Source organism: Natator depressus, chromosome 10 (assembly GCF_965152275.1).
Source record: "Natator depressus isolate rNatDep1 chromosome 10, rNatDep2.hap1, whole genome shotgun sequence".
NCBI classification, from domain to species: Eukaryota; Metazoa; Chordata; order Testudines; family Cheloniidae; genus Natator; species Natator depressus.
In genome coordinates this window covers 46,545,309-46,610,935 of record NC_134243.1, presented here as the reverse complement: position 1 = coordinate 46,610,935, position 65,627 = coordinate 46,545,309, and the positions used below count along the sequence as shown (strand labels likewise).

The window sequence follows — 65,627 nt, the reverse complement described above, 5'->3', positions numbered from 1 at the left end:
CCCCACCATGGACAGCGCTGTAGCTACTGCCTCTCGGGAGGTCGATTAACTCCCCTGAAGGGAGAAGCTCTCCCATCGGTGTCGAAGCATCTTCACTAAAGCGCCACAGCAGCAAAGCTGCACTATGCTGTAGGTGAGGACAAGCCTGTCGCCCCTGCATTTGCCCTGTTAATCTACCGGGGTTAGTTCAGGGCCAGCCATGCAGCCATTGCTTTGTTTACTACACAAAGAAACTTGATTGCTCCTTCTGTGGAGGATATAAGGGCTTGTGTACACTGGCACTTAACAGCGCTGCAACTTTCTCTCTCAGGGGGGTGAAAAACCTCCCCCCTGAGTGCAGCAAGTCTCGGGCACCAGTGTAAACAGTGCCCCAGAGCTGGGAGCTTCGCCCCTCGTGGAGGTGGGGTTTTTTCCCAGCGCTGCGCCTCAACCACACAAGGCAGGTTAAGAGTGCTTGGTACACACACAGGTTTTAACAAGGTCTGTGATTGTGTTTCAGACCTGTTGGCAGCCATTAACGCCTTTCAGCAACAATATTACTATTTATATTGTGGCAGCAGCCAAAGGCTCCATGCAGAACAGGGCCCCATTTGTGTGCTAGGTGTTTTTACAGTGTTGTACACAACACTGTAAAAAACAGTCTGAAGGGTCATGTGCTCATCTTCTAAGGATGAAGGGACAGAGAGAATCCGTCCAACCAAGGGTATGTCTACACTTGCAGAGTTTTTGTGCTGTAAGTTTCACCGGTGACAGGGAACCGGTGAAAGAAAAGCGCTGGTTTGTGTACTCACTTAATTCCTCAGGCGTCAGAGAGTGTTTACATGAGCAGCACTTCCATTGCGGATGAGAGCAGTGCTCTAGGGCAGCTATCCCACAGTGCAGCGCTCTCCAGTTTGATGATGGGTCTTGTGGGAAGGGGGTGTTGATTGCGGGGCATCCTGGGTCCCTGCACAGCCTCCTCTCCCCAGACACGGATAAGCTCCAGTAGCTCAGCATTGCTCCAGGGGAGCAGGGGATCGTTGGCTCCGTGGAGCAGGCATTGTCACCTGGCCAGATCAGTGAGCCCTTGCCAAGAAAACGGGAGTTTCAAAGTTCCCGGGGCTTTACAGGGGGAGGGGTGGATGTCTGTTTACCTGGCGTCAGAGCAGCTGGCAAGAGTGGTCACCCAGGCACTGTGGGAGATCCTGCGGAGGCGAAAAGCTGTGTAAACAGGAAGAATCAGGAGCGTAGCTAGTGAGGGAGCAGGGCAGTGGCTGCTCTCCCACCGAGTGGGCGTGGCGCCTTTTTAATTTTTACTCACCCGGCAGCGCTCTGGGTCTTCGGCGGCGGGTCCTTCGCTCGCTCCAGTCTCCAGCGGCACTTTGGCGGCAGGGGGTCCTTCAGTGCCGCCGAAGACCCGGAGCGCCGCCGGGTGAGTCCAAGCAGGTGGTGCCTTTTTTGATGTCCGCTCCCCCTGTTCTCTCCACCTGGCTACGCCACTGGGAAGAATGTGTCTTCACTTGCACATCACCGCAAAAGCATCACTGGTACGAACTATATGCCTCTCATGGAGGTGGTTTGCTTTTTGTGGTGAAACGTCTGAGTTTCACTGCAAAATGTCATTGGAGAGTGTAGACGCTCCCATGGTTTTTGCACAAAAAAAGCGACTTTTTCCACTTTAAATGGCAAGTGTAGACATGCCCCAAGGCAGGGTGAGAGAACATCCCTGCTCTGCAGAACAAGTGAGAAAAAGGGAGTGGAGAACTTTAAAATGTTTTCAGAGGAGCTTTTTACTTTAGGGCCTGGTCTACACTACAAAGTTAGTTCCATGTAAGTCACTTTGCATTGATCTATTTGTGCATGTGTCTATGCACAAATTTGTTTCAGGCTGATGTAACTGCCCCATTATGGCACTGCAACCACATCCCCAAATGGCGTAGAGCCATGGTTGACCTACTGAGGATGACAGTGCAAGCATAGACAATGCATGACCTGTGTCAACCCTCACAATCCTGCAGCAGCTGTCCCACAATGCCCCATTCTCTGATCACCATTGTAAACTCAACTGCCGAGGAGTCACAGGCCAGAAGCAACCCTCTCCCCACATTTTGAAATGCCTTTTCCTGACTGCCCTCCTTGGCAGCACACCTAGCAGCTCTCTCTTGGGGTATGGCAACCATGCCAGCTCCACTAGACACACTCCTGCCTGGAGTGAACAGGAACTATTAGAGCTCCTAGACCGGCTGGGAGAAGAGGCTGCGCAAGCATAACTACAGCCCAGCTGTGGAAACATGGACACCTACCAGCAGATTGCCTGGAGATACAGGCAAAGAGGTATGACTGGGATGAGCAGCAGTGTCATGTGAAAGTCCAGGAACTTCACCAGGGATACCACAAAGCGGGGAGCGCAACAATAGATCTGGTGCTGAGCCACAGACCTGCTGCTTCTACAAGGAACTGTATGCCATATTTGGCAGAGACTCCACCGGCACCCCACAGACCCCTGTGGATGCTTCAGAGGAGCCCGAGATAGAGACCCCTGTTGTGAACAGTGAGGGGAGGGGAGGGAAACACTGCAGGGGACTCTAGCCATGCTGCGTGCCAGGATCTGTTTGAGTCTCTGCCACAGTCTAGCCAGTCCCGCCAGGCAAGCACAGATCAGCCCGATGAAGGGGAAGAGAACTCGGGAGTGCACATATATTTTTCCTTAGAGCATTGAAATTTAAAGATGGTGCCTGGCCCATCCCCAAGTTAACAAGACAAAGGTATCAACTTTTCATTGTTTTATTTGTACAAGAAGAGGTGGAGGTACAACCAAGAAAGGTAGAGTTGGCACCTGCCTTCCTTTCCCCTTTTGGGTTAGGCAGGGTGGGGTCCATCTGGAGCACTTTTTATATGCATAAAAATGTACCTTTTATCCTCCTGAAAGATTGCCATGAAAGGAGATACTATGCAATCTGCTCCCAAAAATTTCTAGGAATGGCTGACTTATTTCTTCCTCCACGGTAAGACACTTTCCCACACCACTTTGTGATGAGTTTGGTTGGTGACATTGCAGTAAACAGGCTAGTGGCATATGGGCCCGGGCAGCTTCAGGATGCCAGCAGCTGTGTTCTCTGTACCTTTGTTATCCTTCGTAGTGAGATATCAGCTAAAATCACTACCTTCTGTTGAAACTAGTGCCAAAAGTCAGTGCCATTGGTTTATGCTTAGATCCATGGAACAGGGATGAAAATTTTATAGCTTTGTGCAACAGAAAATCACTCACTATAGCTGGGGTCCTGTGCTGTGGTGCTCCAAAGCTGGTGTCAATAAGCAAGTCATATTAACGTTGTTGATGGGAATAAGGAGAGGGAGTTTTGAAAGTTTTCTTTCCCTTTCCATTGTGACTGTAAATCACAGTATCTGTCTGTTTTTATGAGGAGCTTCTGGTGTCGCGACCTTCAGGGTGCCCCCTCCACACCCGCAGAAAGCCTATCCTGTTGAGAAAGAAGAGGACGGCTGAGGACGTGTTTCGCAAGGTCCTGCAAGCCAAGCATCAGACTGTGACCAATGGATCTGGAGGGCCCATAGGACCGACAGCATGTAGAAAGACACAGAAGATAGGAAAAAAGCCCAGGCGTTCCATCAGGAAAAGGAGAGGGAAATGCACCAGGACATAATGGGTCTTCTCAAGTAGCAAACCCAAATGCTTCAGATCCTGGTTGATTTACAGGTCCAAAAATCCAGGACTCTCCACTCTTTGCAGTTCTTGAAGAATGCCTAAACCCTTTGAACATACTATGTGGCATAATGGGCTGCACCAGTACCCACACCACTCCACACTGGAAGACAGCAAGGAAAACCACAGCTTCATATAACACTGACCTGTGACAACCACAGTTGGTGTGTGTATACCCACAACGGACTACATTTGTGCATTCAAATGGACATAAATGTTTCCTTCCTTTCTAATTTTAAATTTGCACCTCATTAAGTTATGTTAAAAATTCATAAAACATTGCCTGTGGATTTTTTTGCACATTATTTTCTGCAGTATTTTTTCCTACCAATTTAAGTTCTATTTTTGGAGGATCAAATTACCTTTATTAGTTCCAACAAATATCGCAGAACGGTGTTCAAAGGAAACAGTACTTGTAAATGTACACCAAGCATCACAGAATTCACTGCTTCTGGAAAACACCAGGTCATATTTATAAATGTACAGCAAGCACTACACAATTCATAGCTTAAGGGCGTCACATTATTGATAGCTTAAGGAAAACACACAGTCATATTTATAAATGTACAGCAGGCACTACCCAATCCTAAGCAGAAACCAAAACTCCAGCAGAAAACACTACTGGAGCTGACTGTTAAAGTGCTCTTTCAGAGTCTCCCTCAAACACATAGATCCACGTTGGGGTCCTGAAATAGCCCTTGTGTCCGGGTGTTCAAAGTCAGCAGAGAGCCACTCCATCTCTACCCTTCACGTTGGAGGCAGCTTTTCCTCCTTTGCCTCACAGATATTATGCAGGACACAACAGGCAGCTATAGCCATTGGGACATTTTTCTCACAGAGATCCAATGTAGTGAGTAAACAATGCCAGTGTCCCATCAGTCTACCAAAAGCACATTCAGCGGTCATTCTGCACCTGCTAAGCTGGTAGCTGAATCCTTCCTTAGTGCTGTAGAGGTGGTCAGTGTATGGAGCCAGGAGAGCAAGGGGTAGGCTGTGTCCCCCAGAACCACTGTTGGCAGCCGCATTTCAATATTGCCAGTGGGCACCCACCAGTTGGGAAAGAATGTCCCAGCTTGCAGCTTTCTGAACAGTCCTGTGTTCTTAAAGATGCGAGTATCGTGCACCTTCCCTGACCAGCCCACATTGATATTGGTGAAGCATTCCAGTGATCCACCAACGCTTGCATAGCCATAGAAAAGTAACCTTTTCCATTGAGTACGCTGGGGCAAGGAGGGTTGATGCCAAAATAGGGACTCCCCCATTCCCCTGCAGTTTGGGAACCCCATTGCTGCAAACTCATCCACTATTTCTAGCACATTGCCAAGAGTCACAGTCCTGTGTAGCAGAAGACAGCTAATGGCCCTACACACTTGCATGACAACGGCCCCAACTGTGGATTATCCAACTCCAAAATGATTTCCCACTGACCAGAAGCATTTTGACATTGTGAGCTTCCAGAGTGCAACCGCCACTCACTTCTTCGCTGTCAATGCAGCTCTCGTTCTGGTGACCATGCGCTGGAGGGAGCTCAGCCCACAAATCCAGGAACTTGGGCTTTCACATCCAAAAGTTTTGCAGCCACTGCTCATCATCCAAACCTTCACTATGATGCAATCCCACCAGTCAATGTTCATTTCTTGGGCACAGAAGCAGTGCTCCACCATTTGCAGCTGCTCTGTGAACACCACCAACAACCTTGAATTATTTTTCGCTATGTCCTTCAGCAAACCATCTTCAAAGAAATCATATCCTCTGTTGTTGTGGTACTTCCTGTGGGTCTGCCAATACAGGAGAATCACCTCTCACATTAGGTCATCTTTACACAATTCCATCACTATAAACTTGCTATCACTCTGTGATCTTCCCCGTACTGTCCTACTGTTTCTTTAAATGACTCTTCATCTTTGTCACAGGCATGGTCGCCCCATTGCATCCCTTCGTGGTCAACTGTGGCAATGGAGACACTCCTTGCCTCTGTTCCCTCTTCTGGAGTGGGTTTCCTTGGCTTTTCCCACATGAGTTGGTCACTCCCATTCCCTCTGGCCAAAGTACTAAACAAATTTAAACCCTTCCAGTGTATTTAAGTAACTGGTCAGACCCTAAGCTGGCTTCTCTCAGCTGGCCTCTTCAAAGGCCCTTGCTTTGGGTTCATCTGGGCCAGCAGCAAAGTCTTTAAAAATCAAGCAGAAACTCAATGGAGTCACAGTCTTCTTTTCAGGGTAGCAGACCGAGGGCTTCTCCCATCCCGGGAGCCCCTCAAAAGAATTAAAACTACAAACAAAATCAAATATTATTAAAGCATCTTCTGTCCCTCTCTGAGCTTGAGCATCTCGCCCTTCTCAGGCTCCTCTAGAGCTCTCCATCGCTCTTCAGCAACAGCAGTCCACAGGACTGCCTGCCTGGACCCTTGCCCTTGGTTCAGGGCCCACCAAAGGAGCTAGCTCCACTCCTATAGTTCTCCCCTCCAATTCAACTTAACTGCTGTCCTCTACAGCCAGTCTCCAATTGCTTGTATTTCCTCCTTTTAAATCCAACATGCAGTCCAGGTGTAATTGGGCAGGGCTAGCTGAACAGGGCTGGCTGGCCAAGGCCTCCTTGTTACAATCCCCTTTATAAAATATCATTTAAGATCTCAATTCCAGCATTACCCCCCTTTGATTTCAATGATCCTATGTCATTTATAGGGCTATATTGGGACACTGTTCTTGAATCCTCTATCTAAACCATTCTATAGGATGAGTGTTTTGTTTTTTGCCACTCTATCACAATGATGGATCATTGTAAAATAAACAACGGCCAAGAAAAAGCAGTAAGCAAAAGGAATCTTACTTCTATGTGTGGCCACACTGTAATATAACACAGTCCTTTGGGATGTTACATCTGGCCATAAGGGTTGGATGTTGCCATTTCTCAAAATTCAGTGAAGTCCAGATAAAATATTCAAGTACATTGCTGGTTAATTACATTCAGCTTTGCCTTTGTCAGATAGCAGAGTAGCAGCCGTGTTAGTCTGTATTCGCAAAAAGAAAAGGAGTACTTGTGGCACCTTAGAGACTAACAAATTTATTTGAGCATAAGCTTTCGTGAGCTACAGCTCACTTCATCGGATGCTCACGATAGCTTATGCTCAAATAAATTTGTTAGTCTCTAAGGTGCCACAAGTACTCCTTTTCTTTTTGTCAGATATGTTACAGCTAAAGACTATATGTTTATGGATAGGTGTTATTCTTAATCATCACCAATAATCTATCACCATTAGTGCTTCTTCCTAAGGTCGCAGCCCACTCAGAGCTGCAGGGAAAGCCTTTGCGCATCCCCTGTGATGTTGAGATCTCTCTGCCTCTTGCTGAGTTTCCTGCTGCTGAACTCTGCAAAAACTGCTCTCTTCAAAAAGAAAAGCACCTCACTTCCTGTTGCAAAGAGCTTTCGAAGATGTAAGCCACACCACTTCCCTGGCTTGCAGAAAGGCGTCTCCAGCCTAACAGCTGCAAAAGTGTGAACCCCACCACCCACCTCAAACAGGAGTCAACCCCGGAGCCAGTGCACACAAACTTCTGGAGTCAGGGCTTTTAAAAAAGATATTTCACGGCATTTACTACGATGACAGGCACCCTATACATACCTATAAAAGATAGCAGAGGAAAAATATTTAGGATCATATTCATCCCTGGTAACTCTACCAGATACCATGGTGATAGATGGGCAGGCAGATCAATCCTTATATATATATATAAATGATCTGCAAAGGACAAAGAATTGGGTTTGTGATTTTTTTTTTAATTGTTCATGTCGTAATAAAAGAAAGTGTGAATATGGGAGATTTATTTTTGACTTGCTTGTTTTTTCACTTTAGTACTATCAGAAATATCACATTGTGTGTTCTCTGAGGTTTGCTGGAGGTCTCTTTGGAGGTTTTAGGCCTTGCTAGAGTAGGCTTTAGAAGGCATTTGCTAAAATGTGCTAACAGCCTCATGTTGACAAAGTAGTGCGCCTGTGGGCTTGTTTTCACTGGAAAGTTATTTCAAGTTGTAACTTCAGTGCTGTCCCTAGCTTGTATCTGGTCCACACATGAAAACCCTTCATTCCCTCATGGTGGTGCTTTTATCTGGAGTGGGCTGACCTGAGGAAGGGTAGAGCCTGAGATGGCACAATTTTTAGGCTCCTAACATCACCACTCGGTAGTGTGGACACAAGCTAGCTCCATTTGATTGCCTCCAAAGCATTCCCACAATTTCTTCCATGTGCCCAGAAAGAATAGAAAAGTTCTCCCACAATGTACTAGGAAAGAACTCACAGAGCACCAGACGCAGCTTAGTGCAGCACAAAGAAGCATGGAACGTGCACCCAGAAATCTTAATACCCCATACAAGTGACTGCAGTACCAGTGTGGATGCAGCAACTCAAGTATTATTTCACTGTGTGGTCAGGTCACTCTTAGGCCAGGTCAACACTAAAAAGTGAGGTCTACAAAGCTACGTCACTCAGGGGTGTGAAAATTCCACATCCCTGAGCAACATAGTTAAGCTGACCTAAATCCCTATGTAGACCTACCTAGCTACCGCCTCTCGGGGGGGTGGACTACCTATGCCAACAGGAGACCCCTTCCCGTCAGTGGAGTAGTGTCCATACTGAAGCACTGTAGCTGTGCTGCTGTAGCGTTTCAAGTGTAGACAAGCCCATAGCCTCACTCAAGCTAGGCTAACTCTAGAGAAGTAGCTCAAGTGTAGATAACTCAAGTTAACCCTGCAGTGAAGACACACCCTTTAACATGAATTAAACTGGATGAGTTTCTAGGCTTTAACTCAGCCAGTATAACTAACATGTGTTAAAGGCACACTGCCTCGTTTGCACTAGTCTGTTCAGATGTCAGCTAGCCTTCCAAATCCTACTCTAGATAAAGGCCCTAGATATGGATCCTGAGTTTTCTCAGCCCTTAAAAGCAGGGGTATGGGCACTGAGTCTTTAACAAAAAGAGCTGTAGTTCCAATTACTTTTTCAGGCATTTGAGTTAAACATGTGCTGCTCCCCCACCCCCTCCAAAAAAAGAAAAAAAAAATTCTAAACAAAATGGGAACAAACAACATCAGTTAATTGGCTTCCACTTGCATGCCGTCTGTGATGTCACAATCATACTAATCCTCCAGTCATCCATGGAGATTTTCAAGAAAAATAGGGCAGATAAGGCCAGAATTTATAATGTCAAAAAACCAAAACAAACCTCCTCCCCCCAAACATTTCAGGTCTGCTGTACATCCAAAAGCAGCAAAAAAAAGGGCAAAAGTCCAGTTTTCCTTCTTCTCTGTTTCTAAGATCACCTTTATGAGATATCCCTCATTTGATGCCTAATATACTGTTACCCCTTTTAGACCCAAGTGGTTAGCCAAAATTCAGGGTCCTGCACGCTGTTTCAGTTGGCAGGGAAAAATTGATAGAGCAGGTGTCTTTGATGCAACTCTGTTTATTGACAAAGTATGTATGAAGTCCTGTTTGTCTGAGCACAGCAAGAATCAAACAGCAGGACACAGTTTCTTTGATCACAGCTTCAAGCCCCTTTCTAGCCAGAACTCAGCCCAAAAGCGCACTCTTAGTTTTTTCCTCAGATCTACACTGCTTCTGTTGTTGTGTCTGATGCTTCCTTGTTGCCTTCTCTGGTCTTTCAGCCTCTCTTCCACAGACAAAAGTTCACAAAACAATACCCAGCAAAACCCTTCTGCCCCCATGTGCACGGTAGTCACATGTTCCTGTGTTTTGGATGGAGGCTGCTATTGTTTCAGCTATGTGGCTCCATACAGGAGTCGAACTGTCTCTTACATTTATCTCAAATGAAGAGTAGCTGTTACACCCACTGGTTTCAACAAAGTTTAAACTAACCCATGCTGACACCATGACCCATATCCAATAAGAAGGTACTCTGAGGAGTGTCTACTCAGGTTTCCAAGCAGTGATCATGCAAAGGATCACACAATGGCACACTAATATCTGATATTGTACCACAGGTAAAACAGAGTGGGGTCCTTTAAGAAAAAGCTCCATCCTTTATTTTTCAGGCAGTTCTCTCTTACTTCCTTAAGTGGTCATCTCACTGTCTGCTCATATTTCCTCATGCTATGGATCATGTTCTACTTTAATGTATATCTATACAACTTCGTTGACATAATCTCCACTGAATTCTCTCTCTTGGCTCTGAAATTATAAAATTCCCTTTATTCAATGATCTGCAAGTGCTTTACAATTACGTGAGCCTCACAAGATAGTTTTGTGTTATTTCCAGTTTAGCTATTTTTTTTTTTTTTTTTTTTTTTTTTTACAGATGAGGAAACTACAGCACAGAGAGGGTAAGTGACTTTTCCAATCCCACAGAGCAAATCAGTGGCACAACCAGGAATAGAACCCAAGAGTCCCAGTTCCCATTCCGTTGTAACCACCAGCAGAACACATTCTCTTCAAAGGTTCTGTAGTCACTCAGTGAGGGCCTGATCCAAAGTCCAGTGAAGTCAATGGAAGTCTTTTCTAGTGATGTCAATGGGCTTTGGATCAGACTCTGTGTCAGCATCACAAAGCTATTCTAATAGACTAATAGTAAGAGACTTTTCCCACAAACATGGAAAAACCCCACAAGACAGTCACCCTCACAATATAGCACTGCTAGAGGTAGGTCACTGCTGGAGGCCAGACAGAGGACTAGAAGCCACCGGGCCACCGCTATAAAACGAGGATTCTTACAGCTACTGTTGAACAGTATCACCCAGCCGAACATCCCTGCTACTCTTAAGGCTGTGTCATTAGACTCCCTTCTGCCCTTATCCCCAGCAATTCTGGGCCCCCATGGGGCCCACTCTACATCAGTAAAGAAGCCAAAGTGGGAAAGTTCAGAAGCCTTTTTATTTGTGTAGTGTCGATAAGGAAACTAAACACTCCATGATAACCTTTCGTGCTAAGGAGCTCAAAGGTTGCCTAATATGTAGGTTCTGTGCAGAAGGTCTTATATTTGATTGTGTCTAGTTAAAAATAAACTCTAGGATCTGTAAACAAACGCCGTGGTCTGCTGACTGCAGCACCCTCCCCAGTCCACTCCCGTCCCCTTCAGGTAGAAGGATTGCATTTCAAAGGAGGAGGATGAACTGTGGGGCCCTCTCAGGTCTAACCGCTGGTGTCCATGGTCAGGATTTCCTAACTTCCTCATCATGCAGTTAATTTTTCAATTTCAAAAGGAGTGTTAAAGTCTCTTGGGAACAGCTTCCCCAGGCTTTCCAGAGTGGCTAGACATGTTGATTCTAAGACCTGCAGCACCCTGCCGGGCTGAGCAAAAGTTCATTTTGGTTTACGTTTGACGTCTGCAACTCCACACATCAATGGATACAAAAGGGCAAAGGTCAATACAAGGCCTTGTGTGCTCTCTTTCAATGTATTTTTTTCTCCTGTGATGTTAAAAAACAACAACATTCAAGTAATTTAGAAAGTGCACATCAGGCACCAAAAACATGCAAACATTGAGTCAAATGGCCTTCAAATGTAAAACTGTAGCCTTTTCCCATTATAGTTTCTTGGGGAAACATCAATAATATAGGGCTTCCTGCTGGAAAGGTGAAGACTAGAGCAGCTGCTACAGGAGCTTTCCAAAACCAGTGCTCTTACAACATTCACTACAGTGACTTTTAGTGGGAGGCTGGGAGCATTCCCATAATAAATATTTTTACACCAGTGGTGGGCAACCTGCAGCCCGTCAGGGTACTCTGCTGGCGGACCGCGAGACAGTTTGTTTACATCGACCGTCCGCAGCGACAGCTGCCTGCAGCTCCCAGTGGCCGTGGTTCACCGTTCCCAGCCAATGGGAGCTGTGGGAAGCGGTGGCCAGTACGGTTCGTGGCCTCCACTTCCCGCAGCTCCCATTGGCCGGGAACGGTGAACCGCGGCCACTGGGAGCTGCAGGCAACCGTGCCTGCAGACGGTTGATGTAAACAAACTGTCTCACAGCCCGCCAGCGGATTACCCTGATGGGTCGTTTGTGGCCGACAGGCCACAGCTTGCCCACCACTGTTTTACACCATTCTCTTCTCTGACTCCTCTTGATGCTGGACATAGAGCAACTAAGAAATTCTCTTTTCAATGTTTCAAAAACTATTCCATATAAAATACTCAGGATAAAGAGGCCTAGTATGATATAAGTCCCTCTCTATACAGATGTTTGTATGTGAACTGCGTATAAGGTATGGCAGAGGGCCCCCACATAATCATATATAGAAACTTGACTTCAGTTCTGGAAGGTCTCTAATGATGTAAGAGGTTTTAATGTAAGAGCAGCTGATGGCACTGGAACCCAAACATCTTATTTTTTCAGTTGATGACAATGTTCTTGGAGGCACATGCCATCTCAGCTCCGCATTGCTTTCATCCTCACACTGAAAAATTGTCAAGAAGGGGGGCAAACGTGATTTACATCAAGGAATTATCTCTGTGTCAGCAAGTCCCGCTCTGAAAGGATCACCTTCACCTTCTCCACAATGGTCCATACTTCCGCCATGGCACCTCGACCTGGAGAGCAAGGTCACACACACAGTAAAACTCAGGTCCCAAGGAGGCTGCACAACTGCTAAGCATTGACATACCACAAGCCCTGCTGAAATTTGGCCTTGTTCCTTCCCATACACACAGCAATGCAATGTTCCAGTGCATTTTCTAACCAGTGCATTGCAGCGAGTTACACCAGATATGCTGGCAAGACAGAACAAGGCTAGTGTGAAGATCAGCTCCCACCACAGGCACCGACTTCTGCTCATGCCGGTGGGTGCTCGACACCCCCATCTACCGTCTGCCCCGCCCCCATTCCAACCCCTTTCCCAAAGTCCCTGCCCCAACTCCACCCCCTCCCTGCCCCTATTCTGACTCCTTCCCCAAATCCCTGCCCCGGCCCCGCCTCTTCCCTGCCTCCTTCCCTGAGCGCACCATATTCCTGCTCCTCCTGGAGCTTGGCGGCAAGCGCTGGGAGGTAGGTGGAGGAGTGGGGACATGGCGCGCTCAGGGGAGGACGCAGAGGAGGAGGTGAGGTGGAGCGGGGAGGGGAGCTTGGCTGCCGGTGGGTGCAGAGCACCCACTAATTTTTCCCTGTGGGTGCTCCAGCCCTGGAGCACCCATGGCATTGGCGCCTATGGCTCCCACTGCCAAACTCCAAGGGGCCAGACACTGTCACAAATTATGGGTCCTCATGAGTGGCCCACCTGATTCCCATAGTGGCCTGAATATCAGAAAGCAACTGTGTTCCATATGGGCAGGTGAAAAATACCCGCAAACTAGCCACAGAGCCTCATCGATTCTCCAGGGTCTATGTGGATTGTGTGTCCTGGTTAAATGCCAATTGGTTGATTAAAAAAGTTGAGTAGAAATGACCAAAACAAATTAATGTGAGAATTTTTTTCATTTAACTTCTCATTTTGAAACCCAGAAACTTTATTTCTGTGTGAAATTGATGCAAAATGGCCGTTTTTTTCTATGTCAAAACCATGAACACTTTATATTTTTGTACGCTTTCAATATACAATGAAATTAAGACTATTTTCAAGTGAAAATTGTCCCGACTTTGCTTTGGCTTGCATCCTGAACTAATGCTTGGAAATGTAAGGACAAGAACAAAACGTAAAAACTCTTCCTTTGGGATTGGTTACTTGCCAGATGTGCACTAAATCTTTCAGTGGAGATGTTGCTTTCACTCCTGAAGTCTTTTTTCATAGATTCATAAATATTCAGGCCTGAAGGGATCATTAGATAATCTTGTCTGACCTCCTGTCAAACACGGGTCATAGAATTTCATCCAGCTACTCCTGAATTTAGAGCAATAATTTGGTTTGACTAAAGCATATCTTCCAGAAAGGCATCCAGTCTTCATGTGAAGACTTCAAATGTGGAGAATCCACCACGTTCCTTAGTAATTTGTTCCAAAGGTTAATCACTTTCACTGTTAAAAAAGTGTGCCTTATTTCTAATTTAAAATTTAATTACCTAATTTCTAGTTAGTTACCTAGTTCCTAATCAGAAATTAGTTACCTTAGACTTGCTTTAGGAAGGCCCCATAATTGTCAGCATCTGTTGGTGAACGATGGTTTTGAAAGAACAAAGGAACTATTTTCCTAAAAAGCTGAAAGAACCTTCATTCTACACTAGGATTTTTCAGACTCATAATTCCCATAATCCTGCTGGTGGATTGCACTGTAGATAAGGAATAGGCAGGCTTGTGTGTTAATCTCCATGCTGTCTAACCCTGAACAGGTGGAGCAGCACCCAACAGATATGGACAAGAGACATCCTCTTGGATTGCCTCCTTACCAGAGGCAACGTGTGGGAGGAGGGCACACGGGGTCACGTGCCCCCGCAGATTTCTGCCTTCCATTTCCAGCCAGGCATCCACCAGCACTGGGGGGCTTGCTGGGAGGAGCCATCGCAGTTCAGAGGGCTCAGCAGAAGCAGCTGAGTCCTGGGGCTCTCCATGGAGGGACCATCCAGCTGGGCAGCACACTGGAACTGGGCAAGGCCACTGGAGCAGGTAGTGGCAGCAGGCAGGGCAGAGCCGTTGCTGGTGCCCGGCAGCAGGAAGCTGGGCTGGGGGGGACCAGCAGATCCATCCCTACCTTCCCTGAACCAGCTGCAGGTGCTGGGCACTGCAGGGGCTTCAGCGGCCACAAAGCCCAGCCAGAGGTGGCTCAGCAAGGGAGGATGTCCCCTGCAGGAGGAGCAGCGCCACATGTGGCTGCTGCTTTGGGCACAAAGCCTATTGGACAGAGGAGCCCCATGCTCCCTGGGGCCAGGGCCCAGGCCTCACAGAGGTGAAAAGAAGGCTCTAAGCCCCTGCCCACGGGGCTGCCAGGGAGCCTGCAAGTCCAGGGCGGGAACAGGCTGGAAATCACTCCCCAGACCCCACTCCAGAGCTTATCTGCGGGGCAGAGAGGCTCCCCTTGCCAGCGCTGCACAGGGCTCTGGACAGCTTTGGTACATGCAGGGCACGTCTCCTCCTGGACCACGCCCTGTGTGCGAGGGTCTTGGATTTTCCCGGAGTGCTGTCCTGGCCAGAGGCAGAGGGGAAGGAAGGAGTCCTCCGGGAAGGCTGCAGGTGTTCTGAGTGCTCTCACGAGGGGCTGGTTTCTCCACACAGCGGCTGGGAGCAGGATACACCCTGCCAGCAATTTATGGAGAAGCAGCGGGGTTGGGGGCGGGGACAGCAAGAGGAAGAGCTGCGGGAGGAGGCAGAAGGAGGAGAGCATGCAAAGGGGACATGGGTGGGAAGCAGAGCCAACACATGGAGTGGTCAGGTCCCCCCTGAAACCTTTAAATTGTGCCTTCCACTATCAACAGTTACATGTCACCTCTGCTCCTTACAGTTCTGCATACAGAGCCATTAATCTTCATGATTCATAAATAACATTTCCAAGACCTGCCTGTGTTTTCCCAACTACTTCCATTTCACCTTTGGCAAGTCACATCTGGACTTTTTAGCTGTGCAAACTTTGGTAAGCAGTGTGTCCTGAACCCACAAATTATTCATATAGGGTGAAGTCCACCCCGACACAAAACCTATGCACCTCTGAGAGATAATCACAAACAAAATAAGAAAACAAATAAAATAGTCATGAAACAGAAGAGAAACATTCTTCAGTTTAACCACGATGAAAAGCTTAGCTAGGTAGGCTCTACTAATGGCTCATGACACAGAATACTGGTTAAGCAGGATGAAAAGCGTAAGCATTAGGAAGTACTTTGCCTGAGTCAGCTGCTGCAGGCCAGTCTGTCTTTCTGTCCCAGAAAGATTAAGCAATACAGTGATAAAAACACTTGAGCTCATCTGAGTATTGTTTATATTACAGCATCCATTGAGGGAGTGGAATCTGTTGGGAATTACAGATCCAAAAATCCGGGTGTAGACACGGTTAGAGACTTCTTGGGTCTAATAGGGGAGAGAAATTACAAGGGAAAGTAATTCAAGCAAAGACTGTGTGCTGACGCCCTTGCTAATACTAAGGTTTTGCCCCGATTCCAGCCATCAGTGGCCTGTCATCAGTGTAACTGCACCAACACAAACCTGTAGAGTAGACAGGCAAAACACTGACTGGTGCAAATTGCAGCTTTCTTTTTCCACTCTATGGGTTTGAACCTTGCTGGCATCAACAAGTGGGATCAGAGCAAACGTCAGTGTGGACAAACCCAAAAACCACAACTGTTTCTGGAGATGGAGGTGATTGATGGGTATAAGATATCAGTAGTGAGGGATACATAGGAACGATGGTCCAGTGGCTAGGGTGCTCGTTTGGGGGACCTGGCTTCAATTCCCTGCTCTGCCACAGACTTCCTGTGTGACCTTGGGTAAGTCATGGATCCTCTCTGTGCCTCAGTTCCCCACCGGCACAGTACAGATAATAACACTGTCCTACCTCACAGGGATGTGTGAGGATAAATACATAAAAGATTGCGAGGTGCTCAGATACCACCATGGTAATGGGGGATCTTAGTTAAATAGATAAAGGAAAAGACCAAAAAGGGAAGGCATGTTGATCCAGATGGCTTTTTGCCAAAGTCTATTGTGTGGTTTGACCTATTTTGAGTGTTTCCATTTACATTAATTATGGACATGTGAGAAATTTGATGTGATGAGCTGAAAGAACCCTAGCAGAACAGTTATGGCCTGGTGTGTTTTTACTGATTTAAATAACTTACAAATCTGTTTATCCAACCACAAATGTATACTGGTATTCAGTTCCAAAAGGCCTCTCTTTTAGTGAGAAAACCTGGATTTGTGCTGGAAATGGCCCTACTTGATAATCACTTTAGATAAGCTGTTACCAGCAGGAGAGTGGGGTGGGAGGAAGTTTTGTTTCATGGTCTCTGTGTGTATATAATGTCTTCTGCAGTTTCCACGATATGCTATGCATCCAATGAAGTGAGCTGTAGCTCACGAAAGCTCATGCTCAAATAAACTGGTTAGTCTCTAAGGTGCCACAAGTACTCCTTTTCTTTTTTCTTTTTACGAATACAGACTAACACGGCTGTTACTCTGAAACCTGTCATTATTTACCTGAGAGATCAGGAGGTGTGAAAGCCAACCCTTACTCAGCAACCACAAAGACTATTTTTAAATGTGTCTTATTTTCTAGACAGATTTCTATGCACTGTGTCAATGCACACCATAGAGCTTGGTATCAAACTATAAAGCAAAGTTATTAAAATATTAACACAGATGTGCTTGTTCAAACATGATTCTATACAGGTGCTACAGCTGATTTATTGTTACGAATAACATGCCAAAGAAACAGCTTTCCTTCTCTATCCATATATGGCCCGCATTACAATAGTATCTGAGTGCCTCCATTTTTTAATGTATCTATCCCTCACAACTCCCCTGTGAGACAGGGAAGTGCTACTGTCCTCTGTTATCCCCACTGGGGCACAGAGAGACTAAACCAATTCACACAGAAAACCTGTGGCAGAGCAGAGAATTGAATCTGGGTCTCTCAAGTCCCAGGATAGCATGCTAACCACTGGCCCATCCTTCCTCTCTCTCATGCTTTTATCATGAATTACTAGTTGGCAACATTTATTTTTCAAATCTTAGGTTGATTTGAGTTATTGAAGCTAAGATAAGCTAAACCCCTAACCCCAAATTTCTACTCCTGATTCTGCTTTGGATTCCTAGCATCTCACAGTGTCTGCATGAATTTTGAAAATTGGCAAGAAAAGAAACATTTTCTTCACGGCTGGTCTGAGACCCAATTTCAACACATTTCTGTAAACTTTGGCTATGGAGGGTTACAGCACACACTGTACTTGTTCACCTCAACCCAACACACTGAAGTTCACAGCGTGAGAAGATTGTCTCACCGTCAGCGTAACATTTCCATGATCATCATGAGAGAAAGCACACAAGAAAGTAGCCAGAGGCCATGCTAAAGACTGACCTTCATCCCCACACACCAGCCTCTTCACCACACAAGGGATCTCCATGTAGCCAAAGTCCTTTAGTTGCTCTACCTGCTGAGCTGTAATAGGATGTTCCCACATGGCTGTGTTCATAGCAGGGCAGAACAGCAGGGGTTTTGTCATATCCCACGCGCGGATGACACAGGTCTGGGGAAAAAAAAAAAAAAAAAAAAGACAACAAGAAATCCAACCCTAGCATGTTTGTTGCCCTTCCTATTTGCATCTCCTATCATGCTGCTGCAGAAGCCCTTTGCCAAGCTGAAGGTACCCAAACTTTGCCCGGCCATGCTGGAAACTTGTCAGCAGCTTCCGGACTTGCAACCAATAGGCACTCAATGACATCAGATTGCAGCAGCCTCGTTTCTAATAGGGAAAAGAGGGCAGGGCTACAAAGAGTGCAAGTCCCAGAACAACATGCTTCATCTTTCCTTGAGTCAAGTGAGCAGCGCACTCAGATCCAGCTGGAACACTACAGTTGGCACAAGCCAACAGCCTCTTTGGGCTGCATCTCCACAGTAAAGCTGAGGGTGGCCACAAACCATACTGTAAAACTCTCAACCATATGTGAGGGAAGCCAGGTGTACAGTCATTTTGCCGAAGTGCTGTGTCGACTGATATGTCACTTTTGCAATCAAAAGAAGCATCCCATCTTCCATGGATGTAACTAGCATCAAGTAGAAGAAACATGGCTGGCCTATATCAAAACATGCCCTCAGCTTCCCAGCCATCAAACAGCTCCTACATATTACAAAGGATCACATCAGAATCTACAGTGACAGAGTTTGCAGATCATTAATAGAGGGCGCAGTCAGTTCTCTGTCTGGCTTCTTGAACCAGCAAGATATTATCATGTCAGATAGGGTTTGCTACAGCATCCTAAAGACAAAAGGACAAGAGGAAGTTGCTCACCTTGTGCAGTAACGATGGTTCTTTGACATGTGTCTCCTTAGGCGTTCTCCACTGTAGGTGTATCTGCGCCCCCGTTCTTCTAATTGGAGATTTTAGGTAGCAGTGTCCATTCAGCCCACACATGCGCTCTCCCTCCCTCGCGGTCTGCCTAGAGGCTATCTAGTACTGCACAGGCGAACCCCCCTCAGGTCCTCCTCTACCACAAATCCCCTTATGGAGAACACTAGAGGGAAGGAGGGCGAGTTGTGGAGCACTAATTGGGGGACACATCTCAAAGAACCATTGTTACTGCATAAAGTGAGTAACTTCCTCTTCTTCTTCACGTAGTGCCCCTAGGGGTGCTCCACTGCAAGTGACTTTACAGCAGCATCCCCCATGGAGGGCCGAGGCTTCGGAGTGGAGTCTGTTACTACAGAGAGTACTGTGGAGTCGAAGATGCCATCAGAGGCTGAATCTCCAGTGACAGCATAATATTCTGCAGAAGTGTGGGCAAAGGCCCAAGTCGCTGCTCTGCAGATTTCTGAGATAGGGACATCATTAAGGAATGCGACCAAGGTAGAAATTGACCTCGCAGAGTGCGTACGGATTCCAGACGGAGGAAACAGGGTGTGCCCTTGATAACAGTAATTAATGCAACTAGAGACCCATTTGGGTAGTCTTTGAGTCAATACTAATGATGCAGATAAGGAAGAGACAACTGCTCATTCCGTTTGACGCCAAAGACGGTTCGCCCGCGCAGTGTTAGACAGCCTCGAGGAAAACCACAAGGGAGGGAGAACGCATGTATGGGCTGAACAGACACCACTACCTAAAATCGCTGATTAGAGGCGCAGGGGTGCAGATATACTTACAGTGGAGCACTCATCGGGACACTACTCAAAGAACAACTTGCATTTGTCCTTGGAATAGTATCTCGACTGTAGTCATCTTGTGTTCAGTAAACTTTTTATCTGTTGTTTTGTACTGTATGATGTGAACTTTCTCCAGTACAGGCAAAATCTAATTCTGTTAGGTCTGATCCCCTCCCTCCAAGCTTCCAAAGGAAACCATAAATGGCCTGTTTTGTACATCTATGCTATTTTATTTTCCTCCTAAAAAAGGCTAGCAGTTGCAGAGTTGTAATCTTGTGTGTCACTGACCAATGGGATCTGTCTCCTGGGCCTTGTCATGCTCCTCCTGCTAAGCCGACACCTCCAGAGACATTCTACATGCTCACACAGATGAAGCCTGTCACTCCAGCTGTATTTTACTCATTTACAGGCACTGTGGTTTTCCTTAGCACTGGGGTTCAGCCACTCAGAGTTTCATGACCTGAATGGCACGTGTCCACACAAATTTCCTTTTGAGATTTTGTGTGCCTACATCCCTAGCTCCATCCACCCTCCACTCATTTTTGAGGGACACTGAACTGGTTACACCAGCGCTGCATGTGCAGATTTACATTCTCTTTGAAGATTCCTTAGGTGTCTAAAAAATTCTGTGACCTTCCCTATCTAATGAGCACCTATCTCTGTTCCCAAAGCACTTGGGTGTACCGGGGGCTCTTGGGTAGTCTGTCTTACCCAAATGCAGGCGCTGACTCCCTTCTTCCACCACCCCAAGCTACTTGAGGTATCAGAAAACAGCACTGCCCAAAAAAAGACCTGTGGCTGAAACTGGAAATGGCTGAAATGTGTGAGTGTGGGTGGGTGGATGTCCACGTTATGTTTTTAGGTGAGGGAGTGAGGACTAGCAGGAAGTAAACAAACTTATCTGATCTCACAGGTGTCTTTCCAGACTGCATCTAAAACACAGAAAGGAAGGGGAACTGGAGAGTGAGAAAGTGTGTGTGTGAGATAGAGAGAGACAGAGAGATGAAGAGGATATAAGGTGCAGGAGAGGAAGAAGAATCATGCATCAGGCAAAGGAGGAGGAAATACAGGGAAAGGGATGGCGGGTGAACACCATGAGACAAGGGGCCAGGGAGATGAAGAAGGATGTGGAGAGGAAGAGAGAGAGAGAGAGAGAGAGAGGTATAAGGAGGGAGGCATTGAAAAGAGCAGGCATTATTAATTATTATTATTAATAGTAGTATTTTAATGCCTCGAAGCCCTAGTGATGGATCCAGGCCCCATTTCTCTAGGCACTGTACAAACACAGAACAATATGGTCCCTGCCCCAAAGAGCTTGCATGAAAAGGAAACCAGAATAGAGGCACAGTGGAAGAAATAGAGGGATGAGGAAATAGAGCATGAGAGATGTCCTCAGCCAGTATTCAGGGCAACTAATGGTCCAGATGCGGACAGTAACTCACCAGTAAGTTGTCACAGATGCCATTCGCTATTTTTGCAAGTGTATTTGCATCAAGAGGAGCCACTAGCATCAGGTCGGCCCAGCGCCTCAGGTCAATGTGGAGGATTGGGTCCGTACGCCCTTTCCACAGCTGCAGAAAACAGAGGAGGCTGGATCACTGAACCTTCCTGAGACAGTCACTCATACACAGAGCGCTTGGCACTGTACCAACCCCACATGCATAAATGCCATGTCAAACCACGGGGAAAGAGTAACATCCACATGGAACAAAGCCCAATCACAATGGGGCTCTGAGACAGCAGTGCTGCAGCTGCTTCTTCATATTTCACCCTTCTCTTGCTTCGCGCTTCCTATAGTTACTATTTATATTGTGGTAGCACCTAGAAACTCCAATCAAAGATCAGAGCCTCATTGTGCTAGGCACCGTACAGATAATCAAGGAAACTGAGTGCTCCCTAGAGCAGTCTATCTACATGTCAGACATCTACATCACCCTGCATGCCAGCACAGGCTTCCCCATCACACTCACCACAGGGCATCTGTGAATCTCAGGAACAGCTAGAAAAGCTTCCTGAAAATTTTACCCTGGTGACTAGTCTGCTTTGAACAACCCCGGCCAAAACCCCATAGAATAGACCAGCTGGGGCCAGCTAGGTCTTTCTTGCTCCAACCTTTGTAACTCTGATCATTCTAGTTTACCCAGAAGGTTTATGCTGCCCTGGAAATTCCGTGTGACAGACATGGCGATTTCCTGCAATATCCTGAGCAAACCTTGCTGAATTAAGTTAAACCCTATTGAATTAAGTTTAAGTATCTTTGGAGCCCATCATATTAAAAATGCAATATGTATGTATTATTGTGGGATTGTATGTACCTTCACTAGGGTGGAGACTTGTAAACCTTGGGAAATGTTGTGAACTTCAAAGGACTATTTTAAACAAAGTTAAGTGGGGTTCCTTGGAAGTATCTGGGGGAAGATATATAGGTCACAGTTCAGTGCAACTGCCCCTGTATTCCCCCTCTATGATCCAGCAAAGGAAACCCACTCTCAGGCTTCCAGATCCCCAGCCACGACCTCTCTTGGTTGGAGACACACATCTCTCTCCCTCCTGACTGGGGTTTTTCCAGACTGCACAGCTCTCTGCCTACACTGTGAATTCCCCAGCAAGTCAGACTGCCTAAGCTAGCCTGCTTTGCCTTTGCCTCAGAAGCAATAAACAGTGTAATTGCCGATAGGTATAAATTACAAAACGGCTTGTCCTAAGCAAGTACATTTATTCTTAAGGTGAAAGCACTACAGAGAAAACATATTTAAAAAGTTAAAGAAACTACAGATATGCTGCATACTAATCAGCTTACTGGAGATCACCTCAATTCCAACAAGGGCTCTGACATGTCGTTGGTCCTTCAAACTCCACCATGGGGGTTTTCTGTGGTCACAAGTTCATATTGGCTATTAGCTCAGAACAAGCACAGCCTGAATCTGAGAGTTACCCCTTTACACAGTTTGGGTCTTTGATCTGCAGAGACCGTGAATACTAAGTAGCCAGACAGTGGTCCCCTCCCTCAGGATGAAGCTTCAAAAGGCTGGGTCTCTGTACAGCCAGAAGTGGTCATTTGCATTTACCAATCTGCAGGTATTTCCTAGAACCCCACTTATATTTGTTTGTCTGGCACATTGCTTAAAATATTCCTCTGAAGCTCATAACATTTCCCAAGGTTTACACTGGCCATGTCTCTCCCAGAAGAAGTTACATACAATCCCACAATAAAACAAACTTCACATTTAAAATACAATAGACTGCAAACATACTTAAACTTAATTCAAAAAGATTTAACTTAATCCAATCAGATTTGTCCTGGATATTGCAGGAAATTGCTATATCTGTCGCACTCTGACCTCCATGGAGCATCTGAGCTGGTAAAATGTCAAGAGAAGCAGCAAATGAGATGATTTGTCTTACCTCCAGAGGCCAGGCACAACCACAGGCCAGTGAGAGGTGTGCATCAGGGCCACAAACTGCTCATTCTATGAGTCACACACAACCACAACAAAGAGGCAGCATCCGGAATAACTAGTGCTCCCCACCCTTCCCAAAGTAGAGCTCTTCACTCTCTTTTTAGTTTTTAAGTACATTAAAGAGTCTCGCTTTCTTTTTAAAATAACTTTTTGTATTTAACTCTTCTGGAGCCAGGCAGGACCATCCCTAGCCATTCTGGGGCCCTACACAGCCTCCCCACGGGAGGGCGGGGGGGGGGGGGAGGGAAAGGGTGTGTGGCTCCAGGCCTCTGCGGGGGGGGGGGGGGGGGCTGGCTTGGGGGGCAGGAAGGAACCGCCCCCCAGCACTCACCGGCGGCGCGGCTGGGGCCAGGTTGCTGCACTTCCCGCCGCTGGTGAGTGCAGGCCCGACCCTGCTGCAGTCATAGAATCATAGAATATCAGGGTTGGAAGGGACCCCAGAAGGTCATCTAGTCCAACCCCCTGCTCGAAGCAGGACCAATTCCCAGTTAAATCATCCCAGCCAGGGCTTTGTCAAGCCTGACCTTAAAAACCTCTAAGGAAGGAGATTCTACCACCTCCCTAGGTAACGCATTCCAGTGTTTCACCACCCTCTTAGTGAAAAAGTTTTTCCTAATATCCAATCTAAACCTCCCCCATTGCAACTTGAGACCATTACTCCTCGTTCTGTCATCTGCTACCATTGAGAACAGTCTAGAGCCATCCTCTTTGGAACCCCCTTTCAGGTAGTTGAAAGCAGCTATCAAATCCCCCCTCATTCTTCTCTTCTGCAGACTAAACAATCCCAGCTCCCTCAGCCTCTCCTCATAAGTCATGTGCTCTAGACCCCTAATCATTTTTGTTGCCCTTCGCTGGACTCTCTCCAATTTATCCACATCCTTCTTGTAGTGTGGGGCCCAAAACTGGACACAGTACTCCAGATGAGGCCTCACCAGTGTCGAATAGAGGGGAACGATCACGTCCCTCGATCTGCTCGCTATGCCCCTACTTATACATCCCAAAATGCCATTGGCCTTCTTGGCAACAAGGGCACACTGTTGACTCATATCCAGCTTCTCGTCCACTGTCACCCCTAGGTCCTTTTCCGCAGAACTGCTGCCTAGCCATTCGGTCCCTAGTCTGTAGCGGTGCATTGGATTCTTCTGTCCTAAGTGTAGGACCCTGCACTTATCCTTATTGAACCTCATCAGATTTCTTTTGGCCCAATCCTCCAATTTGTCTAGGTCCTTCTGTATCCTATCCCTCCCCTCCAGCGTATCTACCACTCCTCCCAGTTTAGTATCATCCGCAAATTTGCTGAGACTGCAATCCACACCATCCTCCAGATCATTTATGAAGATATTGAACAAAACCGGCCCCAGGACCGACCCCTGGGGCACTCCACTTGACACCGGCTGCCAACTAGACATGGAGCCATTGATCACTACCCGTTGAGCCCGACAATCTAGCCAGCTTTCTACCCACCTTATAGTGCATTTATCCAGCCCATACTTCCTTAACTTGCTGACAAGAATACTGTGGGAGACCGTGTCAAAAGCTTTGTTAAAGTCAAGAAACAATACATCCACTGCTTTCCCTTCATCCACAGAACCAGTAATCTCATCATAAAAGGCGATTAGATTAGTCAGGCATGACCTTCCCTTGGTGAATCCATGCTGACTGCCAGCATGCATCCATGCAGTCCTCAGGGGCTGGGGCGGAGCAGGGGTGGGAAGAGGCGGGGGCCATGGGGAAGAGGCGGAGCCCTACGTGCCTGGTGCCCTACACAGCTGCGTACTTTGCATATGGGTAGGAATGGCCCTGGAGCCACGTATAATGCAAGCAGGAGCTGTGCAGGCTCCTCTCACACAGCTCTGTCAGTGCACCTCAGTCCTGACCTGCAACACCCCTTGCCCAGCTCTGCCAATGCATCTTAATCCTGATCTGCAACATTCCCTGGTATTTCAGTACTGCAAGCCCATATGGCACAGCCAATGCACCTCAATTCTGACCTGCAGCCCCCCTGCTATTCCAGACTTGAGCCCCAACAGAGCTCTGCCAATGAACCACAATGATCTCTGAAATGACTGGAAAGCTTTCTGTTCATTCCCACTAACATGCCTTTCTACAAAGGAAAGCAACATATGCTTGTGGGTGCAAAAACAGAGGACTGCTTACATGGTGATGAGCAGGTCTTCTTGTACTCACTGAAGGTGGGAGAACTGCAAAGCTGAGAGAAGGGAGATGCAGAGAATAGAATGTGGGTATTTATTCAACCACCCCTTTGCAGTTAGGGTACCTCAAAGAGCTTTAGAAAGCACTGGACAAACAGCAGCCATTCTGCACTTGGCAACAACTCACACACTGTCTGGAACAGGAGAAGCTGGTTGACAGCCTAAGGGCATGTTAGGAAGTCTGAACAGCCAGAGTATCCCTTACTCTGACTGAAAAGTGCACTGTGAACTTTAGCTCACAGAGAACCAGCAGAGATAAGCCAAAGAGATTTTGGGGTATGTTTACACTGGTAGTTACATCACCAGCAGTTACAGCGCCACTTAGAGAGTGCTGAAGGGAAACCGCTGTTGTGTGTTCACACTATCGGCTGCCTGTGCAATAGCATGTTCACACTTGGGGCACTTGCAGCAGTATTCAGAGCGGTGCACTCTGGGCAGCTATCCCACAGAGCATCTCTTCCTCTTCTGCCACTAACAGTTGTGGTAAGACAGATGGGGTTGTGGGGCATCCTGGGTCCTGTCCCAATGCCCCAGGATGCATTGCTTTGCATCCCAGCAATCCCTGTGCTTCCGTCTGCATTTGGCGCCATCTTTCAACAGTTTGTGTACTGCGCACTCTGCCTCTTCTGTCTGCAGGAATGGATCACGCATTGTTGACCAGCATGCTGCTCGCTCTCACTAACACGTCACGAGTGGCTGTGGAGTTATTCCTTAAACTACAAAGGCAAGAGGAGTTTGACATTGATCTCGCCACGTGTGGTAGCTACGACACAAGATTGCTTGTGGCATTCATGGAGGTGCTGACCACATTGGAACGCTGCTTCTGGGCTCAGGAAACAAATACTGAGTAGTGGGATCACATCGTCGTGCACATCTGGGATGACGAGCAGTGGCTGCAGAACTTTCGGATGAGGAAAGCCACATTCATGGGACTCTGTGATGAGTTCCCCCCAGCCCTGTGGTGCAAGGACACGAGAATGAGAGCTGCCCTGTTGCTGGAGAAGCGCGTGGCAATTGCACTGTGGAAGCTGGCTACTCCAGACTGCTACCGATCGGTTGCTAACTAGTTCGGAGAGGGAAAGTTGACCGTTGGACTCGTGTTGACGGAAATGTGCAGGGCAGTTAATCGCATCCTGCTCTGAAAGACTGTGACTCTGGGCAACGTGCGTGACATTGTGGATTGCTTTCCACAAATGGGCTTCCCTAACTGTGGAGGGGTGATAGATGGCATGCATATTCCAATTCTGGCACCAAACCACCTAGCGACCGAGTACATTAATCAGAAGGGGTATTTCTCAATGGTTCTCCAGGCACTTGTGGATCACGGTGGGCATTTTCACAGAGATTAACACAGGCTGGTCCAGAAAGGTGCATGACACATACATCTTTCGGAACACTGGCCGGTTCAGAAAGCTGCAAGCAGGGACTTTCTTCCCGAACCGGAAGATCACCATAGGGGAAGTCAAAATGCCCACTGTGATCCTGGGAGACCCTGCCTACCCCTTAATGCCGTGGCTTATGAAGCCATACACGGGGCACCTTGACAGCAACAAGGAGCGGTTCAACAACAGGCTAAGCAAATGCAGAATGATTGTTGAGTGTGCTTTTGGCTGTCTAAAGGCCCACTGGCGCTGCCTACATGGGAGGCTCGACCTGGCCGATGACAATATTCCTATGCTTATAGCCGCATGCTGTACGCTCCACATTTGTGAAGGGAAGGGTGAAGGCTTCACTCAGGGATGGACCGCTAAGGCTCAGCGCCTGGAGGCTGAATTTGAACAGCCAGAGACCAGGGCTATTAGAGGGGCACAGCATGGGACCATAAGGATCAGGGATGCCTTGAGGCAGCAATTTGAAGCCGATATCCACTAATATTTGTTGCTATGCTCAGGAGTGCAGTGCTTGTAATGACAGAAGGTGATTGTGACTGGTGCAGACGGTGCACTATGAAGGTTTAAGAAAATTGCCTGTTGCTTTGCAGGGCTCTGTTTGCTTTCAAACCAAAACAATTCTTTCATTAAAAAACAACAACTGGAGGAGAGAGACAAACAAAAAACACATCAGCACTGTGGGGGATGGGGGAAGGGAGGGTCCCAGGAGGAGGTGGGGTCCCGGGATGGTTAAAGATTTGTGTATGTCCAGGTATCATAAGCAACTTTGCCCTTTGGAGTACAGTGCAGCGGGTACTGTACTTCAGCAGGGCTAAACTGCAGAGGGATGGGTGTTGAGTGCAGTGGGTACTGGGAAGCCGCAGGGCTGGACTCTGTCAGGGCAGGAGTGGAATGCAGCGAATACAGACTGGAGCCAGGAGGTTGATGAGTGTGTTGGCGGTGTCTGGGGGGCGCATGGGAAAGAGTTTTGTGACAGTGGCTGCAGAGGAGGGAGGGCGTGGAGCTGCTCGGTTTGCAGTGCTAGTAGCGCCTGGAGCACGTGCGCTTGGCGCTCCGTGGCTTCGTTCTGGCGTGCCATGTTCTCCTTTTGGTCCCTCTTCTCACTGTCCCACCACTCCTTCAATTCTCGTTTTTCGGCTGCAGAGTGCATCGTGACATCACGCAGAAAGTCCTCTTTAGTTCTTTGTGACTGCTTTCGAATTCTGCGCAGCCGTTCAGGCAGCGATAAAGAGGGAGGCTGAGCTCCCGAGGTCATATCTGTGAAGCCAAACTGCAACGTTTTACAGAAGCAGTATTGTTTGCAACACACAGACCACTGATTCAGTGATTTAAAACACAGCCACTATTCACATACCTGTCACTAACTGGCTAACCCCAGGCAAACACACATGAGCCACAAGACCCCCAAAATGGTGAGTAACCGCAGGGGCAGGGGAAATCAGTGTTCCAAGACCGAACTGTACACTGGGCACGTGGCTCTTGGGGAGAGCCGGCACTGTAGGGGGTAGCCTTATAATCATTACTGTCCCCACATTTTCCACAGGATGTGATCATTATGGAAGATATCTCGCTGCTGAGGGTGAGCAGGGAATCAAGGGAGGGTCTTCTCCAAGGCTGCAGCTTCCGCTCTGGCCCTTATGCAGCTCGCCTGTGTGCAGCAATGGTCCCCCCCAGTGACGGCAGAGTGGCGCGGAAAAGTTACCCTTAATGGGGTGTGGCAAATTGCCGGTATGATTATGATCGGTCCCGCGCTTCTTCTTCTTGGGCGGGGTGGGGGGTTGTGTGTTCAGGGCGCAGTTTCCTGCCCCTGAACTAGGGTATCTACGGTCCCACTAGTAACCCAGAGAAGGGTAGTGGAGAGGGAGGGACCCGGGCCCAACCTCTACTCCGGGTCCCAGCCCAGGGACCCTAGGGATAGTGGTAAACCACTTGAACTAGTGCTTCTTTCCCCTGGGCTACTTCCCTCTCCTGCTCTTCAGCTTGTGGGGCTTCCTGCCCTCTCTCTCTGCACAAGCCGGGTGTCTCTTTACCTAGGGTCTTGGTCTTCTAGCCAGCCACGGCACTTCTCCAAACTCTCCTCTACTTCAACTCCTCCAAACTGCTCTCTGCTCCAACTCCAAACCACTCTGCTCCAATTCCTTCCCCTGGCTGATTGAAGCAGGGGGTTTTATCAGGTGACTAGCTTCAGGTGCTTTTAATTAATCTATAGAAACCTTTCTTCCCTTTCCAGAGAATAGGGCTTCTCCTCATCCTGGGACTTACATATCTCTCCTATTTCACTCTCCTGCTGTCTTCTGGCCATGCTGTATCACAGGGGCAAGAAACAAAGCAGCTCTGCCAGAGAACCTGTAGCAGAGGATTGCCCAGTATCTCCATGAGAGTTTTGTGGAGATCTCCGAGGCAGATTCTCGTGAAGTGTGGGAGTCAATCAACACCCTGTTCTGCCACTCAGACTAGGCATGTGGTGGTACGCGCATCATACAGACACAAGCCTGCTTTCTGCAACCCTCCTGCCTGCAACAACTCGCTTCAGCAATTCCCAAAAATCAAAGCCACTTACCAGGAGCCTCCTCCTCTCCAGTCTGCACTTCGCCAAGCTCTGACAGCTGTGACTGGCTAGCCTCCCCTGGGGTTGAGAAGAGCTCCTGGCTGTATGCATCTCTGACCTCCTAGTCATCCTCCACCCCTGGGTCCCCCTGGCCCACTCCACATCCTCATCCAAAACTTCCTCCTCCTGGCTCGGTCCACTCTCGGCTGGCACACAAGCCACTGAAGTCTCCACAGTAGTCTTCACAGTGGAGGTGGGGTTGCCACCGAGCATCGCGTCCAGCTCTTTGTAGAAACGGCAGCTCATTGGCGCAGCACCGGAGCAGCGGTTTGCCTCCCGCACCTTGTGGTAGGCGTTTTGCAGCTCCTTCGCTTTGACCCTGCACTGCACTGTGTCCAGGTCATGGCCCCTTCTGTCATGCATCGTGAAATCTGTCCATGGGTATCATAATTCCTACGGCTGGAGTGCAGCTGGGACTGGACAGCCTCTTCTCCCCAAATGCTGATGAGACCCAGGTACACCCCGAGGGGAAGTTAGGAAGTGGCCCAGGGACAGACAACCCTAGTCTAGTTGTGTTGTTGCCGTAGACCCAGTCAGCGTGTTGTGGTCAGGATCGCTGCTGACCCAGTGGCAGACCCCTCTACTGCTGTTAGGGCCCTGGGCCGGGATGCAGTGGAGTGGGTGGGCCTACATCCCCTCTGCCACCCCAACCCCTGGGGTGGCGGTCTCCCCCGTCTAGGCTAAAAGGCCAGTGCTTTTTGGACATCCGCCGGAGCTAGGATGCCTGAACCCCTTGCTACTTGACCCTGAACGCAGGCCCGAGCTATAGACTTTCATTGCCCTGCCCTCACTAAGGGCCTGGCCTTCCTACCTGTGTTTCGTTGCTGGGCCCTTACCACAAGCCTGAGTTATAGACTCGAGCGGTAGACTGTTGTCACCCCGCTAATGCCCCATCGTAGGCAATGAACAGACATGTGGTGAGGCCTCCCAAGGACCCAGATGGGGAGGAGCCCCCGCTGCTAATCCACTACAGGCACAGAGAGGTAAAGTGACTCACCCAAGGTCACAAGAATGAGTCAGTGGCAGAGCCAGGAATAGAACCCAGGTCTCCATCTCATAGCCCTAATCATAAGATGATAAAGAATGGTACAGAGCAATTCATTCACGCAGCACAAACTGCTGCCTCCGGCTGCCAGAAATATAATCTGGAACTATTTTTCACCACACAAACCATCTGTTTTGATTGGCTGGATTTCATGTTATGATTCAGGATTAAGAAGAAAGGCAGTTCAGTGCCATAGTCTCCAATCAGGAATCCTAACTAGTATTAAATTACAGGAGAAAAATGAATGGGAGGGAACCATCCAAAACAGCAAAACACTGAAGTTCTGAATGAGTTAGGACTCCGCAATGAAACTGGGCACAGATGAACTTTTTCTCCAGGTGCCCAGGCATCAGATCAGAGGCTGGGAATCTAGAACTTTTATTATACATCATATGGAGTGTAATAGGCCTGGGATATTCAGTGGTGCCGGAGGTTTCTGAGTCATATGCTGAAGGTAGATTTTAAACAGGGCTGGATAATTGTATTACTATTAATAATGTCTGTAGATTTGCAGGCTAAGATAATGATAGGGGTAATCAAGATGCTGCCCTCTAAATTGGGCGAGGCATAATGACTGCATAACATCTGCACCCATCAGGGGTGGCAGGTTTGTAGAAATTTTGGTGGTGCCCAGAGCCTGCCCCCCCCACCTGCCTAAGGCTCTGGGAGGGAGTTTGGGTGGGGGGAGGAGGTCTGGGGTGCAGGCCCTGGACTGCACCAGGGGATTGGGGTGCAGGAGGGGTGCAGGATCTGGGAGGGATTTTCGGTGCAGAAGGGGTGAGAGGTTGGGCTCTGGGAGGGAGTTTGGGTGGGGGAGGGGGTCTGGGTTGCAGGCTCCTGGATGGAGTTTGGGTGCTGGGTGCAGGCTCCGGGCTGGGGCAGGGGATGAGGGAGCAGGAGGGGGTGAGGGGTGCAGGCTCTGGGAAGGAGTTTGAGGGCAGGCTCTGGGCTGGGGAAGGGGGTGAGGGGTGTAGGCTCTGGGGGTGTGGGAAAGGGGTGGGGTGCAGAGGGTGAGGGGTGCAGGCTCTGGGAGGGAGTTTGGGGGTGGGAGTGGAGGTGTGGGAAAGGGGTGGGGGTGCAGGCTCCTAGGCAGGGTGGGCTGGGGGTCTCTATGTGCTGCTAGCCCCAGGAACTTCCTATTGGCTGCAGGGTTCCTTGGGGCGGGAGCAGCGCGCATAGACACAGACCACCCCCGGCCCACGGACTGCAGGGAGGGGCCGGCAGCCACGTGGATGGAGCAGGCAGGAAGCTGCTCAGCTCCGCTGCGCTGTCAGTGGTAGGTGGGGGCCCCGGGCCATTTTAAATCGCCCAGGGGACGTGCAGGGGGGAGTGCCAGGGGACGGGCCAAGGGAGAGACCCGGCCTCAAACATTGCTGGAATGCGTATCAGGAATATTCCTGGTGCCCAGTCACCACTGGCCCATAGAACTCGCTGCCCATGCCCCACAGCTCTTCAGTGGCTTCCTACTCACTTCCGGCTGCTATTCAGGGAGATGGGGATAGCTCTTAAGTCCTGAGTGGTCAGAGACCACCTCTTACCCTAAACTCCCTCCCTTGCCCATTTGTGTGTCATGTGGTTCTCTGGCATAATGAGGGCAACCTTTGTTTTAATACTTGGTTTCTAGTGTAGTTGAGACCATGTGATTTGGGAATTGTGCTATAGTCCTAGGTCATCACAAACAAAATATGTGACAACATACAGATGTTCCCTAACCATGCCAGAAAATTGCACTGGCACAATTGGACCTATAATGTAGAGGGAGTGTGCCCGAGAGACCCAGATACAGGAAGTGACCAGGGCTTATCTAGACCCAGCAGTCTTAGAAGCACATGAGATCCAGTGCTTGGGTCTTCTCACAACATACTGGTGTCTGACCAGAGAGGGGGACTGGGACAGGTTGTGGCACTACCCATTAACAATCTTTCCTTTCTTCCACACTTAGCCTTTCCTGTTCATTTAGACTGTAAGCTCTAGGACAGAGCCTGTCTATTATGTGTTTGTACAGTGCCTACCACAATGAGGTTATGATATTGGTTGGGACCACTAAACACTACTGTAATAATAATAATAAATACCACCATCCAGAGAGGGCATCATCATATTATTTGCATGTTTTTAATACTTTGTACTTGGATTCAAAAGCTCTGTAAAACTGAACGAAATCAGTCCATCAGCCTCATTCTGAAAAACTGATCACTTGAAGGGGACCAGGAAGGAATTCTTTGACTATCCCAAATCCAGCATCTGCACAACTGACCAAGTGCATTATGGAGGGAGACGGTTTTGCCTTGCTCTGAAGAATCAGCTATTGGCCATTTCTGGAAGACTAGGTCAACTGAATGAACAAACAAATCCTATATAAAAAGTGAAGCTGGCATGGGACTTAGGTGTCCCCTGCAACCATGGAGAATGGATGAGATGGGGTAGGAAAGGGATACTGACCTGCCATTCGTCAGTGTCACTGTAGAGGGTTACGGGAATCTCCTGGGGGTTGTAGAAATGTTTTGCCCTCTCGGTTGTTACCACACGCACTTTCAGCTAATGAGAGAAAAGGAGGAGGAGACTCAAACAATTAGTTTATAACATAAAAGCCCTGAGGCAGGCAAGGGAAGGAGGACTTGGGTGGCAAAGAGTTTTATATCAGGCCTTCACACCAAGATTTCACCCTACAATTCATATTTGCATAACCACTTCCAGTCACTGCTGAAAGGTCAGGCACCAACAGGTGCAATGCAAGCCAGATACTCATTTCTGTTCTTCACATGAGCAGGCTGGGCCTTAGTCATTTGGTTCCTAGCATATGCAAATAACCAACCAGCAGTTGGGCCAGTGAAGATGACCGAAACAGACAGAAGAGAGGTGTGGTTTAGAAAAGAGGGCTGCCAGGAAAAACAAAGCTCCCTACAAGATCCTTGTTTGATCACGAGATGTGTATGGAAAGAGGGCGTGAAAGTGCCTGGCTCTGCAAGGCCCTCTTAACCATGGCACCTCATGGCCCTGGACAAGAAGACACCATAATAAAACTTTTTGTTTCCCAGGGCTATTTCTGCCTGGTAGGATTTTTGTTCATCCATCTGTGTCTAACTACACCTGCTGCATTTGCAATCAAACTGCATGTAAACAGTCTGCCTACCATGGGAGATTATGGGTGTAACTCAATGGTTTTAACTGCAAGGAGGCTTTTCTCAAATTTTCTGGCTGTTGTCCTAGCACCAGTGAGGATGTGCACTTACTACCTATTATGGAGTGTGATGCTGGCATACCAGGTGCCAGCTTATGCCAAGGTGCCCATGCCTCAACTGAATACTTACAAATACATGGCTGAAATCAGTCAGGCTCACCTGTGTGTTAGTATTGTTAAGATCAGTACTAGAATAACAATGCATTTAGTGTTTAGATTTTATGGAATGCTTGTAAGTTGCTGCATGCATTAATCTCACTTATATCTGTATCCCATATCATAAGGTAATATTTGAGTGTTTTCACTGTAAGCCTCTGTGTAAATCACCAGACGTGCGAGAGACATTAACTCGTGTAAAGTGCTTATCTCCAACAGAAAGTGGCTAACAAGGAAGGCTCATCAACAGCAGATGGACTAGAGTGGAACATTAAAAAGGACAAAAGACTTTGTTCTTCACTGATGATGGCCAGTATATGCTAGCACTTCCTGCCATTATTTCCACCAGTGGTGGGAGAATTTGAAAAAAAAAAAAAACCTCTGTGTAGGCACATCCATAGTAATATACTTGATTATGGGCTTTCTAGGTATACTCATCGTGCTAGCCGCTATACACCTCTGTTGTGAGCAAAAGCTACTGACAATCTCCAACAGCAGCAGTTGAGGCTTGGGAACAGGGTAACCTATCTCCCGAACAGTGACTGTTTTATAGCCTGTTTTATCTTTTATTGTCTGTTTTATCTTCCTAGGCTCATTTACCTCCACCATTGTTACCTAGGATGACCTGGGGCAGTGGAAAATTCCAGCTCCAAAACTTCAGTCTTTGATCACTTTCGCTGTTTATTTCAGAATCTAAGGAGGGCTGTTCTACATAGTATATACAGGTAAATTTCTCTATGTGGGTATATTTATAGTGATACAGGTGTAGCAGTACATCACACTGGGTTGACATTCTTATTCTGGACTAAAACTGCTCTTTTCCAGTTTAGTTTATGTTGCTTTGAAAGTGGCAATGTCAAAGCATAGTGGGGGCACGTACCTATGAACTGCAATCTAACAAGCAAGCAGCTAGCTGGAGTCAGCCAGCACTATCTGAGTGCATGTCTTTCAGCTCTCCCTCCTCCAGGCTGGGTTCTGTGGTTGCTTCTGTAAAGGGAAATCATGTCTTACTAATCTATTAGAGTTCTTTGAAGTGGTCAACAAACATGTGGACAAGGGGGATCCAGTACTTAGATTTCCAGAAAGCCTTTGAAAAGGTCCCTCACCAAAGGCTCTTATGTAAATTAAGTTGTCATGGGATAAGAGGGAAGATCCTTTCATGGATTAAGAACTGGTTAAAAGACAGGGAACAAAGGGTAGGAATAAACGGTAAACTTTCAGAATGGAGAGGAGTAACTAGTGGTGTTCCCCAAGGGTCAGTCCTAGGACCAATCCTATTCAACTTATTCATAAATGATCTGGAGAAAGGGGTAAACAGTGAGGTGGCAAAGTTTGCAGACGATACTGAACTGCTCAAGATAGTTAAGACCAAAGCAGACTGTGAAGAACCTCAAAAAGATCTCACAAAACTAAGATTGGGCAACAAAATGGCAAATGAAATTTAATGTGGATAAATGTAAAGTAATGCACATTGGAAAAAATAACCCCAACTATATATACAATATGATGGGAGCTAATTTAGCTACAACTAATCAGCAAAGATATCTTGGAGTCATCGTGGATAGTTCTCTGAAGACATCCATGCAGCGTGCAGCGGCAGCCAAAAAAGCAAACAGGATGTTAGGAATCATTTAAAAAAGGGATAGAGAATAAGACTGAGAATATCTTATTGCCCTTATATAAATCCATGGTACACCAACATCTTGAATACTGCGTACAGATGTGGTCTCCTCATCTCAAAAAAGATATACTGGCATTAGAAAAGGTTCAGAGAAGGGCAACTAAAACAATTAGGGGTTTGGAACGGGTCTCATATGAGGAGAGATTAAAGAGACTAGGACTTTTCAGCTTGGAAAAGAGGAGACTAAGGGGGGATATGATAGAGGTATCTAAAATCATGAGTGGTGTGGAGAAAGTGAATAAGGAAAAGTTATTTACTTGTTCCCATAATATAAGAACTAGGGGCCACCAAATGAAATTAATGGGCAGCAGGTTTAAAACAAATAAAAGGAAGTTCTTCTTCTCTCAGCGCACAGTCAATCTGTGGAACTCCTTGCCTGAGGAGGTTGTGAAGGCGAGGACTATAACAGGGTTTACAAGAGAACTAGATAAATTCATGGAGGTTAAGTCCATTAATGGCTATTAGCCAGGCTGGGTAAGGAATGGTGTCCCTAGCCTCTGTTTGTCAGAGGCATAGGCGTGGGCTCCCTGGGTGCTCCAGGGCTGGAGCACCCACAGAAAAAAAATTGTGGGTGCTCTGCACCCACCGGGATAATCAGTTGTGGCAGCTGCAACTCAGCTCTCGCGCATGCGGAGCCCTGTGAACCTTTGGCGGGTGGCTGGATTAGCTGTTTCTAACCAATCAACTGTAGTGCGCAGCAGCCTATCAGCTGTTTTGGCAGGGAGCCAGCAGATGAGCCGCGTGTGGCTGCAGTTTCTAACCCACCCCCCATGGCAGGTAAAAGTGGTCCGTTTCCAGGGCAGAGCAGGCTTTTACTCCTCCCTGAGCAAGAACTTGATACGGCTATCCGGAGGAGCTGGATCAGCGGCTCCTCTCTCCCCCTTGGCTCTGCGCTGTGGGAAATGTAAATTCCCCATTGTGTGGGCCGCTGTTCCCTGAGGCTGGAAGCAGCAGAGCTGTCTGGATTGCTCTGTCCGCCCCACCCCTTCGCACACAGAGGGAGTCTTTAATGAGTTTCTCAAATGCCCGCTCAGGCTGAGTGGCTGAGAGCCTGTGCAAGTAAGAAATTCCGCCCCCAGCCAGCAGCAGTCCTAGCAGCCCCTGGTCCAGAGGTGCACTCAAAGCACTTCATGTGGGTAAATAGCTCGCACCCAGCTGATAGGATGAGACCCCGGAGAGAGCAGTTTCTGGCTAGCCTTGGCCAAGAGAAGGGACCTGGTGAGTGCTGATCTCAAGTCTCTCCCACAAAGTTGATCGGTTTTATTTTCAGTGTCACAGTCAGTGCTTCCCTGAGACATTTCAGTTGCTCTTGATGGAGATCAGAGGAAGTATTATTGTAATTACCTCTGCTTCTCAATCTTCTTTCTTGAAATAGTCAATGGATCCTGGGGACTTTTGTTAATTTAAAAAAAAAAAAAAACCAAAAACCCCTCCCGGAGTGCTCTTAATTCTACCTGGTTGTTACAGCCTTAGAACAGGTCTCTTGAGTAACTTCCTTAACATTTGAGTATGCCCTTTTAAAATGACATTGTTTAGAGGAAAAAGAAAAGGAGGACTTGTGGCACCTTAGAGACTAACAAATAAATTTGTTGGTCTCTAAGGTGCCACAAGTCCTCCTTTTCTTTTTGCGGATACAGACTAAAACAGCTGCTACTCTGAAACCCATTGTTTAGAGGGCAAATTTTCTTAACATTTAAGACGTATAGTGTCATATTGTATTTTCACTAAGACACAGTTAAGAATCGTCCAGTTCAGTCACTGTAGATACATACTCAGGATTTCTTATATTGTAAAACTGAACTGTTTCCAGAACTAAAACAGCCTTTTAGATCAGTCATTTGTTAATGCAAGTTCAATTTTTAAATTTGTTTTTATGTTTTGAATCTTTATACCTTTAATATCTTGAACTGGAGTACTTGTGGCACCTTAGAGACTAACCAATTTATTTGAGCATAAGCTTTCGTGAGCTACAGCTCACTTCATCGGATGCATACTGTGGAAAGTGTAGAAGATCTTTTTATATACGCACAAAGCATGAAAAAATACCTCCTCCCACTCCACTCTCCTGCTGGTGAGTGGGGTGGGAGGAGGTATTTTTTCATGCTTTGTGCGTATATAAAAAAATCTTCTACACTTTCCACAGTATGCATCTGATGAAGTGAGCTGTAGCTCACGAAAGCTTATGCTCAAATAAATTGGTTAGTCTCTAAGGTGCCACAAGTACTCCTTTTCTTTTTGCGAATACAGACTAACACGGCTGTTATTCTGAAACTTGAACTGGAGTGTGTTTTCATTTGTGCTGGAGAAAGATCAAATGCATTGTATAAATAGATTACAATGTTTTTAAGACTTTATTTCTAATTGCGAGTAACTTAATAGGAAAAGAAAGCACACTGACATTGGAAAAATACGATAACATTTGTATCTACTGGAAATACACCCTCAGACATCTTAGAAAGGAAGTATTTCTTCCCACAACACATAGTCAACCCGTGGAACTCATTGTCAGGGGATGCTGTGAATGTCAAAACCTTGATACCTCCATTGCCCCCATCATCACACAGGCATAAATGGACTTAGCCTACGAGGCAGGGAAGCATTAGCCCCATTTGGAAGGGGGGATCTAGGGCACCAAGAGATGAAGTGACTTTCCTGAGACTAAGCAGGGAGTCTGTGGCAGAGCAGAGAATCAAACTCAGAACACCTGAGCTCCAAGCCTGTGCTTTAACCAGTAGGCAACCTTTCCTACCCTGAAGAGGGGAACCTCCTGTGTCACTTTGAGTGAGCGGGTGGAGTCAGGCGCTAGACCGAGCCACCAGGCGGGGAGAAGCAGAGAGAGGCAGCGTGGGGATGGGGCCTTGGGCAGAGTGGGGGTGAAGCCTCAGGGAAGGGGCAGGGCCAGGTGGGGCACCCACTGGCAAAACGAAAAGTCAGCACCTATGGTCAGAGGGTGGAGATGGATGGCAGGAGACAGATCACTTGACCATTACCTGTTAGGTTCATTCCCTCTGGGGCACCTGGCATTGGCCACTGTCGGCAGACAGGATACTGGGCTAGATGGACCTTTGGTCTGACCCAGCATGGCTGTTCTTATGTTCTTGTTCTTCACAGCAGGGCACTTTCCAGTTATTCTGCATCATACCCTGGGACATTATGCTCTTTCTGAAATGTTTGCTCATTTTCCATAGCTTTCATTTGAAATCACACACGTCTGGCCCTTTCCAGTGTCAAAATCATTTTCAGAGCAACAACCAGAGTTTCTCCATTAACCTCACTTTGCACAAAACTGTTTCCAGCCAAGCAGCAGCAGCAAAGGTGCTAACTGCACTGCTACCCTATTTGCCTCAATGAGGTGTTTACCTCAGAGCCCACACAGCCTATTTAAATGCTGATTTTATACAGCAACTGCATTCTTTAGACTTGTCTACAAGGTGTGTCAATGTGCACCGGAGGGGTGTAAATTGCAGAACATTCTAAAATGTTGTGCTGAAACTGCCCCACGTAGACCCTGCTGACACACTCTGAAAGGTACTTAGCGTCTGTTGATGTAGTCCCATTCTACGTTAAAATGCACTAGGAATCTTTTGAAGCATGCTAGTGTAACTGGGGCCAGATCTATACTATAGACTTTAGCCAGAATACTAATATTGGATGTGATTTTTAATGACATTTCTATATTAATAAAAGCCTAGCTTAACCACAAAATATTGGGTTCAATGCAGGAATCACTGGGTGCAACTCTCCTTGTTCAGTAACTGGTATAGACCATACCAGCAAAAGCACTGTTTTGCTGCTATAAGCTGCAACTACACTAAGGCTGTGTCTACATCGCACTTTCAGCAGTAAAACTTTTGTTAGTCAAGGGTGTGAAAAAACCACACCCCTGACCGACAAAAGTTTTACTGACAAAAAGCGCCAGCGTGGACAGCACTTTATCAGCAGGAGACACTCTCCCAGGGCCGGCCCACAACATTTTGGCACCTGAGGTGGGGAACTCAAATGACGCCCCGATGCCCCCTCACTTGGGCCAAAACTTTGAAAGGTCTCAATTCTGCCGCCTTCCTGTTCTACTCCTCTCATGGTACTGCTCTGCTACCTACCCCAATAAAGGAGAACGAACAACTTAAAATGCCTTGTTCAAAAATTTTAAATAACACTTAACTTTCACAAAAAGAAAAGGAGGACTTGTGGCACCTTAGAGACTAACAAATTTATTTGAGCATGAGCTTTCGTGAGCTACAGCTCACTTCATTGGATGCATGCAGTGGAAAATACAGTGGGGAGATTTTATATACACAGAGAACATGAAACAATGGGTGTTACCATAAACACTGTAACAAGAGCGATCAGGTAAGGTGAGCTATTACCAGCAGGAGAGGAAAAAAAACCCACAAACTTTTGTAGTGATAATCAAGGTGGGCCATTTCCAAGAAGTTGACAAGAACGTGTGAGGAACAGTGTGTGTGTGTGGGGGGGGGGGCGGGGAATAAACATGGGGAAATAGTTTTACTTTGTGTAATGACACATCCACTCCCAGTCTTTACTCAAGCCTAAGTTAATGGTGTCCAGTTTGCAAATTAATTCCAATTCAGCAGTCTCTTGTTGGAGTCTGTTTTTGAAGTTTTTTTGTTGAAAAATTGCCACATCTGTAATTGAGAGATTGAAGTGTTCTCCGACTGGTTTTTGAATGTTATAATTCTTGACATCTGATTTGTGTCCATTTATTCTTTTACGTAGAGACTGTCCGGTTTGGCTAATGTACATGGCAGAGGGGCACTGCTGGCACATGATGGCATATATCACATTGGTAGATGTGCAGGTGAACAAGCCTCTGATAGTGTGGCTGATGTGATTAGGCCCTATGATGGTATCCCCTGAATAGATATGTGGACAGAGTTGGCAACAGGCTTTGTTGCAAGGATAGGTTCCTGGGTTAGTGTTTTTGTGCATCCGATGAAGTGAGCTGTAGCTCACAAAAGCTTATGCTCAAATAAACTGGTTAGTCTCTAAGGTGCCACAAGTACTCCTTTTGTTTTTGTTGTGTGGTTGCTGGTGAGTATTTGCTTCAGGTTGGGGGGCTGTCTGTAAGCAAGGACTGGCCTGTCTCCCAAGAGCTGTGAGAGTGATGGGTCGTCCTTCAGGACTTTAACTTTCAAACGCCTGGACAGCAAATGTAACTTTTCTTGTCTGCATAGTAAACACTGGTATTTTTATCTGTTTGAATAATCAAAGTGGTTCTTTCCATGCCTTCTTGGTTGCAAAGATTTGAACTTCTTCCTGAAGGTCCACAATCTGGGCCAGCTCATGCTCTATTGAGATGAAGGGGGCCTCCAAAAAAGTCTTTACACTTCACAGGAAGGTGAATGGCACCTCATACATGTGGAGAGATTAATGGATATTGATGTCAACACAAGTGCTACATCTGGGGGGAGGAATAGCTCAGTGGTTTGAGCATTGGCCTGCTAAACCCAGGGTTGAGAGTTCAATCCTTGAGGGGGTCATCTGGGGCAAAAATTGGGGATTGGTCCTGCTTTGAGCAGGGGGTTGGACTAGATGACCTCCTAAGGTCCCTTCCAACCCTGGTATTCTATGAGATGGTTGCAAGGCCAAGCAACCTCTCCTGTGTCATTGTGGAGCGTAGATGTGTTTTTATTAACTTCAGCTTGGAGAAGCTGCATTTTCCACTGGCAACTGTTACAGGAAGTGTTAGAAGTATGCGCAGAGCAACAAAAGCATTTGGAAAGAGTGTGGTCATCTTATTTGGGCATATATATTCCAGAACAACCTTTGGAGTTATTCCTGCTGAAATGTATCTTGAAAGGCCTTTCAGTTCATCATCTAAATCACTCGCATCAATATCACGCATGTTATCATGTGTCAACACTGTCTCTAGTGCCCTGCACTGCTGGTGTAGGTCTTCTTCAGGTATAGGGAGGAGTTTTAGAATATCATACAACATCCCAAATATACTGCTGTGTTTCTTGAGCTGCATGAAACATTCTTCAACTGACTGTATTGCACAATCTAGCACCTGGTTAATCAAAATGTCTTCTTTGGTGACTCTTGTATTCTTGAATGGGTGGGAAAATAGCTTCAGTGTGAAGTTCCCCTGCCAACTTCTGTGCACTCTTCAGAATGTTTTGAAATCCCTCATCTGACCAGTAAGACTGTAGGTATGACTTTGCTTTGTCCAGCTGTTCCATTGCTCCAGCTATATCAAGGTCAACACCTTGAAGTCTCTTGCTTACAACATTTATTTCAAACAGTATGTCATGCCACAACACTAAGCCACACAGAAATTTGAAGTTATGTATGTTTCTGGTGATTCCATTTCCCTCTGCCACTGTTCTCCCATGAACAGTTCCTGTCATAGCGTTATCCTCCATAATGGCAACTATGGCATCATCTATCTTCCCAATTTGGTGTTTGATAGGCTTTATCGCCTCCACTCGACTTTCCCATTGTGTTGCACTCAGTGGTTTCAGTGTCAGAGAGGATGTTCCCAGATGTTGCTTCAAAATTTGCCAACAATGAGTTGATGCAGAGAAAAATACATAGATGCTTTGTATTACATTAAAAAATTCAGCAGCCTCACTAGAAGCTGATGCTACATCACTGACCACCAAGTTCAATGAATGAGAACTGCATGGGACAAAAAAAAACTCGAGGGTTTAACTCTCAGATCCGTGTCTGCACTCCTCTGTTCTTTCCTCTCATGTTGGCATCTCTCATGTCAGCTATCGCAATTCCCATATCTTCCAGCTTTTTAAGAAGCACAATTGTCATACCAGCTCCTGTAGTATCATCAATGTCAATACATTCTAGAAAATGCTCTCTGACCGTCACCATTGCAGGGACATTTTCACTAGGTTCTGTTGTTGTTACAAAATGCACCATTAAAAGTCATTTGTTCCGTATGGCTGATGTCAGCGGTGCAGTCCAGAATAACAGAGTAATAACCTGCTGACTTCAGATCGGCCACAATCTTCTGTTTGACGTTTGTTGCCAGTAACTGAATGATCTTATTTTGAATTGTTTTTCCAAGGTAGTGGTGTGTGTACATTTCTTAGGTAGTGACTCTTCTTAGATGCTCCTGGAGTACAGCATCAAACTCAGTCATCAGCTCCATAATTTTAAGGAAGTTTCCATTGTTTGGCACATACAGCTGATCTGAAGTGCCATGCAGTGCTAGGTTTTGGGTAGTAAGCATTCTCACAATCGCAATGAGCCTTTTCAGAACATTTTGCCAGTAAAGAGACTCTGATGCAATCTTCACTTGATGCTGATCATCTATGGTGGCCTTTAACCTCAGTCTCATCTCAAGCTCTTTCCACCTATGGAATGCTCTCTGGTGATTTGCTGCCTTCTCATGGCATGCCAGATTTCTAGCCAGATTTTTCCAGTCCTTTGTTCCTGTAGAACCCAATGTGGCTGGAACATTAGACTGGAAGAGTTTGCAACAAAAACACTATGCAGCATTCTGAGTTTTTGAGTACATAAGCCATGGCCTCTCCCCTTTGTCACCATTGGGGATTTCATCCCAGTAATGTGTTGGATGGAAACTTCTATTTTTATTGTCTCTGGGGAACATGAAGTTTTTCACTTGCTGTGGCCCATGCAGTACAAGGAAGTCCCTCAGGCTACTGCTCAAGTCGGTCCACAGTCCTGGATCGTCTAGACTTAAGGAACTAAACTCAGCAGCAGCTGTTTCTTGTGCCTCCACCACACTCTTCTCCTGCCTGCCTTTTATGTCTCTTGTACCCTCCTTCCTCCAGCACAGCACTCCACTGTCTCTGTGCATCTAGAGCAGAGAGAATACACATGCACCAGCAGCAGACACAATTTTCTACACTCTGGGTCCTAGTGGCATCCCCACACAGTCTGGCACCTGAGGAGGCCGCCTCAGTTCATCTCATGGTTAGGCCATCCCTGCACTCTCCCAACGACAAAGCTACCGCGCCTCGTTGGAGGTGGTTTTATTTTGTCGGCAGGAGAGCTTTTTTTCTGGCTAACAAAGAGTGGCTACACTGCACACCTTACAGCAGCACTGCTGTAGCGGTACACCTGTGTCACTCTAAGGTGCACAGTGTAGACATAGCCTTAGAGGGCGGTATAGCTATAACTAAACTTTCTAGTGTACACAAAGCCTACGCTGGTTAGGGGTGTGATATATTAATTATTATTATTGCCAATGTAGTTATACCAGTAAAAGCTCTAGTATATATACAGTTATACCAATATAAAGGTGCCTTATAGCAATATAGTTTATTTCAGTTCCTGAACCAAAATAAGCTACATTGAGATAAGAATTTTCATACTGATATAATTGTGTACACAACAGGAGTTTTTTGCTGCTTTAACTATACCAGTACAGGTAAGGCAGCAAACCTTTCTAGTGTAGACAAGCCCTTCAAAACAAACACATAGCTGCAGCCAAGGCACTTTTAAAAACCACTCACTTTCTGCCATTTCTTTCACAGATTTTAAGGCCAAAAAGGACCATTCTGATCATCTAGTTTGACCTCCTGTATAGCACAGGCCAGAGAAGTGAACCCAGGGATTCCTGCATTGAACCCAATATTTTGTGGTTAAGCTAGAGTACATCTTTTCAAAAGACATTCACTCATGATTTTAAAACTCCAAGTGATGGAGAATGTGTGTATATAAATCTCCTCACTGTATTTTCCACTGAATGTATCCGATGAAGTGAGCTGTAGCTCACGAAAGCTTATGCTCAGATAAATTGGTTAGTCTCTAAGGTGCCACAAGTCCTCCTGTTCTTTTTGCAAATACAGACTAACACGGCTGCTACTCTGATTCCTGGGTAAGCTGTTCCAGTGATTAACTATTCCCACTGTTAAATTCTTTTCTGCAGGGATGGGCTCGTTGCTTACTCATTCTAAGTGGGACTTTCATGTCCCTCTACCTAAGTTGGAAAGAGATCAGTATTCTTTCCTTTCTACATATCTGTAACAGCCTCTGTTTCCCTTTATAACAGTTGTGTTGCTTGATTTTAGGAGATTAATATTATTATTTATATAAATTAAAAGGCTTGCCAATTGATCTGACCAGAAAATATGGTTCTTGTCCCGAAGTCAGGGTACACAGAGTCTTGCAAGGACCCTCGGGATGTATGACAAGGACACTTATGCTGAGAATACAATACAGCCGTAGATACTTTTACTGACATAAGTGGAAAGTAATCAACCAGAATTAAAAAGGAAATAGGGCTGTTCTAGAGGTACATGTGGTATCCTTTACTATACAACTTCCTAGATTAACATACTGTCATCCTTCCTTGAGAACCTGGTGGTAAGAGACAAAGGACCAGCCTCGTCTCTGGCATGCCAAAAGAGTAGGTCCAGGTTCCTCAATGTTTGAGTGGAAGGTGAAAAATTTAGGAGGAGCTAGAAAGCTATAAAACCAGAAAACTAAGCCAAAAAAGACCCAAGAAAAAACTAACCTAACCCTAATCATGGTGGTTTGCCCTCTTGTGTACCCAACCTTCCATGTCCAATTTCCTCACCCACATCAAATCGGGGTGTTCATTCTCACATCTGTTATTTCTGGCCTGAATCATTTTGGTGGCTATTTCCATGTTCTTTGTGGTGTACTTGTTAAGTTTATAGAGCACAGTCGCTTTGCAACTTCTCTATGTCAAAGGTCACAAACATATGTACGCTAACTTGCTTTAACTCATCATACAGGATGTGGCCTGTACGTTTCTTGCATTACTGCCAAAAACTACTCTAATACAAAGCTATAAATCCATTATCAACAAACCCATAAGAAAGGATATAAGCAAGCAAGCAAGCAAGCAGGCTAGCCTTATGTGCTACAAAAGACATTCAATCATGATTTAAAAATTCCAAATGATAGAGAATTTAACACATTCCTGGGTAAGCTGTTCCATTAATTAATTATTCCCACTGTTAAATTCTTTTCTGCAGGGATGGGCTTCTTGCTTACTCATCCTAAGCGGGACTTTCATGTCCCTCCACCTAAATTGGAAAGAGATCAGTATTCTCTCTTTTCTATACACCAGTAACAGCCTCTGTTTGCCTCTATAACAGCTAAAATAGAAAATGAGCATGTGACTCCTCTGTTTAACTGCTGATACAAGCTGATGTACACGTCACCTGGTAAAAGAAGTGTGCTGGAGTCACAAGGTGTGTGTTTTACATGAGGAGACTCAGCAAATACCCAGAGGCTAGTGGAGTGGCAGACTTCATCCAGGGCTAAGCTTGGATCTCCTGCTTTGCTGTCTCTACACAGAAACCACTAGCCAATGCTCTGCCAGCCTGATTTTTGCCCACGTTTACATGTTTGTGCCATTTTAAAGAGTCAAGAAAGCGGTGACTTGACTTATATTAGTAACCCTGAGCAAATACATACGTGACCATCAGAATTTTCCACTGGCCTGGATAAAACAGCACTTTTTTGTACTTCAACAGCCATTATGGTTATGAAGAAAACTTTTAAAATGTTAACTGATGCACTGTTAACATCCTGAGTCTGCAGGAGCCTAACCTGATGGCTATGAGATGTATTAACTACCTCATTCATCTCAACGAGTGGTTGAATCTGAAACCTAATGATTACAACATTGATTTTAAATTGTCAACTATTTCACTGCTGATCATTTAAGCAGAAAGTTCAATCTAACTTGCTTAGCCTACCTTCCTAAACCTCTCAGCACATTTCCTAATGATCCAAAAACTTCAGCTGTTTTCTACCCAAGTTCCTCTGACAACTTTCGTAAGACGGTTCTCTGTTGTCAGCACAAAAATCTGCAGCAAGTTAAAATTGAGGGCCTGATTTAAAGTAATTGGAAAGACTCCCATTGACTTCATTTGGCTTTGGCTCAGGCCCTGAAATTGTACAGACAGTAGAAAATAAATTGAATTTATTACCAAAATAAATAACCAGGGCTCCTACACTGAATGGATTCTTTATATTTCATTCAGTGAAAACCTCTGTTTTTAAATTTAAATGAAGCTGCCACAAAATCTGCAGACTCCTGCACAGGAGGATCACAGAATCCAGGAGCCTTGCTATCAAATTTGGATCCAGCTTGCTGCAAAGTTTATGATCAAAATATTCACAGAGAAGGGATGTCCTTTGATGTAGACTCCTTCAGAATGGGTAGTTTTTTCTCTTCCTGTCACCTATAGAGTGGAGGGAGGTCCTTCGGATACCAGTACAGGATGGGGGGTGGGGGGGGAAGAGGAGAGAGAGAGAGAGAATGCTGCGGGCCTCTATCATTCAGGCAGCTCCTGTTGCTAAGATGGAAATCCAGAAAGCTGGGGATGAGTGCTGGGGGAATGGAGAATCCCTGCATAACCTACATTCCATACACGCAGCAACACATGACCTGAGGTTCTGACATGACCTCTTCCTATCTCTGCATCACTTTCTTCTGTCCGTTCCCACCCCCAACCCCTCCCAATCTGGTATGGAACCTTAAGTCTCTTTTAGTTACTGGAACTGAAAAGCTTAACTAAGGCTCCCAACATGCCAGCTGAACTTTGTTTCCAACAGCTGACAAGATACAGCACTGTTACCCTGAAGCTCTGTGTACCTTCAACAGCCTTTCCAGATTTGCTATTACCACCACCAATCAGTTTCACAATTACATTTCCAAAATATCATCTCCTGTGTACAAATCTCATGGGGTACCTTGAGCTATGGAGTGAAGGAATCCCAAATATATGAATCATCCAAAGGGTATTAAACCAGGCCATCTAGCAACCCAAGCAATATAAATGGATTATGTATTTGGCCTATGTTTAAGAAAGAAGGTGCCACAAATTCTGTCTCCCCTCATTCTCTCTCTCTTTTTTAAATGAACCATGATAATTGGGTTGATTCCAAAATGTGAGAGCATTCTGAATTTTCCTTTTACTTTAGCAAAAGCTATTATATTTCCCTTTTTTTGGAATGTAAGTCTATTCACTCCTGGCTAATACTGCCATCTGCTGGAAAAATTGGTTACTGTAGGTAATAATATATTTTTTTTAATGTGCATACAGATGCTTCTATATTTTTTAAGCTTGTCCTCTTCCATCTTATACTAGCATCCAACTTTTAAGTTCTATGTCTCAATTACTGAGACTATTTATATGGCCCAATCTGAACCACAAATTTGGAGTTTTAGAGAGCATATGGCACTTTTTACTATATGTATCTCTTAAATTCAGATTTGATGACTTTACTGACATCTAAGTTTTGACAGCACTGAGCCCTGCAAAGCCCACATAATGCTGAGACACAAAGCTGGTTTCCATCATGTATTGTGTGATACCAACAAAACGGTCAGGTAAGCTCTTACTGTGAGAATTTGTGAGTTTTTTTATTACTGATCATAGGAAAAGAGACAGAAAAATGCCGAGCCTGATTTTCAGACCCCAGGGCCAGCATCTAGAATCAGCTTTAAAACTCTAACTGACCCAATCTGATCTCCACTAAGAGAGGATAAAAAGGAAACAGGAAGATACCATTTTTACAGTTTCTCTTCTAACTCACTGGAGCATAAGCTACTTACCCCAGGAATCTCCAGCAATTCTGAGACAAGAATAGGCAACTTCAGGGCAGCCACACTTCCAGTAACACCCACCAGGACATTGTACTTCTTTTGTGGTGTGGGCAAGCTGTTTTGTGGGGAAGGCTGTGGCTCTGTAAGGGTTAAGGGCTCCATTATGCACCTTGACGACAATCAAATCTACAAACAAGGAGAAACAGACTTTACCAGCCCTCCTTCAAACTCAGAGCTGGATTTACCCAATGATAGATGTGCACAGAAATTGGTGATTTGCTTCCCTACACAGAATATCAGTAAGTGTCCTCAAAACACTGTTCAGTTCAGAACAATATAAACTGATCCATGAAGTGTCACACTTCTTTTAGTAATCAGGTGGGAAGGTCACCATAACATTCTGCTCCTCAGCAGTTAACGTATTATTTTAAAGGTCACATCAGGGTTAACTGTGAAATAAACTTAACAATTTAAAAAATATTAGGTATTATGGCTCACAGCACTCAATGTGCATTCACCAGAAGGGACTGCTTGTGATTAAGGGTTATATGAATGATGGCTGCCATTTTGGAGGCCACCAGAAATTGATCCAGAGCTAAATGGATATGTTGCTACAGCATGAGCTAAAGAGTCAGGTTCTGTAGTGTGGGGATGTAACAGACTCACATGCTCTGTGGATTGGGCATGGAGGGACACATGTAACACACACTCACCAGTGGGATACATTTGCAACATGCAAATCCTCAGAGTCGGGAACTCTGATCCACCTCTCATTGAAGTAAATCGGATCCTTTCCACATCCGGAATAGCCCAATTGGTGAAAGTGAGCTAGCAAAAGTATTTACAGGATACCAGGAGGTAAAACAGGTGGTCTTGAGGTAACGTTTCAAAATCTTTAGAGGAATCCCATATTATTGTCAATTAACAGAGAGGCACAATGGAAGGGATCCCTTCCAGTGTTATTAAGGGAAGCAAAATTATCAACATTATTGAAAAGTGGAAGGATCTTAGTAGATCCTAAATCAGGTCACCCAGTTTTAGGCTCAATCCTGTGAGGTGATAAGCAATCTGACCCTGATCCAGAAAAACCCTTAACCACTTGCTTAACTTTAAGTACATGAGTAGTCTGTGGCCCCCACGGCTTGGGATCAGTATACTCAGTATCTTGCAGAATCTTCACCATTAAATAACAATAAGTTTTTAGATAAAAGACTTGAAAATAGACAGCTTAGATTCATGCTTCAGGACCTGTCAGGCTTTGTTCTGGAAGGTCAACAGAAATAAATGTAAAGAGGCTACTTCACTTGTCCAAATTGGTACAGGATTTAGAGTCTGCTGTTAATATGGAAAAGGCATGTGACTCAGTTGAGCTGGATACCTTCATTCTCTACCAGGAGTAACAAAAAAACGGTTATTTACCTCTCATAACTGTTGTTCTTTGAGTGATTGCTCATGTGCATTCCAATAGGTGTGTGCGCGTGCCGCATGCAACATCGCCAGAAGCTTTTCCCTAGCAGTACCCGTCGGGTCGGCTGGGGAGACCCCGAGAGAGGCGCCTTCATGGCGGTGTATATATGTCCCTGCCGACCCGCTGCCTGCTCAGTTCCTTCTTGCCGGAATACTCCGACAGTGGGGAGGCAGGCAGGATTTGGAAGGTACATAAGCAACACATCTCGAAGAACAAGTTATGAGAGGTAAGTAGCCATGTTTTCTTCTTCGAGTGATTGCTTATGTGCATTCCAATAGGTGACTTCCAAGCAGTTACCCTGGGGGAGGGGTAAGAGTTCACCTAACTGCCGAGTGCAGGACTGCCCTACGAAACCCAGCATCATCACTCACCTGCTGGGTAATGGCGTAGTAGGAAGTGAAGGTGTGGACTGAAGATCAGGTTGCCACCTTGCAAATGTCCTGGATAGGCACCTGCACCAGGAAAGCTGCGGATGCTGCCTGCGCTCTGGTAGAGTGAGCTGTAATCAGTGGGGCTGGAACTTTAGCTAGGTCATAGCAAGTCCTGATGCAGGACATGATCCATGACGATATGCGCTGTGATGAGATCGGGAGCCCCCTCATTCTTTCTGCAATAGCAATAAAGAGCTGTGGTGACTTACGAAATGGCTTTGTGCATTCAATGTAAAATGCTAAGGCCTGTAACGTCCAAGGAATGGAACATGCGCTCCCTGTGAGTGGCATAGGGTTTAGGGAGGAACACAGGTAAAATTATGTCCTGGTTTACATGAAACTGGGAGACAATCTTAGGCAGGAATGCAGGTTGGGGACATAGCTGCACCTTGTCTTTATAAAATACTGTGTACGAAGGTTCAGAGGACAGTGCCCCGAGTTTGGATACCCTCCTAGTGGTGATTATAGCCACCAGGAAAACCACCCTCCAGGAAAGGTAGGAGAGAGGGCAGGTAGCCATGGGCTCAAAGGGGGGCACCCATGAGTGAGGACAGGACCAGGTTGAGGTCCCGGGGGGGACGGGCCAACGTACTGGAGGATAAAGTCTGTCAAGGCCCTTAAGAAACCTGCTCACCATGGGATTACCAAACACTGAACCCCCCGCCGTTCCCAGGTGGAAGGCCGAAATGGCCGCGAGGTACACCCTTAGGAATGATATTCCTAACCCTTGGTGCTTGAGATCTAAAAGGTAATCCAAAATAAAGGAAATTCGGGCTGATTGCGGCTCAGTTCCCCTTTGTCGAGACCAAATGGAGAAACGCTTCCACTTAGCCAGGTACGTGGCTCGAGTGCAGGGTTTCCTACTCCCCAGCAGGACCTCCCTAACCGAGTGCGAGCACTGAAGCACAAGAGGGTTCAGCCATGGAGCTTCCACGCCATGAGGTGGAGTGACTCCAGGTTGGGGTACTGTAGATGGCCGTGGTCCTGTGAGATTAAGGTTGGACAGAGAGGGAGCGCTACCGGTCTATTCACTGAGAGGTTCAGTAACATGGTGAACCAGTGGTGGCGGGGCCACGCTGGCACTATGAGAATTAAGAAAGCCCTGTCCTGATGAGTCTTGAGGCGCACCCTGTGTATAGTGGGAATGGCGGGAATGCGTACAGCAGGTGACCTGTCCATGACAGGTGAAAGACATCTGCGGTGGAGCCTGGCTGTGGTTGAGGAAGGAGCAGAATCTGGGGCACTTCCTGTTGCTCTGCCTCGTGAACAGGTCCGTGTGGGGAGAGCCCCACCTCTGGAAAATTGAGTGAGCGATGTCCGGTCTGAGGGAACACTCGTGTCCATGGAACAAGCGACTGAGGCAGTCTGCCAGTTCGTTCTGCACCCCCAGAAGGTGCGACGCCTGCAGGTGTATGGAGTGGGTGATACAAAAGTCCCATAGCGTGAGGGCTTCTCGACAGAGGGGAGAGGAACGAGCACCACCCTGTTTGTTTATATAGAACATCACTGCAGTATTGCCCATGAGCACCGATATGCACATGCCCTGCAGACAGGCCTGAAACGCTAGGCATGCCAGGCAAACTGTCCTCAGCTCCCTCACGTTGATGTGCAGCAATAGCTCTGCATGGGACCAGAGGCCCTGGGTTCTGATATTGCCCAGATGCACTCCCCAACCAAGCACCGAGGCATCTGTGACAAGGAAAAGCATGGGTTGGGGTTTTGCAAAGGGTACTCCCGCACAAACCAGCTGTGGTTGCAGCCACCATTGGAGAGAGTGGAGAATTTGAGGCGGGAGGGTCACGATTGAGTCCAATGGGTCCGTACCCAGTCTGTGCACCTGTGCTAACCATGTCTGGAGGGGCCAGAGGCACAGCCTGGCATGCTGTATCACGTACGTACAGGCCACCATATGCCCCAGTAGTCTCATACAATTCCTGGCTGTGGTTGTGGGGAAGTGGAGGAGGGTCTAGATAATGTCCGTGAGCGCTTTGAAACGCAGTTCCGGAAGGAACGCCCTCGCGTACGTGGAGTCCAAGAGAGCACCGATTAACTCTATTGTTTGTGTGTGGGATCAATGTGGACTAGGGCTCATTCAATACAAGTCCCAACCTGTGAAACATAGCCCAGGCCAGGGATACGTGCTCCACCACATGTGCTTGGGACTCGGCCTTGATGAGCCAGTCGTCCAAATACAGGAACACCTGCACCTGCAGAGGAAGGCTGCCACTACCACCATACACATGGTGAACACCCGGGAGGCCATTGAAAGGCCAAATGGGAGCACCCTGAACTGGTAGTGCTGACCATGAATCTGAGAAAGCATCTGTGGGCTGGAATAATAGCAATGTAAAAATACGCGTCCTTCAAGTCAAGGGCGGTGTACCAGTCTCCCAGATCCAGGGACGGAATGATGGCGGCCAAGGAGACCATGCAAAACTTCACCTTTTTTATGTATGTGTTGAGGTCTCGTAGGTCCAGGATAGGCCAAAGACCGCCCTTGGCCTTGGGGGATGAGGAAATAGCGGGAGTAGAACCCCTTGCCCCTGAATTCCTGAGGAACCTCCTCTATTGCCCCTAGAGCTAGGAGCAATTGTACCTCTTGTAAAAGGAGTTGCTCATGAGAGGGGTCCCTGAAGAGGGATGGGGAAGGGGGGTGGGAGGGCAGGAGGGAACAGAATTGGATAGAATATCCTGCCCCACCGTGCTGAGGACCCAGCAGTCTGATGTGATCTGAGACCAAGCACGGTAGAAGCGGGAAAGTCGATTCACAAAGCAGGGGGAAGGATCCAAGAAGACGACTGGTGCGCCGTCCTCATGCGCATCTTCAAAAGTTGGGTTTGGGGCCGGGGGGCTGTTTGGTTGAACCCTGGCCTTGGTCCGAGGAGGATTGCGGTGGGCGCCTCCTGTTATTTCTGCCCCTCCTTCTAGGTGGATCCCGCCGAGGGAGCCCCGGGTAGAAACGGGACAGGGGCTGAGATCTAAAGGGCTTTCTCTGAGGCGCTGGGGTGTGTAGCCCCAGAGACTTCAGAGTTGCCCATGAATCCTTCAGGCTGTGAAGACGCATGTCCGTATTTTGAGCAAACAGGCCCACACAGTCAAAGAGGAGGTCCTGAATTGTATTTTGGACCTCAGGTGGGATCCCTGAAACCCAAAGCCACACACTGCGCCTCATAGCCATGGCGGTGGCCATGGTTCTAGCTGCAGAGTCCGTTGCATTCAGGGCTGCCTGGAGGGCCATCCTAGAGACCACTCTACCTTCTCAAGGAGCGCACGGAATTCCCTGCGAGAATCAGCCAGGATTAACTCTTGGAATTTAGCCAACCACCTCAAGGAATTGAAAGCGTATCGGCTAAGCACCGCCTGCTGATTCGCTACCCGAAGCTGGAGCCCCCCAGTCGAATAGACTTTACGGCAAAAGAGATCCAGCTTCTTGGCGTCATGTGACTTAGATGCGGGGCCTGGTAGACCCTGCTGCTCCTTGTAGTTTGCCACATCAACCACCAGAGTCCCCGGTTGGGGGTGGGTAAACAGGTGCTCATAGCCCTTTTGTGGCAGAAAGGAGCGTCCCTTGACCTCTTTAGCCACTGGTAGTGTAAAGGCCAGGGTTTGCCAGAGCACCTTCATGGTGTTCTGAATTGTCCTTATGAGGGGCAAAGCTACTCTGGAAGGACCCTCGGTGGTGAGGATGTCCACCATCGGATCTGAGTCCTCCATAACCTCAACCTCCAGACAGAAGAGGTTAACTGCTACCCTCCTAAGCAGGTCCTGGTGGCCTTTGGTATCCATTGGTATCCTTTGGGCCTTTGGTATCCTCATCCAGCGAAGAGAAGGAAGAGGTTCCTAGGACAGGGTCTTTCTGCCCCTCAGGTTCTCTGGAGGCCGGGTCAGGTGCCTCAAAGCAACCTGCGACCGGAGGTCCAGGTGCCACCGACGTCGGTGGAGGAGGGGGCGTGCTTGACTGTGGCCACTCAACAGCCCTGTCCTGTAAGGGATCCTCAGGGGCCCTAGGGGTGTGGCGTTCCATCGACGTCACTGATGGAGGGGTACCGGGGGGCCGATACCACAGATACCAGCCTAGATCCCTGACCTTGAGCCTGGTGGTAGGCGCAGGGGGTCCAAAAAGGCCATTGCACTGGGCCCTGTCACTGGGGTGGCCAAGTGGTGACTGGTGCCGGTTGTTCCACCAACCTATGGTGCCGGGATCGGTGCTGGGACTGGGAGCGGTAGTGGCTGCATCTGGACGCAAACGATTCCACGTCTGACTCTGACGAGTATTCTGTACCCAACCATGGGGGAGCGGAGCCCGAGGGTGCCGGGGAGCAGTATCAGGGAGACGGAGCTTGGCGCCACAACATCATGAGCTTCCCCCGATGATGAATCCACGGCTTCGGCACCGCCGACGGTACCGCCATCAGCATCGGTGTCATGACTGGTGTCGTAATTGCCCGCAGTGCTGGGCACAAGGCCACAGACGGTGCTGTTGCCCGTGCTACTGGTGATGCAAAGTTTGCAGGGCCGGGTACTGCGCTGTCATATCAATGAGGTCTTGAGGCGCCCCATATGTGTCCGGAGTGGAGGGGAGGTCAAGCTCTTCCTCCAAATCGTCACAGGTAGGCGAGTCCATTCTCACCGCAGTCAACGGCACTGGTTCTTGGGGACCAGACCGAGGGTGTCCCGCCGGAGGACGCACCCCACTGGAATCCCCCCTTGGCTTCCTGACAGGGGAACGTCCCCGTCTGGTTTCTTTTTCTTATGCAGCACTCCCTTGAGACTGTGAACAATGCCACCATGAGGCACTGGCCTTGCGGGCTGGGGAGCGGTGCAGGTGCTCCTTGGCGGAGTCCTTCCTTGGTGCTGGGACATCCTGCACCGAGGCCGGTGTGTGTGCACCGAGGGTGCCAGTGTCGGCTCAGGCTGTGGCTGAAGGGCCGACTCCATCAAGAGGAGCTTCAGGCTATAGTCCCGCTCCCTCTTAGTCCTGGGTCTGAAGCTCCTGCAAATAGGGCACTTATCTGTCTGATGGCCCTCCCCGAGCCACTTGAGACAGGCGGCATGCGGATCACTTGTTGACACAGAAAAAAAAAAAGGAGTACTTGTGGCACCTTAGAGACTAACCAATTTATTTGAGCGTAAGCTTTCGTGAGCTACAGCTCACTTCATCGGATGCATACTGTGGAAACTGCAGAAGACATTATATACACAGAGACCATGAAACAATACCTCCTCCCACCCCACTCTCCTGCTGGTAATAGCTTATCCAAAGTGACCACTCTCCCTACAAGATAATCACGGTGGGCCATTTCCAGCACAAATCCAGGTTTTTCTCACCCCCCCCCACCCCCACCCCCATACACACACAAACTCACTCTCCTGCTGGTAATAGCTCATCCAAAGTGACCACTCTCCCTAAAATGTGCATGATAATCAAGGTGGGCCATTTCCAGCACAAATCCAGGTTCTCTCACCCCCCCTCCCCCCCCCACACACACAAACTCACTCTCCTGTTGGTAATAGCTCATCCAAACTGACCACTCTCCTTACAATGTGTATGATAATCAAGGTGGGCCATTTCCAGCATAAATCCAAGTTTAACCAGAACGTCTGGGGGGGGGGGGGGTTGGAAAAAACAAGGGGAAATAGGCTACCTTGCATAATGACTTAGCCACTCCCAGTCTCTATTTAAGCCTAAATTAATAGTATCCAATTTGCAAATGAATTCCAATTCAGCAGTTTCTCGCTGGAGTCTGGATTTGAAGTTTTTTTATTGTAAGATAGCGACCTTCATGTCTGTAATTGCGTGACCAGAGAGATTGAAGTGTTCTCCGACTGCTTTATGAATGTTATAATTCTTGACATCTGATTTGTGTCCCACACCTCTTGCATACTTTAAACCCCTGCAACCGAGGCATGCCCCGGAGCCGGGGAGAGTAGAACGGGGGAAATCCCCCCGCCCTGAAGTAAGATAAACTAATCTAATCTACAACTATTAACAACTAACTAACAACTATTTACACTAGAAACAAGGGAACCACTAGGTAAGGCACTTGCAAAGCAAGAGACTAAGCTGTTCCAATGACCGACCGTCATGGGCAGTAAGAAGAAACTGAGCAGGCAGCGGGTTAGCAGGGACATATATACACCGCCATGAAGGCGCCACTCTAAGGGACTCCACAGCCGACCCGACGGGTACCGCTAGGGAAAAGCTTCTGGCGATCGTGTACACGGCGCGCGCACACACCTACTGGAATGCACATGAGCAATCACTCAAAGAAGAATGCATGTGGTTGTTTTTTAATAAATCAGTCACATGTATGCACCTTGGATCTCATACAAGAGTTATCAGCATCATCACTTGCTTCATAGGAGCACCAAGAACCCAGTCAGAGATTAGACCCCCTGATGTAATAGGTGGGCAAAACAGACCAACGAAGTGGAGGATGAGATAGCCATGAAGCAAACACAGTTTAGCAGAAAAGCAGAAGTCACATCTTGCCACTTGCCTAACCAATGCCAGCCAAGAGTGTTAATATCTTATGCATCACAGCAGAAGCAGATTAGAGTTACCACAAGCAATTACACTTCCTGAAATAACTGATGTATGAACTTACGTTTAAGGCACAAGACTAGGATTCAAGTTTGAGTCACTGCCCAGTTCTGTAACAGAGAACCTGTGTGACGTTCGGCAAGACACTTAGTCTCCCTGTACTTCTGATCTATAAAATGGGGAGAATATTATTTCCTTTCTCCCACCCTTTGTCTGGCTTGGTCTAAACTTAAAATTTTAGGTTGACATAGCCACATTACTGAGGGGTGTGAAACTATGCCAACCTAAGCCCCACACAGGTTCAGCTAAGCCAACAGAAGAATGCTTCCATCAACCTAGCTACCATCACTCGGAGAGGTGGTGTTCCTTGTTCGATGAAAAAACCCCTTCCGTTAGCTTAAATTGCATTTACATTACAGGGTTATGGTATCACAGCTACAGCGCCATAGCAATGCCACTATACTGCAGACATAGCCTCTCTCTCAATAAATGTTTGCACAGCGCTTAACACAGTATGTGATCTCTGCTGGAGCTTCTAGGCAATATTGTGATATAAATAGTAATACTAATGACTTTTTCAGGATTCTGAATCACTTGGGAGACATCCATTAAATAGTAAAGATTACTTAAAACACCTCTCTTTAAAATGAGCTTCAGATAAATTTGGGCAAATGGGTGATGGGTCTCTAACAATAAGCAAGATATGGTAGTAAGTAATTTGAATAAATTACCCACAAAAACAAAGGGACCATTTATGTTTATAGAAAGATCTAATATCCTAAAATGAACATGCTCCTGAAATTTTTATACGTTTTCCATTGTTTGCCTATGAACTTATGACATTTTTCCAAAATACTTGATCGATTATTTATAATTTAATGAAAAACAAAATCACCCAGGGCAAATTTAACCCCGATCCTGCAGTTCACTGCACAGAAACTAAGGCCATCACACATGAACCACTCATCGTAACAAATTTTTAACTTTGGCATGAGGTTTTAACACATTAGAAAATTAAAACTCATTTTCATTATGGCCATTATATTAAAATGACTGAAGTCAATGGAAATCTGCTCAGATCGCAGTGGTCCATCCACACATCATAAGTTGAGGGATCAGAGCCTAACTTTGTTAATGCTGTCTTATAATACAAGGGATATATAGGTAACCCACCCTCCAAAATATTGCTCAAAGGTTCAGGTTCTTTTGTCTTGGGAACAGGGACATTCGACTTATGTATTGGCTAAGGTAACTCAGGATACTGTAACATCTTATAATGTTTTATCTATATTCAATTTAAATGAAATTAAGGCCATCACAAATGATTCAGTAGGAACAGGGGTTGGTTTTTTTTTTGGCATAACTCCCATATGACTATTAAATAATAACTCTAAATCACCAACCTATCCCTGTCCTAAACTTTGCAAAAGAAAATTACACAATTAGGTTAATAAATATCATTTTGAAAGATTAATGAAAAAAATTAAAAGTGTGATATTCCAGCTAGTTATTTCTTCTGATTCTTTATTTAACTGGAGCTTTGGGAAATTAACTGGAAGAGCCTTAAATGAATATTTTGGAAAGTAAAATGATTAAAATACAAGCAAGAACTAAAGGACTGATAATCACGGGGATACTTTGAAAGATTGCTAGAGAGGTGAAATACAGAATTAACTACAATTGATTAACTAAACTCATTTGGGGAAGACTGAGGTATAAACAAATGTGTAGGAATGCATATTACACATAGGATGTTATTTAATTTTCAAAACATATATAACACTCAAACAAATGAATATCTATAATCTAGGTATTTATACCACACTAAACATTTTTAAATAAATATATAAAGCTAGTGGTGGAAGCTGGGGGACGTGATATACAACTTCCCAGACTAGATGTAAAATAAATGTTAGGGATTTCTGGTTCTGATCCAAAGTCAACTGAAGTCAATGGGAGTCTTTCCATCGACTTTAGATAAGACCCTTTATGCATGTGGTTTGGAAATGTAGAAGATTGCAAAGCTTTGGTTACAATTATATACAAGATTTGCTGGATGTGTTTGGTTTATTTAGTCCAAATGTTTAAATTATATATTATTTTCCAAATGCTCAAAGTGCTAAGCCCCTATTATACGTGGAGTTGGTAGTGACACCAAGCATAAGCTTTCGTGAGCTACAGCTCACTTCACTGGATGCACGTGCCACAAGTACTCCTTTTCTTTTTCCAAAAATAGTTAACTGCAGGGAAGAAAAGGGCACTTCTGCAATCTGTTTGGCATGCAGACAAAAACAGACACTGGGGGAGCAAATTCAGGTTTTACAAGAGCAGATAATTACCTCCACTCTCATCTCAGAGCCAGGATAAAAACCCAGGGTGCGGTTTCCCAACTGCTTTTACCCACAGAACCACACTCCGCACTCAGCTAAAAATATAACCCCCTTTCTCACATATTTTTACATACCAGTATGTTTTCTTTTATATCCTTTATCAATTTGCTAAGCTTGCTGCTGCTGCCTGTACCTTAAGAGTAAATGTCTCTTGGCTCAAGTCTCACTACCTTCACCTCCCCGCCCCTGCTTTTTCCCTGCCTCTCCTCACTTTGACTCTTTCTCTGTTTTAAAAGTTAAAAGTTATAGTTTTTACAAAAACCTCCAAAAGATAAAGCAATTGAAAACAGAACAAAACAAGAAACAAAAAGAAAACAAGGTAACAACTTTACTTTAAATAAATCCGGTAAATTAATTATTTTAACCCTTCAGGAATGCAACAGCTAGACTTATTCCTAACTTTCTTGAAGATATGGTTGCCAAGCAACAGAAATGCACACTCTGCTTCTAATCCTAACCACTCACTAATATTTGAAACATGGGCTTTTCTTATTTCCATATAGCAGAGTTTTAAAATAATGTTAAATATAAAGTAATTCAAAATTCCTTGTTACCAAATTAATACAATAAATTTGGCAAATATTAATATATTTGTAATCAATTGTTGTTAAAAGTTTTAAATAAGGTAATAACTTGTTTATTCAAATGTTTAACCCTTTTTATTTTTGTTTACCTTATTTTATATAGTTATTAATAGAATTCTGTCACCATTTCTTTTTAATTGCAAGTTTGTCCTGTATGTCATCTCTGTTGTTTGTTGTGTGTGTCATGTGACTGCTTTTTATTATTTTTATTTTGTTGTAACAAAAGTCAATGTTATACCCTTTTAAAAATATATGTATATATGGTACTGCACTCTTTTAAGATCATGGTTGGGGTATAATCATAGTATTATTAATACCAATTTTTTTGTGCAAAGTTCAAAAACGTTTCAGTTACAAATATATGTACGTATATTTCTGCCTCAACAAATAATGCAACTGCAAACAAAAAGAATTCTCTTTCATTAATCACAGTTTTGTTTTTTAATTTTTTTATTATTCAAAGAAAAAATGTAAGGGGAAACCTCAACATTAGATAAAGATAATATTAACAAATTGTCAATTTCTTGTTTGGGTTTTTATAAACTTGTTTGCACTTTTAAATATAGTTATTAGAATAGGATAGCAAAAACGTTTACAAATAACAATTTATGCATAAAGCTAACCAAACAATTTCAACAGGTTTCCACTTTTGGCTCCCAAACACAACAAAGCATCATGAAAGTTTAATATCCTCAAAGTATTTGCATGGACCTGTATTTAAAATTTATTTTGGTTTAATTTTATAGTTGGTTTAATTTTATACACTTTTCTTTTGTTATGTTATGTTAATGGGAAGCAGTGGTTGTTAAAGTTTGTGCTTCTAAACAGTTAACAAGAGTGATATTGGTATCACAAGCAAATTAACTCTAAAAAGCGTGGTAAAAATTATGTTATTGACTCTTTTGCTAGCAGAATGTTCAGCGGGGGGGAAAAAAGCAATGCACCTTCTCACAGAAGATTGTGAGCATTTATTTTAGCAGTTAAGCATTTAGTATAAAATATTAGTAATGCACCTCAAATGAAAATGAATGTCTATACAATTGCAAAAGTATAGCTTGTGTTATAAAAGACTCCATCCCTATTACATTGTAAACAAACTAAGTTAAATTTTGTATTAAGTTTGGGTTACTGAAAACAAAAACAAAAAAGGAAAACAAACAAAAAATTTTACTATGTTAACTAACAAAAGTTGTTTAAGTTGCATTCCACAGACCAAAGACACCAGAAAATATCACACCCTGAAGACAGAAAATATCAGTACACAGTGAAAAAAAACCCAAGCATCAAAAAAAGAAAAATGAAGTGCTTTATAAATCAGAGACTGGTCAAATACACCTCTTATCTACCATATATGGACAATTACGTTAACGATCAGCTAAAAACCACTAGCTGGACCAGGATAAACTGTCATTTAATTTCAACTTGGTTACTGTGTAAAAACAACTGTATTATTGCTGTACTACTGTATTATCGTTGTACTGTTGTATTATTGCGGTATTGTATTATTGCTGTACAACGTTTACAATGTGCATAACCTTGCTAAACTGTTTAACCAACACACAGGTAAAAATCAACAAACAAAAGGCAGCAAACATGAAGGCAAGGAGAAACAAATTCGTTAAAAAAAAAAAAAAAAACTGTTACATGGCACCTACAAATTAGGTATATAAATTCCCTGTCAGTACCGGTCACAATCTGGGATCAGTAACACTGCATCCTAACTGAGGCACATGTTATTCAAAACAGTTTTGTTCAGTGTCTGCGTACAAATACCAAATCCTGACACAGCAATATTTGAGAAATTGGTTACTGTCCATTCAGTAGGTTTTCTGAAAAACATCATCCATAAAAACAACTGGATCTATGTCAGCTACTGGCGCATCACGGGGGCAATGGAACCCATGGAACAGAGAAGCTAGCCATTCCTGTTTCCTGCCCAGCAAAGCTTACCAGAGGGCGATGACCAGCAGTAAGGGTAACCCACAACATGAATGCCCAGTACTGGGTAGTAACTAATTGCAAGACATTTATATATAAAGGCCTCATTTGTAGTGTCACTACTCCAAATTTCTGTTTTACTTCTCATATACATAATACCGTGGAACACACTATAACAATGCCTATCCCGGTATTTCAAAACACTCAGCCTACTACTAATGATGATACAGGTGATAACTGCAATTGCCCTAATAGGAGTGTGTTTCTATCTGTGGCACCAAAGTAAAAGGGCCAGAGTACAACACCAGACTGGAAAAACATGATTATGCTTGCATATAAGGTGGTGTCATATGTACACATACATACTATACATATATACCCATATACACTACAAATATATATACCATATCCATATTATTCATATATATTAATTATTTGGGAGTGCCTCTAAGGCTCAGTTATAATACTACATTCCTCAGTCATGGTCCCGGGCCTAACATTCCCAGGCCCACTGTAAGGGACTATCATCAATTGGAAAATCAAATCTGTCCATCAGTCGTATGACGGAATGTGCAGACTAAAGACGGGTGGGGCATGAGTGTATGGATGGTAAAATAAGGTAACCACATAACAGTGTTTAGCCCACTGGGTTATCTTTAGTCCATGCATTAAGCTTTTCTGGGATGATGGGTAAACATCCTCCCCATAAAAAGACAAAAAGTGGGGGAATATAGTAAGATGAGGCCCTGAAACATGAACACTTGGTATCAGAGGCCCAGTATGAGGCCTGAACTAAAGTAATGGTCAAGACTTTTCTAACATAAAGCAAAGTTAAGCTGTGAGCCAGAGGCAAGCCCCGCTCACAGAAGTTGGCAAGAAGGCAGCTGCTTATTGTACGTATACATGTGCCAGGATGGCACCAGAATATCCCGGTAAGAACACATTCCACAGAGATAATGAGGAACAGGCTGACCTATCCTAAACACAAGGTCAAAAGGATAATATGATGGACAGAGTTGTTTGTTCGAACCAACATGAGGAGAGAAACAGCACTATAACACGTAGAGGGGTTGTACCACAATGCATCTGGAGTGATGCATAACTCGTTTGTACCTGTGTATAATAATGCATCCCTGAGTGGATATCTTTGTCTGGCCTAGGGGACAGTGGTAAGTCCCACCACTAACTGAGCCGGTCTGTTGTCAGGGGGCACATATTCGAGTATGTCCTGTACAGTCTATGGGAAACTATTACTGTGCTTCGTTTGGCAATAAATCTGTCCCGGTGCCTTCATACCTTATCAGAGTCTGTGGTCATTGGGGGTTCTCTCAGGGCCTGCTGTGTCAGCAATCTGCAGAGTCGGGGCAGCACACAGAGGGAACACACGCACGCAGCTGACTGTTATCAACATTGAACAGAGCAGAGCAACACACCGGTGGCATCTGACGACAATCAACTCCCAACATTCCACTGCTATTTAGCAAATAACTGTGAGAGACACTGGAAAAATGTGTCATATTCCCCTCTAGTGGTAGGTTCATATAGAGGACAGCAGCCTACTAATGCTATCTGGTAACCCTTTAGTTCAAGCAGTAGAGTCTGTGCTGCAGATCTAAAAATCTTGGGTTTAACCCATGCTTATGCCCTATGCAGGTGGGGGACTCAATATGGTTCCATACAATGGAATTTTGGGGGAAGGACAGTGTTATACCTAGGAAATTATAGATTTAAAAAAAACTACCTTAAAGAATATTAAAATCATAAATTCAATCGGTCAAAGGTTAGGAAATACTAAGAAACAAGAGCAGGAACAGACAAATTGCTAAACAAATATCTATGTGAAAAATGCATTAAAGAAATAACAATATTCTACAAGAAGGCCCTAATCCTGCAATGAGCTCCATGGAAGACTGAACCCATGTAGTGATCCAGTGACTTTAGTGGCACTTCACATGGGTATAGAGGTTGGCCTATGCAGAGCTCATTGCAGGATCAGGACATAAGTTTCCACAACAATACAGCATATAATAGGATTTTCTGCAATGTTTGGGACCATCATGTTATTATACTAGAGCATTTTTATTTTTTAAGGATGGGAAGATCTTCAAAGAAAAGTAGAGAAATAAAATATGAAAGTGAAGCAGAACTGGGTCCAAGTATAGTGCCCTTTGAAGTTATTTTTTATTAGATGTCAGTAGCTGTTTAAGAAATTACAAGCACAAATTATTTTCCTTTGTATCCCCTCCATGTTATTAAACTACCAGTTACAGAACAACAGTGTTCATGTTACTGATGAATCCTCTTCCATCTGAAACACTGCTGGTTTCATCTACCCTTTCTTCTCAATAGGGCTGAATTCATCAGTAAAATTTGCCACAGCAGAACTTAACAATCTCTCTTTATATCCATGTTTAGCAATGTAAAAATATTGGTCCAAATTCTGCTTTCACTTCCACCAATACCACCCCATACACATGAACAGAATTACATTGGTGTAACAGAAGAGAATTGTGCCCTTTTTCAATAATCTTTCCAAGTCCTCTTAAAATGTGTCCATTCATCTGTTTATCCATGTGGTGTGTTCACTGCAAACACATTACAGTCACATGTGCAACAAAAAGAAAATGGAGAAAACAGTAGAGTGCCTAGTTAGACAAGAAAAATCATAACAGATCTTTATATTGTGTGCAAAAGGGCAGCATGTGTGTATTATAGTTAAATATTACTTGTATTCTGATAAGTGTCCACAACGTTCTCCTCAAACAACACAGGAAAGTATAGACCAGGGATAAGCACTCACACTGCCCGGGTCCTGGCCACCGGTCCGGAGGGCTCTGCATTTTAATTTAATTTTAAATGAAGCTTCTTAAACATTTTAAAAAACCTTATTTACTTTACATACAACAATAGTTTAGTTATATGTGTGTGTGTATATATATATATACACGTATAGAAAGAGACCTTCTAAAAACGTTAAAATGTATTGCTGGCATGCAAAACCTTAAATTAGAGTGAATAAATGAAGACCCAGCACACCACTTCTGAGAGGCTGCCGACCCCTGGTATACACGATAGCCTGAAGAACTTGCAGTCTAATAGCATGCTGCTTCAAGAAGTTCTTTGTACGTTTCATGGGCACCTGTAGCGCTCACGCTGCGTCCCTCTGCACACAGCGTCTTGCCAGGAGATCACGCCTGACCATTCAGGGTCCAGCACACCACTGATTACTGCTGCTGGTAGGACACCAATGGGCAGCCGCCAGTAAAACACAGGGCTCCGCTTTTAGCCCCGCACCCCTCCAAAGAGTGTGTTGGGGTGCGCATGGGGCGAGGAAGGGGTTCGCCCCCCCCCCGCGTGCCCAGAAAGGGGGAGAGGTATGGAAACGCCCAGGCGCTAAGGAGGGATGTTTTGATACCACCTACTAGCTCATGGCAGAAGGGGGGGGAGGCGCAGTGAACGCGGGGGAGGGGCCGTCATCCTGCAGGGTGCTGCGCGAGCGTGGAGGGCGGACACGTCGCTGCCCCCCCCCCCTTTTACACGGCAGAGACGGCGAATGTCCCTGAGCCCCCCTTCCCCCCACCCTCCTGTAACCATGGCACCAGCCAACCAGGGCGCGAGGGCCACCTCCAGCCCCCCGAGTTACTGGGGCACTGCCGGTCCGGCCTGCCCCGCTCAGCCAGACAGGCCCACCCGCCCGAACCTCGCTCCGCTCACCCTTGCGGCGGCGCTCGACCCCGAACTGCCGGAAGTGCTGCCTGCACCGGAAGCGGCCGCGCGAGCACAGCATGGTGGGAGATGTAGTTCTCTCCTCCGCCAGAGGCACCCCCCCTTTCCCACCCTGAGCGCGTGCTCGTTCGCCCTGAGCCCCTGACGGCGCCATCCCCCAGGTAGCTGAGTCCTTCCGCGGAGGGCCGGGGCTGTGTGACACGCGGGAGGCCTTTCCGCCCCCAAGGCAGTGACGTCACGGGGGTCCCGCTTGACATCACCAGGGTGACACGACGAGGAAAGCAAAGTGGCTCTTGCCCCGCTACCTCCACTCTGCACCCTCGGCTCCGCCCCTCCCCCTGGCCACACGCAGGAGCGCCCGGTGCTGGGCTCCCGCTGCGTGCGCGCGCGGTGGCTGTGACGTGACGGCATCCCCGTCCCCCGCCCCCATCCACTGCCTCGCCGCCGTGGCACACCAGCTCCGGGGCCCGCGAAATGCGCCCTAGGAGGGCTCAGCGCTGCCCCAAACCTTGCGGCAGAGAACTAGGCCGGCCAACCCAGCTCCAGGATTGTCCGGGAGGCTCCAGGAATTAAAGATTCATCTTGAATTAAAGATTCTCTCATGTGATGAAAGCTCCAGGCAGATGGTCACCTGACACTGACACCCCTACAGCGAGCAGGGCAGGGCCCTGCCCTAGGCCTCGGAATCGGGGGTGCATCTGGCAGGTGCGGCCCCGCAGCCTCAGCATGGGGGCAGATTGCAGCAGCCTGGTGCATGGAAGCACCAGAGGGTCCCCATTAGTCCTGCAGGGTCTCATCCCACCTGAAAATGGGAGGGTGTGAGCCCCCCTCTTTTTCCTAAAGAGGGAAATACTCAATG

At 46.2% G+C, this 65,627-nt stretch overlaps 1 protein-coding gene across 6 annotated transcripts; it reads right to left on the bottom strand.

Moving 5' to 3' along the window:
• Positions 1 to 12,136: 12,136 nt before the first annotated feature.
• Positions 12,137 to 64,851, bottom strand: PPCDC (phosphopantothenoylcysteine decarboxylase). Of its 6 annotated transcripts, XM_074966016.1 has the most exons (7): positions 64,757 to 64,814; positions 49,527 to 49,762; positions 47,697 to 47,873; positions 32,577 to 32,672; positions 20,859 to 20,987; positions 17,635 to 17,803; positions 12,137 to 12,232 (listed from the first exon to the last, which is right to left on the bottom strand). In XM_074966016.1, the coding sequence occupies exons 3-7, from the start codon at positions 47,847 to 47,849 to the stop codon at positions 12,147 to 12,149; spliced, it is 633 nt and encodes a 210-aa protein (XP_074822117.1). In that variant the 5' UTR covers positions 47,850 to 47,873; positions 49,527 to 49,762; positions 64,757 to 64,814; the 3' UTR covers positions 12,137 to 12,146. The 6 variants fall into 6 exon arrangements, with proteins under 6 accessions (XP_074822117.1, XP_074822119.1, XP_074822118.1 ...); XM_074966018.1 differs by lacking the exon at positions 20,859 to 20,987; XM_074966017.1 differs by lacking the exon at positions 32,577 to 32,672.
• Between the last annotated feature and the right edge of the window lie 776 nt (positions 64,852 to 65,627).

Coding starts and splice junctions, on each gene's coding strand:
- PPCDC (XM_074966014.1), bottom strand. CDS start 47,849: ATGGAGCCCTTAACCCTTACAGAGCCACAGCCTTCCCCACAAAACAGC. Junction 20,988..32,576: donor GTGACACTGACGAATGGCAG/GTCAGTATCCCT, acceptor TGTTTTCTGCAG/CTGTGGAAAGGGCGTACGGA. Junction 17,804..20,858: donor GCATCTGTGACAACTTACTG/GTGAGTTACTGT, acceptor TTTTTTCCCCAG/ACCTGTGTCATCCGCGCGTG.